The 72,089-nt window shown below is 38.3% G+C and overlaps 1 pseudogene; it reads left to right on the top strand.

The window, feature by feature from the left end:
• Positions 1 to 30,449: 30,449 nt before the first annotated feature.
• LOC111179745 (small ribosomal subunit protein uS17 pseudogene) lies at positions 30,450 to 31,880 on the top strand (annotated as a pseudogene).
• Positions 31,881 to 72,089: the final 40,209 nt, after the last annotated feature.

Below are 72,089 nucleotides of genomic sequence, written 5' to 3' on the forward strand. Positions count from 1 at the left end.
TTGGGGGTAGGGGTTGTTTTCACACATGACTAAGTAGGAAGAGGTGGTTAAATATGGGCTCTTCATATTAACATTACTGCATGCATATCCACTGGTTGGTGAGGTCAGCAAAGCTTAAGTTATCTAGACTTAAAGCACATTAGGTAGGAGCGTCTCAATTGTAGGACATCTTTCTAATGACTCATATCATTTTCATATTGATGATATCATTACTATTCAATTTCAATATCAATAAGCTCCCCAGATCCTTAAAAAAATGCTTGTCTTTAATTAGCATTAGTTCAATCGTGGCCCACAGTTATTTTATCTTATATCTTGTCCTATTTTTCCACTTCAAAAGAACTATGTCATTCATTTTCCCAGGATACCCTGAAATCTCTAAGGCCCTTACAGCTCTAAAACGCAAGGATTCTACAGTTAAATTTATATTTAAAAGGCCAAGCCAGCTTGCTGCCATTAATGATGTTATTGGAAGGCCATACCCATAGTATTCAAATTCTAGCCCTACCCCTCACAATGGGAACTTTAGAACCATTTCCACAGGTGCTAAAGAAACAGGAAATTCACAGGACTTTCTTATAGGTATACGGATATTATAGAAATAAAATGTAGAGAGAAAACTAGAAATCCATTCTAAGCACTTAGACCAGCATTAAGTACACAGTAAGCATTCAATTGGTGTCAACTGTAATAAAGATTCAATATTATATTCTGCCTTGCCATCTGGAACCAGGAGGGCTTCAGATGACCTCACCACCTGCTCTCCCCAACCCCAATACTACTCCCACAGAAAGATCCCCCAGCAAACAACTCTCCCTATCAAGAGGACCAGGCAGAGTGCCGCTTACCCCTGAGTAGTATGCTTTAGCTCTCTGCTACCCTGTAGAATTATCTAAGCTAACCGATCACATCCTCTTGTGAGAACCAGGGACCACGTCACCCTCCTGTTGCTAAAAAGCCTGCCTCCTCAGCTTCTGCTGGTTCACTTCTGTCCCCCGATGCAGCTCCCTGTGTGTGGCCCCACGTGGCCTTGTGTCCTGGGCTGTGAGTATACATGACTATTACACTGCTGTCCATCTCATTTCATCTTTTCAGCTTCAGGTGTTGAGTGAGAGCTTCCCTAGAAGAGGGTGAAAAAGAGGCAATCAAACAAGCTGTTGCTAATTACTAATGTAACACTAGCAGTACTAGGTAATACTACGACCACTCTCAATGTGAATACTCTAAATCCTGAATGGAGACAGAGGCGTAACCACACAGACTGCAGCATGAGACTTGCTAGCATAAGTTCCCAGGACTTATGCTTCAGAACTTCACGGTGCCAGGATTCTGACTTCCACCCAAGAGATGAACAGAACATGTGGTTTACATAGAACTGTCAATAGCATAGGAACAAATTAGCAGATTCATTGCAGGATTTGTTAGTCATCCCCAAAGACTGGCTGGGGGGAGCCTGACATAGCACGGCAGCCCCTCCCTAAATCTTGAGGACTTAGGGAATGTGTATGAAGATTTTGGTAAGTCTATATAACCTACCTAAGGATTTTCGCACATCCACTACCTAAACTAAACAGAATGGAGATTGAAATGATAATAGCCAGAGAAGTTTGCAGAGGTGGGAGAGAGCTTTGCGTCTCCAGTGACTGTATACGCAACTCAAGTGTTCCCAGGCTACATCAGCTATGGGTGCTTAATGAAGTCACATAACAACATGTGTAAATCACATTACACTAACATGGCCCACTTTTGATTAACTCAAGTCTACAAAATTCCCAGTGAAGTGACATAAGGATTCTCGGGGGTTATTTTACATGATTTTATTCTTCTCTGGTATCCTTTCATGGCTTTCCTTGGCCATTTAATATCTTATTACTGCCACTGCTATTTCTGTCTTCTTTTACCTCATTCTCGTACATTTCAAGGCTTTTAACGCTGATATTTCCAACCCTTAGTCGTACGATGCTGAAATAGCCCTACATTCACTGCAGTCTTCCTCTGGTGAGGTGGTTCTAACCTCTGCAGAAAAAACAGGATTTTTTTCCTCATCCTCAGTTTCTGCTTATGCCCATCATGCAAACAACATCTTCAGCTTCTCTTTGAGACCCTTCTGACTACAGGCCCTGGCATCGTCATGCCCTGCCCTTCACTGTTCTTTCTTTCTAGGAAAGAACTGACAGTCACTTTCTTCTCACATTGAAAAAAGTATCCTAAGCAAACCACATGCTAAATGTTTATCCATTCTTTTTACTAGATATACACATATATGGCTGAAATTCTAATTAATCTCAGGTCAAGATCCTTAATATATAAGATCAGGCAGCAGGGGTAGGCAGAGAGCTCTGCAGCCCATGTGTTCATTCAAATATTCATCCACTCATTCATTCACCCATTCATCCATCCATTCATCCTATCAGTAAACATATATTAAGCCCCTTCTTTGTAAGAAGCACTTTGTTAGGCACTGGAACATCGTGATAAATAAAATATACTTGATACTTCCTTTATGCCATTTAGAATCTAAGGTGGTGATTCTGTGAATGGCTGCATCAGGACCAGGTAAAACATTTCTCAAAAATATAGAATCTTGGACCCACACCTGACTTACCAAATCAAAATCTCTCTTTTTGACTGGGGAAGGACATGATCTGGGAAATTGGATTCCCTTACTGAAGAGAGAAGGTTAATTGGAAAGTACTAGAATTAGAATAGTGTAGACTTAAAAAATATTCACAGCCTAAAAGTTGAGAGTTATGTTTTATTCAGCGGAAATTTTTAGGACTTCATGCCTGGGAGGCAGCATTTCAAGTAATCCTGAGAGAACTGCTCTGTGGAGGCGAGGTGGGGAACCAAGTTATACAGAAGTTTTGCAACAAAGGGCAGGTAGTCTGAAAGTCAAAGGTATCCCAAGAAAACCAGATATCCCAAGTTAAGGAATTTAGCCCTTTTCTGTGTATGGGAAGATGCAGGAGTCTGGGCTCACTGAAATCATTCTTTCGAGATGCACCTCAGCTATCTGGGGCCAGTATCCCCATTCTGAGTTTTTTCAGTATCCCCATACCGTAGGGAGTGGCTGCAGTCTGATGGTTGCTAGATGGCAGGTATTCTTTCCTTCTTGAGTTTCCTCAGGGCTCACTGGCTCACGTTGGAGGGCTGAAATTGCTGATGACTGTGGCATCCTTTGTTTACTGACATGGCAGGCGATATCCCATTTATCAATAGTTATAGAATTCTTGGCCAGAAAAGCCAAGAACGTAAGAGTAAACACAGAAATGAGTTGCCTGAAGAGGTGATTTCGATCAGTCAAGGATGTAAGCCACAGGAAGTAAATAAATGGGGGGCAGTTCAGAAATATCACAATAGCCGTATCTGAGATCTACCCTGATCTCAAGGCGGAGCAGGCGTTGCAGAGGCTTGGAAATTTTATTCCAATTATCTGGTGCCTACATCCTAAGAGGAGGGCATTAGGAAGCTGACTTGAGGTCAAAATGGTCAGAGCACAGAGCACCAATGCATTGCCTACTGCAGTGACTCTATCAGATCCTCTAGGCTAGATAGTCTGTGACCCTCCTGTTGAGGCCATGGGAAGGAAAAGAAGCCCTCCAGAAGGTACTCTGAGAGCCGTCACTGATGCTTCTTTTTCACCAGCTTGAAGCCTTGGCTGCCTCTCTGGCAAGACACCTGACTGATTTTTCTATCACTCTCTAATCCCCACCTTGTCAGTTAAAATATTTCAGCAACTCCCTTAGGCCAGATTAATCCAAGTTAAGTTTAAATTAGATGGCTCAGCAATATCAGTCATTGTAAAAAACTTTCAGGTAGAGCAAAAGCCACACCATCTCCCTCATCATAAACAGAGGGTCTTGAATGGAGCGCCTTAATGGATCTTCTTCATGGCTCTGGGGCAGAGTGGGATTCATTTGTATTACACCTCAGTCAGAATTTTTTTTACAACCCTTAGGAAGGATACATTTTACATTAACATGAAGCCTCAACATTTCTCAACACAGCTGTAAAATTCCGCTTTTAGCAGAATGCTGTTAGCAATGCAGACATCTCATCATGCCACTCCTCTGCTAAAACACTTTCAAGGACTCTCACCACCTACTGAATTGTGTCCTCCCTCCTCTTGCTAGAATATAGAGTCTCCTCTAATTTAGTCAGACACTCCTTTGCTGCCTCACCTCCACTTCACACCCCAAGCACTTTTACACCTCCAGGCAACCGGCTCCATGCACCGATTGCCAGGACGTGCTTTCCCAAATCCTCCTCCATACCAGGACTCAAGTCTGCCTTTCTGTCAAGACTGCCTTCTGTGCTTCCAATTCTGTTTACCCAGCCTTCAGACCTTTTCAAATACCACCTCCTCCATTATGTCCTTCCATACTTGAATATGAACAAGACTACCTACAACATACAAATTCTCATAATATCCTTTACTTCCAATATCTAAGTATATAAATGGTGGTTCAAAAAGTCTTCTGTCTTGGTCCTGGTCACATTCACGGTTGCATCGGGCATCTATGTCTGGATCAACGCATTATGCACAGTAGCTTCTCGATAATACACTTCCCATTTCATTGGATATGCTCTATTTCTTCTTTTTTTGTGACCCTAAACCCACTTTTTGTCTTTTTTGTCTCTTTCATATGCGGACTATCAAATCCACTCTAGGTCCAATGAGAAAGATGATGTTTAAACAAATGTCAAACTCTACTACAAACTTCAGGGGAATAAAGTTTGTTTTTAGCTGCGAGGATTAGAGAATGCTTTTAAAGCACTTTGGAAGAAAAAAAAAAATCTCCCTGCTATAATGAGTAGTGATTTCCATTCATGTAGGAACTCTCAGAGTATTAACTAACACTGACAAAAGAGTCTGGATGGCACACTCAGAAAGTTAGTTGGTGGAAACTGGTGATGTGATTTTCAATGGCAAAGTCTCCTTGGATTCTGAGACTAAACCTAAGGCTAATGAGTTTTCGTTGTAGAAATCTGGCCAAAAAGACAGTGGTAGCTGCTTTCAGCAAGAAGAAAAATTGTATCACTAGTTCATATCTGGCCTCAATTTTTGCTTGCTTTCACAAAAATTAAAGCAATTAAGTTTTATGTAAGCGGGTTTTCTTTTTCTAAGTTTACCCCCTTTTGGTGCTCGATGAACACGTTTTTTCTTTCTAAAGCCAGTTTTTTAAAATGCGTGGTGATAAATGCAGGATGCTAAAGTCTACATCTTGAGAACTTTTTGTAACTCGCCTCAGGAGGTCACTTTCTGAAACTGTGGAGCAAGTGTCAATTTGCAAACCGCATAGCTTCCCGCGTCCTTCCTCGGGAGTCAGTGCTGAAACAGGGTTGAAGGCTCTTATGCATCCTCCACAAAGACAGTTAAACAGTAGGCATTGAGATGACGGAAATGTGACTGAAGTAAACCATGAAAACGTGCTTTCAGTTCCTTCAGTCTCTCTAACTGAAGAGATTTAGACAGTTGAAAACATAACAATAATCTTTCTCAAAATATGATAATTCCTGTCAGCCTCTATTTTGTAGAAACTTAAGAGCATAGACAAGTGAAAACACAATACTCTGGGGACAACCAGAATCCAGACCACAGAAGAATTATTAAGAAACTCAGTTTTATTTTTTTCTGAGTACACACGGTTGTATGAATTGCCTGTATACAAAATATTTCGGATTCCAGATTAAACAGTGCTTGACAACTAAATAGAGAGGTTTCATTTATAATTAGGACTTTTTTTTATATAGTAAATATCTTGAAAACACTAGGCAATTGTTTATCCTTGTGAGCATAGTTCCCCTCCCCATTTTTTTTTTTTTTTTTTTTTTTTGCAGTACGCGGGCCTCTCACTGTTGCGGCCTCCCGCGTTGTAGAGCACAGGCTCCGGATGCGCAGGCTCAGCGGCCATGGCTCACGGGCCCAGCCGCTCCGTGGCATGTGGGATCTTCCCAGACCGGGGCACGAACCCGTGTCCCCTGCATCGGCAGGCGGACTCCCAACCACTGCGCCACCAGGGAAGCCCCCCTCCCCATTTTTTAAAACAATATTATTATAGAGTACGTTGTACTTAAAGTGGAAAAACAGACCACAACCAATTCAATCAAATGCATTTAACATTTATAGCTTAATCTAAGTTCATATATTAACTTATGTATTTAATTACATTAATTTATTAATTTATTTACTCTAAGCAATGGATGCTCTTGACAAAAGAAAAAAAGCACTCTGTCCTGCACAGAGGCTCAGTCTAACTCCAACCTTAAACCTAATCCTTCTTCTACACACATCTTATCACACATAAACTATAAATCACAAGTCACCATGATAAACTGGAATGAAGAACAAGTACAAAATGACACAAAAGAATGAATAGGAAAGAGTTTCTATTTTATCCACTAAAACAATGGACTCCAAAGTGGAGTGAGCCAGCCTCACAGATGCTCAAGACAAGCCACTGGCATAATGGAGGAACATTGGGACCACCTATTTATGTTTATTTTTATCTTCTTATTTATTTTGTGTGTGTGGTTTCTAATGTATGCATTATATGCAATACAGAGATATACAACTTACAAGTAAATAATAGACATATTCTGAGAGTGCTCGTTCTTTTTATTTTTGACTTACAGTGTACACAGTATAAAAACCGTAGGCTACTTATCTTAACATTGTCAAGCTACCAGATGACTTTAAGATGGCAAGGATATAGCCTGGTTTAGATTTTAGTAAGATTACTTGGTGACAATGTGAAGGGTAAATGAAAGGGAGTGAAAACTGACAAAGATGTAAGTGAAAGATGATGCATTTCTGAACTAAAGTAAGCGAAGTGGAAATGAAGAGTAGAAGACTGATTTGAAGTGTATTAGGGAGGACGAATAAATAGAACGTAACATAATGTTAGGCGTGAGGGAAAAGGATACCTAGAAAGATTCTACCTCCCAGATTGTAGGTTTGGTGATAGAATAAATGATACATCATTAACTGAGATCTTTAATACAAGAAAGGACTGGGCTGATTTGAAATAAGAGAAAGCATGAGTTCAGTTTACCATTTGAGTTGGATATGTGTGTAGGACATCTTTCTAGGTAGAGATGTTCAGGTAGCAGTTGAATATTTAAATCTTTTTCTGAAGAGGAACCAGACAGTGACCAGGTTTATGAGTGTTTTTAAACATAGATGGTAGTAGAGTTTTTTTATCTTTTAAGCGAGAAGGCCAATTTTAGATTTCTTGGAAGTACTTAAAACCTTGTTCATGGATGGAATAAATAGTTGTTTCCATGGTATTGTTTCTTAGTGCTAGAAAATTCTTCCTGAAACAAATTATTTGCTGCATAGGCCTACATTTGCAGTCCCAAAGGTAAGAATCTTGGAGTACACACATTTAACAGAATGCACAAGACTGGCTTAACCATTAGGACGGCTGCAGAGATCAAAACAGGGTCAAATGTAATTGCAAGACTGCAACAAAGGGCTAAGGATAGGACAGAATTATGAAGGGTCTGAATTGAACTGGGGTCATGATAAAGATTTAGGGTGAGGAGAAACATGAGTTGTATCTAAACAATGAGAGAAAAGGGATAAGCCTTGAACTTAATCAAGTGTCCTGTTCCCCTCTTTACTGCCCACATTTTGCAGATGGCCTGCTATGGCATGGATTTTGATTAATGTTGATGGAATAAAATTTGAAAGAATTGTAAATAGGAAAAAATAATACTATACAAAATGAAAAGCCAGTTCGTTCTCATCTTGAATCATGGGGTCAGGCCTCCTGGATCTTGTCCTAATTAGTGTTCCAGGGCTAATGACTGTAAACATATTTGCATAGTACCTTTTGGACCTTTGTGTGTGTGTGTGTGTGTGTGTGTGTGTGTGTTTGTAGTGGTGAATTTATATGTGAATATTATGAGTTTGAATATACACCTATTTTTCTTTAAAAAACTGGATTATACATACTTATACTAACGTGTGGGCTTCAGTCAACATTCACCAATTTATTTCAGTATATTTCTCATTTTTAAAGGCTATATAGATATATAAAGACGATAGGGGTATTGTAGTTTACAAAAGTAGTGGCAGTTTATGTAACTCTCCAGTTCTTTCAGTGTGATTAACAAAGTTTCAGTGATGCAAGGGAAAGTTTTAAAATTCTAATTCCTCAAGAAATGAAGCATATTATATGGAAAACACTTATTTACCATCATCAACATAAACACATAGTATTAAAGGACTGCACATACTAGGATCATCTGTGGGAATACAGATTTATGACTGCCACCTCACATTCACGCTGGGACAGACAGAATTACCTGAACAATTTAAATTTTATACATGTGTGTATATATATAGATGAATGCATGTATACGTAAAATGTATATATGTGAGAGTGTGTCTGTGTGTCTATGTACCAGTAATTAGATTTGCATAAGTCAAAGGCATAGATGCATGTGTGATGGGATTTCTAAGACTTATCTCCCCAGAACGATGAGTTGGGTGTAAGATACAGTAAAGTTGTGTGAACAACAACTAAACTCAATAAACGTAAGCTTGGAAAACATATTTTTCAGATACTTTTTTTGTTGCCATTGAAAACTCAACAAATTATCTTAAACTATAAATATAAACTTCAGAGATGGCATTCAGTGACAGCTAAATTCTGATGTTCAAGTAATGTTATCAGCCTTTGACTTTCTCTCATTTTTCTTCTCAGGGAGACTTTCCTTTTGTGGTATGTAAGGCCTGGCACATAATAGGTGCTTTGCAAATATTCTTTGAAAGAGTAATGGTGAGCTACAACCTACTAAGAAATAAGGAAGGTGATTCTTTTTGCCAACAGTTCTAGCAAAAATCCCATAATTAAGCCCCATTGACCCAGCGTGGGTCACTTGTTTCTTGTTGCACCAACTTTGTGGTCAAGGGTATAAAATGCACAGATGGGCCAGGTATGAGTCCCTGAGATATGACATAAAAGGATACAACTTGATGGAATAAATTTGTATGGTAAAGCACAGATTTTGTGCCTGATAGGTATTTGAAAGATCTGAAAACATGTACAATACCTTCTCTGTCTTAAATGAATTCACCACCTGGTAAAGAAATTACCAATTCGAATATGGACTGTTAAATTTGATATTATCTACTCCCTTACTTCTGGGATTTCAAGAACCTTCAAGTTAGTACACATATAATTTGCAAATGAAACTCTATAACTCTCTTTCAAAATACTGTGTTCAATTATTATTATTAAATACAAAATATTTAGTACTCAATAATACAAAAGTGCTTTTTATACAAAGTTTATGTTTTCTAGATTAATCATAACTATATTTCTATAAATAAACTTCTCCAAAGGAAATTATCCTAAAAGTCTAATATTGTTTTTTGTGTCCAGAAGAAAATACACATTTTAAAAAGTCTACTCTTAGGAGGATATAAAAATTACTGCAATGAGATATTTGAGTCAAAGCTGTGATCATGCACAGAGAGCCACGTTATAGTTTATTCTTCATGGTGAAGCCATATGTTCTGACTTTACTAAGAGTTACAAGTCATAAGCCTCATTCTTGAGGCCAAATGCATGCAGTTATTTGGAAAGCCAAGTGGAACTTGGTTGCTTATCCTATCAACTTTTCCATCAGCTAAGGTCTTGGCTTAGGATGTTTTAGCGATAATTCATGAAAAATGTATCAAGACGGTAGTATGGTTCATCACCAACTGGAAAGAGTTGACAGAAATGATGTTTCCTCTCTCATCAGAGCATTTGTACTGAAAAGATTAAAGCTTATAAGTTGACCCATATGAAACTGTCCTTTTTTATATCAACCATCAAATATTAACATGATTCTATCTAATACGTAGGCAAACACCAAGTACATGAATAGTGAGGACACAGTAAAAATAGTTTTAACTTTTTTCCCCTTTGTTATTTATATGCCCATGCAGCTTAGCCAATCTTTTCTGGTAGGGTTAGGTAAACTTTAGCTCGAGCACAGTTGAAGTATCACAAATATTTAATTTGTGTGGCCCAAATTAATGAGGTTCAGGTTCTGCTCTACTGCCTTGTTAAATTCACACACATTGACTTCTTGTGGGAGGGGAGCCTCGTGCAAGGACTTCTCCACCTCCACCCAGTTACTACAAATTCAAATAACACTGGCTTTAGCAACTCACCATGGGAAATTGACATAATTAAGCACCCTTCAAAGAAAAATAGACTCTGATGCCTCTAATGTTATTAAATATTTACTGTGCACATCACTGCAGTAAATTCTCTGACGGAAAGTGATTCTACCAAAGTAGATCAAAGGAGAACATCACATCGCCTTGTAGCAAGTGTATCCAGCTCTATAAATTATTAAACAATATATATCTATATGAATAAAATATAAATGAAGTAGCTGCACAGTGTGGAGGCTGAAGAGTCCATGAAAGTGTGTCTGGAATATGTTTCCCAGTACTTCCAATTCTCAGCCCAGACATAAAGCTTGCAGTGCTTATTTCTACAGGCAGGGATTCCCTTATATTGAATGTCCACCCCCACACACACACTGCAATTAGAATTAAGGAAAAAATAATAATAATTGTTATAGTATGGAGTACAGTTTCTTGTACAAAAAATTAAATCAAAGGAATCAAAAATGGTTACGGAATTAGAAAAACAACCCAAATTATGTCACGTCCAAACCTGGTCTTTTCTGATATGAAACTTGAAGTAGCAAAGGAGAAAAAAATACCTGGCTGATATCTGTTAATATCTTACGTTCTCACTGTCCAGAAAGACTGAAGGAACCAGAATGGTAAAGCTAACTTTTGTTGAAATACCGTTACATCTTAACTTTTGAGTGTCTCTGGATTCCAGATGGGAGAACAGAGGTGCTAGACATTTTTTGAAATAACTTGATTTAAAAAATAATAATTTGAAAAACCTAAGACATTTGGTAAAGACTAAGAAGAGAGTGTGTAGTCAGCTAATTGGAACTCCTCCAAACCCTATGTTGCAATTACTTGGCTGGATAAATACTACCCCAACCGTTCTCAAAGAGAACTTAACTAGTTACGAAGTTAACTAGTCATTGGCATGGTAATTTAAAAAGAATTTCTTCAGATCACCAGAAAATACAAATATATGTGGAAAGGAAAATTGAAATATGAATATTGACCAGATATCTATCAGATACTATCATAGTGTTTTGCGTGACATATTTTTTAATCATCAGGAGGAATTTGAAGTAAGTAATATTATCATCACTTTTTAAATGAGGAAGTTGAGGCTTATACAGGCAGAAAATTTCAGGCCTCAAATTCAAATCTAGATTTCAATCAAGGATCCATGTTCTATTCCTTACGTGATGTTGCATCTGTAAAAATAAATTGAGACAATACAAGATTAAGTGCCAAAATAAATAATATATTTTAGATTTCAGATAGGAAGATATAAAAATAAAATAATAATAAGCTGGAGTTCGCAGGATCTTTTTCTAAGAGATCTCTTACTAGGACATCATATCTTCTTGTCTGTCCTATCAGCTCCATCACTGGAAGCAGGTAGAGTTAAAGATAAAAATAAGAGTCAGTAAAGTTTAGCGACTCTGTTTTTTGTTTGTTTGCTGTTTTTTGGTTTTGTTTTGTTTTTTAGTCTTAGAATTCTAATCTCAAAAAAGACTGGGCATTTTCTACTGGTTACACCAAGATTGGCTCCACTGTATTTTTCTCAATGTAATCATGATCTGACCGCTTCTATAAATTTCATTTTCCTTAAATGTTGTAGGAATTTTTCCAATGTTACTATAAACTTTTTGTAAGCATAATAATCCAGGGTTCATTAATGTTTAATTCTAAATCACCCTAAAAGTCAGGTGCTTTTTCTGCCCAAAATAGTTAATGCTTTAATCAATATCTTTCTGCAAAATTACGTGTCCATATTTCTTAGATTGCCATAACATTTCATCCCAGAAGGGAGCTAGTTAAACAAAAGGCTATGAGATTTAAAAAAAAACAGCCTTTCATTCTGAAAATTTTCAAATATGTATAAGATTAAAGAGAATAGTCTATTAACCTTCATCAACCTCTCATTTATACACCAAAGTTATCAATAATTTGCCCCCTTAGATTTGATATATTTCTCTCCTCACTCTTTTTTGTTATTTTTTATCAGTTTTGCAGAGCATTTTATTCAAAATATTATTTTTCACTACTAAATTTTTCAGTATGCATTTCTTTAAAAAAAATATATGAACACTTTACATAACGCCTAAATCATTATTGCACCTAAAAATTAACACCTAAATTCTAAAAATTAACAATAGTTGCTTTCTGTCGTCAAGTACTCAGCCCATATTCAAACTAAAAAAAAAAAAATAGTCTTGCTATCCAGCTGGTCAGTTGGAATCAGCATCCACCGAGTTTCACTCACTGCATTTGGTTTTCCTCTATTGTGTTTCTTAAATCTCTTTTAATTTATGTGTCCACATTTCCATCTTATTTTCCTGTGTCATTAACTGGTTTCAGGAAACAGGTCAGTTTCTCAGTAGAACTTACACATTCAGGATTCATTTGATTACTTTTTCATGGTATAATTCAGCTTATCTCTATATCTTCTGTTCTTCTTGTAAAGTCTAAAGTCTCGGCAAGGCTACTTTCTAGGTGCTGTTTTGTCTTTCATATTACATCTCATCAGGATCACACAGCATCCTGCTTTTATGGTAAGATGATGATTTCCCAGTGTCAGTCTGGCTCCTCTATTGTAAAGTTGCATGTTTCCTTATATGATCAGCAAGTCATTCATGGAGTAATATTTTATTTTCTGGAATAAGTTCTCTGTTTACTTTTCCTCTAGAGGCTTTAGCAGTCATTGATGGACATTGCTTACATCAATTATTTCATTAAGGATTGCAAAATGAAAATAAAAGCTATTTTATTCATGTTACTTAATTGCTTTCCTGAAAGATTTCATCAAATTACTCATATCAATATATAATTATATCTTTATCAACATGCCTTTGCCACAGTGAGTATTGTTTTAGGAAAAATATTTGTTTACTTAGACAAAAATATATATTTCTTGTTGTATGAAATTTTACATATGGTTCCAGTATGTTTTTTCTATCTCTATTTTCTATTATCACATCATATCGAATTCAATAAATTTAAACTGGGGTTATCGACAAAACTTATGAGAGAATTTTATTTTTACATTATATATCTGAAATCCCAAATTTTCTTCCCTCAAAACTCTGTAGAAAAGTATTTTTAATGTATTTCTTGGAAAAGCAAGTGTTAAGATAAAATAACGTATTTTATGATTAGATAAGGTAGGACTGTTATTTGTTTGCTTTTGTTCTATTCAAGGGTCCACAAACTTTTTTCTTAAAGGGCCAAATATTAAATAATTTTTCATATTCTACCTTTTAGAAACAAATTACAGTCCTGCCCATAATGAAGAGGAGGTGATTATAAAAGGGTGTGAATAACAGGGATTTGGAATCATGGGGACCACCACCTAGGTTCTGATGTGTCTGATCTTTAGACTTAATTGTAAGTACCATGAATTTATTAGACTTTTGTGAGACTATCTCTTTAGTCTTTTTTTTTCTCCTGAGACATTTTGCCCAAATGAAAGAATTTTCTAGGGCCCACCTTCATCTCTTTAGAAAATTTAACCAAGTGCTTTATGGATAGGCTATTGATTTGGTCTTTACCCTGAGGTTGTGACTTATTGTTACTCCATTTTTCCAGCTGTAACTTTTATTTATTGGTGACGAGAAATTGTTGCATCTTTCTACCCCTCAAGTGCAAGAATTTCTGTATTACCTCTCTTACCAATAATACTTATTTGCAAACCTGCCAGTTCTTTTCTGAGTCATCTCCGTCTTAGCACCGTGTCAAATTCACTCAATAACAATTAAGGCAAACTGGTAAAATTCAGTTTTGCTATTCCTTTGCCTAAACCCATAAGATACGATATTTGTCTTCCAAGTTATCTCAAACAATAGTAATATCAATATTTTGCCACTGAATAACACTCTTAGTTGGAAAGAGAAAGGAAATGCAGGCCAACAGAAGTCATGTTTCCAATCTCCGTGAACAGTTCTCTCACTGGTCTGTTCCTAACCCTGAAGCCAATGTCACATGTTTTGGGTGTTATTTTTTCTGACAGTCCCCCATATCTAGGCACAAACTTCTATTTAGTCACTTTTGCATAAATGACCTCTAAATCTCATGAGCTTAAAAGAAGAAAAATGTGTAATCCTCATATTATAATATGTCGATGGAGGGTCAGTGCTGAACGGCTCCTACTCAACTCTTGACTTTTCCTCTTCTGAAAGAATATCATCCTCCACATTGTTGCTGCTTCTCTGACAAGAACTTAATACAAAGCTGTAGCTGAGCGGTCATCAACGTGCAGCTGGCATGTAACATGTGTGAGAAGTAAATCTTTTGTTATAAAGCACTGGGATTTTGTGGCCATTTGTTACTATAGCAAAGCTTACAAGTATGTGGTCTCTTAATAGATGGACATAGTAAGAAAAGAGCCTGCGGGGGTGGTAGCCTGGGATGAATGGCAGAAAAGCTGTTCAGAAGTTAGTTTCCATGCAGTAAAAAACAAACATATATGGGTTTATGTGTGTTTGCTTGTATATATACATATAGGTATATGTGTGTGTGTAGACAGAAAGATGGGTGGATGGGAAAAAGGAAGGAAGGAAAGAAAGAAGGAGGCGAGAGAGAGAGGGAGGAAAGGAGAGAGGGAGGAAGGAAGGGAAAGAAAAGAGAAAAGAGAAAGCAAAAAGAAGAATATTTTTAGGGAAGCCCTCTTCCCCCAAGGCTTAGAGGAGCTGAATGGTGGGGGGATGTTGGTGAATCAAATTCTTTTTTTTTTTTTTTTTTCAGTTTCTTTTGGCCATCTGGGCTATTGTGGCTCAGAAAAATATATATATGTACTTTAAAAATATTCTTCTCAATCCATCTTCACTGATGATGTTATTAGATATTTCCCTCACACCTTGCTTTAGATCTTGTTTTTTATTTATAGCCTGGTTGTTAACTTTTGCCCTTTTTTTTATATCTTTGTGGGTACTTTAAAGGAAATTTATTAGAGGGCATATTGAGAATTACTAGTGTTCTTCAATATTAAGCTAAATTTATTTTCCAGTATTTTGGAGGCTGGTGTTTTTCCCCTTTTTTAAAAATGGTGTAAGTAAGGCATTGCATATTTTTCCTAATGTGGTTTGCTTACTTAGAAATAGAATTAACCTCTTGACAATAAGGAGGTATTAGTTCAGTGAGACTGTTGGTGGCTGTAATCATCTCTCTTAATTGTTGGCATGATTTGGGACTGCAAAGGGAAAGACTCATCTGGGGAGGCCAGATGGGAGCTCTGGTATTGCAGGTATTGTGCCATTCCCTCTCTCTCCAACACATGTTCCATCCATGGTAGGGAGGTGCTCTATATTCCTTGAACCTCCTCTTCCACCAGGAGACAGTATCATACTGTACTTCAGGGAAGATTTATAGCCTGTTGAATTCACCTGTTTTTTTTTTTTTTTTTCTTCTCCAAGAGCTAATGGGAGCAATAAAGAGCACAAGCTCATGAAAAGACAACTCTTTGTCAGCTGTGTAACTACAATTCAATACATTCACGTACAAGAAAACTGTGATGTCTGCTACAGCGGGTGCAGTTATACCAACTCACACCCCTCCCCTCATCTTGCCGGAGAAATAAGAGGAAAAATAGTCACTTGGTCATATTGAAATTTCACTACAACAGGAGACACATTAGCTGAGAAGCTAAATCTCTCACAAAATCCAACACTGTCATTAATTGATTTACAGTTTTATTTCAGTATCAAGCTCTTTTTCTGCAGGTTGGGGGAAAAAGCTGGACTAGCTTTCTTCTAACTCACTCTTTCTCTTTAATTTGTTTATATTTACTACTCAGAACAAATGGTGATTTCAATAAATAAAGAGGAAAAACATAAATTATTATTATTATTTTCTCCAGCAGATGCCTAGAAAAATCACTTATTCATTGAGGGAGAGGTGCATTTATTGCCTTCTTCTTCTGGTAAACAGAACTTTTTCTAATAAAAAAGACTCTAACTATTGCTATACTAGTTGTTTGGGTAACTATTTTCCCCCTCATTGGTAGTGCAGGAAATATGCTAATAAGGATTTGGCATTTATAGAGGAAGAACTGCACAATTTCCCCAACTTTGAAAAAATTTCTTCTCTGCAGAAATCATTAGGTTTCTGTGCATAAGATTTTATAGTGACATAGTTAAAATTAAATTTTAGAAATCTATCATAAAATAAATATTTTATTTTGGATTCTTTTTTCCTTAATGTCCCTTAGAGTAAGGGCAGGAGGTCACCTATTATTTAAAGTAAAGGCTGAAATTAGGAAACTCATAGAAATATTACATACTAATGATAAAGAAGAGAAAGGAGAAAGAGAAGGGGAAGAAACTGTACAGAAGGGAAACTGACCAAGAATTTCTGATATTTAAATAAGTATTCATAAAGCTCATAATACAGAATAGGGCACAGAGTAAATGATCTTTAAGTGTGTGCTAAACAAATATGTAACAACTGTCCTCCTCTTTACCTCTGAACTGAGCAGTTAACAAAATTAAATCAAATAGCAAAATCTAATTGATATTGGGAGCAATGTGCTCCCCTTCAATGACCTACAGTGGTATCATTGGCACACTGGAAGGAGTTTCTAACTTTTTTCCCTTTTCACTTCACCTTGACAGGTCCTATTGATGATGATGAATCATTTGTGCATTTGTTTCCTTTTTGGACACTCATTGCATGCTGACACTGGTACATTTTTTGCTGCCTTTTTTACTTGGTAGCAATGAGTGATACCCTTGGTGGTAGTACAATTGTTTCAGTTTTGAAATACCAAATAAGATAATGAGACCCCAAGAGTCACTGATGGAGAGGAGAGTAGATCAGATGGGGTGATGGCTTTGTCTCCAGAGATTCCTGGTAGTTAAAAACCTGCTTAAATGTCCATTCCATAATAAGCCTGATTTCCCTGGGTTTAAATTATGAACCAAGACCTAGTTTGGCATTTTGTAAGGTTTATTAAAAGGCAGGGATACGTTTCCAGTGGGAGAAACTAACTTGATCGCTGTAAATGGAAACTGACCAACAATGGGGGTCTGGTAAAATGACAAAAACCTTAGTGAAAGAAGCATGCAGTTTTGCCAGAAGAGAATAAAGTCAAGATATTGATAAATAATTCGATCTCTTACCTGCCACTAAAAATAAGAAGCCTTTTCAAAACTCTAGACCATGGCATAAATGGATAAATACCCTGGATGGCTATCAATCTGTCAAATTAGAGTCTTCATTCAGTGCCTCCTATGCTCAGTTAATTCTGAAGAATCCTTGTTCCAATGCATTAAAGGTGAAAAATGTGCATTGCTAATGTCTGAAAATTCACCCAGTCTCTTATTGCACACAGTTGTTTTCGGATCCTGGGATAATGTTTCTAATATGCATTGACTTTCAGCCCTTACATACATATGAGATACGGTAGCTATTTTTTAACTGGGATATAGACTGACGGAGTAAAGGATTAGCTCAGAAGGTGGGTATTAGAAGGACACTTGCAGCAAATGTGGCATAGGATCTTGGCAAGAGATAATGTGATTTAGTGTTTATATCCAACGTTTGTCACTTTTAATTATGTGGCTTCAGCTGCTGCTTAACTTCCCTGAGCATCGGTGATCTCAACTCATCTTGTGGCACATCTCTGGGTGTCATAAGATGTCAGAGCCCCCCTCTCAGGATTACCCTCAGGGTCAGAAAAGATGATAATAAATGTGGAGACAATTGAATTGGCAACTGGAAGTAGTTTATGGACAAATATTAGTTTTATGAGGCATTAATTTAGTGAACATTTATTGAATTTTTTCAAAGTGTCACGTTTTGTAATAAGCGCTGGAAATACAAAGCTAAGACTCCGTGTCTGCCCTCAAGGATAAACACAAAATTATTAGTAAAATACTCCAAAATTCAAAGTTAGTCCTAGAAACTTCACTTCAAGGTATCATAAATAGTGAGAAGAGTGACACAATATGTTTAATCACTCCTTTAAGCTATTTCTATTTTGGATAGAGTAAGTGCTCCAAAGGAGTGACTACTTCTTCCTAAGGTACTGGTTTCCCTCATCCTTTTCGTTGCTATGTGCAGACCTCGTCAGTATGGACAGTGTTGCCCGTAATTGCTGTGAAGTGAGATGAGGCCAAAAAGACATTGCTCACTGTCTTCTTCTGAAGCACCAACCATGACTAACCCCCAGAGTTGTCAGATACATCTCTCCTCTGCTCAGACCTTCAGTGACTGCCCCTTGTGTTTAGAACAAAAGCCAGTGGATTTACTGTGACCCCATCTCAGATCTCAGCTCCAGCCTCGCCACCCTGTGCACCACGCCCCAGACACACTACCCCTCGCCCCCATCTTACACAAGCCTGCTCTGCTCCTCCCCCTGTCAGGAATGCCATCCCCTAAGCATCTCCAAGGCTCTCTTCTTCACTTGCCCCAGGTATCTCCAAAAGGCACATCCCCAGAGAGGTCCTCCCTGTTCCCTGTCTAAAATAGCACAATACTTTCTCCCCCTTTGAACTATTTTCTCTTCTTATTTATATCAGTTACTGATATTTTATTCCATTATCATTTTTGAATGTTCCCTGCTTCGTGCAGTGCCCTCCGCTTATAACTTACTACTGCCACTCATGCTGCATTTGGAGACTAAGGCTCATAGAAGTCAATTATCTATCACCTCTGCATAAGTAGTATTGGGAAATTATCTCTGAAGAAATAACCTAACCTCCTTCTATTGGTTATAATTTTATAATTGACAGAAAAAAGGAAAGTGGATTTGAATGGGCTTTGTAGTTTTCTAGAAGCTTTAAGGACTTTTGTGCTCATGGAACCCACACAGCCTTTATTTCAGTGTCATTTCCCCCCTTGTAATCTATAGAAAGTATTTCTTTCTGTAGCCAAGAGCTTTTAGTCTGTTTTTAAAACAGGGAAGAAAAAGAACAAATATTTATTACATTCTAACTAGCAGTTAGGTACCTAACTTACATACATATTTAAAATTTGCAATAGTCCAAGGTTATTCGTAAGGTTATCTCAGTTTTACAGATAAGGAAATGGAGATTTGAAGATACCCAGTTACTTGTACAAATGTACAAACGACCCAACGGTCAAGGTTTAGAATCCACCTCTGTGTGACTCCAAAACCACTACTTTTAAAATTAATCCATTCATTTTCTCCCTTCCCCATGCTTCAAAATCATCACATAGTTCTGGCATCCCTCAAATAAATTATTAAGATTGCTAGGCCTGTTGCTGGCACTCTAGCATCCCCTATTTAAACACTGGACTTGAGCAATTCTGGACATTAATGGGACCGAGGCCATCATGCTTCAAATAACCCTACATCAAAGAAACCTGGCTAGGAGAGGGAGATCATGCTTTATTTCCCACGATAGGATTATGTTTAGATTTAATGTTGATGCATCAGTTAAGTGCTCACTTTGAAAATTAATACAACACTGTGTGCTTGGCTGGCTCAATACTCCTCAGTCAACATTAGTAAAAAAACACCAACGAAACAATGCACTGTGTCTTTTTACTCCTTGCTGTCCCTGGATCTCCAGGCCTTTTATAACAATTAATCAATCAGACATCCCTTCTACACAGTAGCAAGTATTTAGTTCTTTTAATAAGTTGGTAAACTGAGGTGACTTGGCAAGTGAAAAGATTCACCCATGCACCTCTACCCCCAAAGGAAAATCAGTCCCTCTCAGTGACTGCTAACATTGCTCATATAGGGAGCAGAAGTCAGCTCGAACAGGAGAGCCCTTTTCTCTTCTTCCCTTTAAGATCATGATCGTAGCAGCAATAAACACGAAGAAAGACCGTAGGTCAGTAAGCATGTGCTTTAATTAACAGCTCTCTGCTATCCCAATAGAAAACATGCTTCAGCTACGACAGTCACAACTACAGAAGGCTGAACACAGAGCTTCCTGGAACGCCAACCAGAATTTGGTTTCTATTTAAGACAAGTGGAGGTCAGCACAAGTAATTAGTAAGATTACGATGTCTGCTTTCTCCACGAAGTGTAGGTTAGAGAATAAGAGCTGAGAAAATGTGCAAGGGATGCGGTCCTTTGCACTGTGTGTTGTGCATGGGTGATTCAGGACCCACCGTGTTAGTCACCATACTTCCTGGTTTAGGACCCTATTGATTGTAAGCTGCATCACCAGTTAATAAGAACTTGGAGCGGAGAAAAGAAAAAGGGGTAGAGGAACACTGACTCATTAAATGAAGACATGGACCATCAGATGCCCAGTTTAGGAAATGTTTTTTTAAAAATCTGTGGATCTTAAAATCTAGGAAATGTTGTATCAATGCCTGACTAACGCTTCTTACAAAGGTCCTTAGTAGAAACTCTTGGAGAAAGAGCAATTTTATCTTTTATTATTCCTGAATTACAATATGTCTATGAAGAGTCATTTTACTTTTTAAAATACTCATGTTAGCCTGCAACCATTTACTGAGTATTTACTAAATGCCTGATACTACACAAACACCATTTAATTTAATTCCTATACCAACTCTATTTGGCAAATTCTTTTATCTCCATTTTGCAGGTAGGGAAACTGGGGCTTAGGCAGAGCAAGGAATGTGCTGAATATCATATAGTCGGTAAGTGACAGATCAAATATGTGAATCTAGATATGGGAATTCTAAAGTCCTCACTTGAACTCTGCATCAGTTAAAATTTCTTGCTTGCAAGCAACAAAAACTGCCTATGACTAATAAAAGCAGAAAATTAATTTCTGGTTGATATGGAAATTACTATAAAGGAAAGCTTGAGAACCAGAGGAGCCCTGGGCAGCCAAGTTGCAGAAATTGTTGGGCAGTGTGTTGGTTTCTATCATTGCTATGAATCTACTCCAAACATTTTCAGTTTTTTGGTTGCTGCTGACAAGTTCCAGAGAAAGAGCCGACAATTCTCCAAGCTTGGGCCACCTTCCCACATCTTAGTTATTGATGGGCAGTGTGCCATACATGATGGGCCTTCCAAACTGAATCCAATGGTGGAATACAAGTGGTACCCAAAGCAAACAGTATGTTGTTACTACAAGAAAAGAGAACGGGTGCTTTTACTGTCTAGTAAACATCAAATGGCAATTAAAATTTTTTGTTGGAAAAAAGAAGCAGACTCACAGTTATAGAGAGCAAGCTAGTGGTTACCAGAGGGGAGAGGGAAGGGGGAGGGGAAATAAAGGGGGAGGGGAGTAAGATGTACAAACTATTAGGTATAAAATAAGATACAAAGATATATTGTACAACATGGGGAATATAGCCAATATTTTATAATAACTATAAATGGAGGATAATCTTTAAAAACTGTGACCCACTGTATTATACACCTATAACTTACATAATACTGTACAGCAACTATGCTTAATTAAAAATAAGAACTTTATGGAAGGGATCTCTTTTAAAGATAATAAAATTACATTTTGTCAGGGTAAGAGGATACAGATTTAAATTAGAACAAAAAAGATGTGGTATATTTTGTTCATAAGTCTTTGTACCACGTCGACTTACAAACACATCACAAGGCCGGCCTTCCTGCCACAGTTTGGACTTTCTTTCCACTCCTTTAATGCTCTCGGTCTGTCTTCTTTTTTGTGTTTGGATCTCACAGCAGGGATGACTGTCATAATAAAATATCCAAGTCGTTCTTTAGTTATTGTTTTAATTCGTTGTTTTACTAGTTAATTATTGATGATCTACTAGTTGCTAAGTAGTGTACTTTATTGTTGAATACATTTAATTCCTATGCTTCTAAAGTTTGTATTCTAGAGACATTGACTAAGAAAACCCCAAGTAAATATATCATTTTAAATTTAATTATTAAATTGAATATACCAGGTCACAGCTAAATCAATATCATAAGGGCATATCATTCTATCATCATGTAGTTTGATTATTAGAATTAATTTTTCTTCCCTTGAATCAAAATTTTCCATTTCTTTAATAGCCCACTGACCTTAATTTTAACCTCTGGAGCAGATTATATAAATGTATCACACATCTAGATAAAGAACTTTAGATAGTAAAGACAATTAACTAGCTGTAGGTTCCTCCAGAGTCATAGTTTATAAATAAACATGTATTTAAGCAAGTGAAATGTAACATTAAATTGTTTCCTAAACTAAACCATTGGCATTTAATTCAAGTCCAACGCATAAAATGTATTTCCTTCTTTCATGAAATGTTTTGTCAAACTTTTGACTAGATGACCTGTTGAGGGCCCCTGAAATGCTAAAATCATTCTACAAATTGGAAAATGAGGATATTGAATCAGTTGACCTTTAATATCCCTTCAAGTTTCAGAATTCTATCTTTCATTATCATTATTTATGTAATAGAGGGACTTAGCAAACTAAATTCCACTGAGATCAAATATACAGTACCAGAAAAATCCTTAATTTTATAAGCCAAGCCAATAGAATGGAAGAGCCCTGTAAATAAATAAATTAATCCATTTGTTCATTTAGCGATTATTTCTTAAGTCCTGACTGTTTGCATAGTTTCTCAGGATACAGAGCCTGAATGGACTTACCCATAATAGCAAGAGAGGATAATTTTGAGGGAATGAAAACTATTCATTAGTCAATATCCGAATACCAGGTATCAGGAAAGATTTGTATTTCACTTAGATGTGAATACCAAGTCTGGAGACGCTTGCTGTCTATTTGTTCAAGTGATTTAGATGCATGTTGCTAATCGTTTTACGGCTCTTAGCTGTTGGAGGTTGCCCAATACGTCTTTATAAATGCCTTAGGGATGACATTCCCCTTCTTTTCTTTAAAAGGACACTATAAAATAGAAAGATCAGACTATATATTTTTTTATGTTCTTGACTTAAGAGTGATAACTAGTGAGGTAAGAACATAAATGAAATACTATAATTTATTACATCAAAGAAAAATTAGAATTTCTAGTAAAGATGGCAACTTGTCTTTAAAAAAGAATAATGAGAGTAGAGAAACTTTTCTTCTGTGAGAATATGACCTTTAATACAATCTAAAGTAAGACAGATTTTCTTTCCCCTAGAGTTTAGAATGAAACCCTGTCCCCATATACAGTATTATTTTCTCCCTGAAAATATTATTACAAATCCCATTTCTAACGTCTTTGTTAGTCTTAATAATTACATCTTAGCTAAGGTGTTAATACACAAGTTGACCACAGAACAAAAAGCTTTATTTATCATCAGGTCTATGTACCCAATGCTCATGTTTATATCAGGACCAGGGATAGAACGCTGGGGTCCTGGATTCTAGCCATTCTCTTCTTGTTAAATCATCTTGGCTCTGATGTGAGTGTAAGATGTTGGGCAGATGTTATCAAATATGCTTCAATGAGAGGGGATCATAAAGCTCTTAAGTCATTTATCCTTCTAAATGTCAAGTAACTAAATTGATATTCCCATCTGCTGAAAACCTTACTGGGGAGAAAGGAAAATGAGGAATGGAAATTCTAACTTTCTTTCAGAATGACTTCAGTGTGTTATCATGCCAGGGACATCTATTTTTGATGTTTCGAGTTTAGAAAAGATGGATGGATAACTTTAGTGGCTCTTTTTAAATTTTATTTCTTTGAAATGCCAAATAATTATGTGCGTTCTCTACACCCATGATTGAAAGCAACGGGGTTGTTCTTTAAAGGAAAAAGTGATAAAATGTTAGGTTAAAAATGGCAGCCGATCTGCTATTGCTGTGAGTTCTTTACATACGTGACTTTCTTTTCATTATCACAGCTGAAGACTCTTTTTCCTTGCCTCTGCCCCTCGCTACCAGCACGGCCTCAATTTTCATCCTTGGATGTGAGTTCTACACTCTATTAACTGTTCTCCAGGGTTATACAACAAATAGTTTAGAAATGTAGACGTGTCCAGCATTTTATGTTTACACATTTACATATTACATCTTTTGCGAATAACATGCAATATGTAAGTACGTAAATGTTTGCGTATTTATATATTGCATGTAATTGCAAATTATATATTGCATATTTACAACATTAAAAGAATAGAAACCATATCTCTGAGACCATTATTCCTGGCCCCTAAGAAAGTGCTTATAGTTAATATACACTAAGTAATTGCCATGAGCCAGACACTACTCTGAATGATTAAGCTGGTATCAACTCTTTTAGTCCCCTAAGATGATGAGGTAGCTAGTATTATAAGTTGCATTTCACAGAAGAGGAGAATGAGACATGGAGTGGTTAAGAAAGCTGATATATTAGAACTAGTCAGCAGCAGGGCAGGAACGGGAACTCAAGCCTCCTGGCTCTTAGTTTTTGTGTTGGTTTCCAGTTGCTACTGTAACAAATTATAACTTAGTAGGTTGAACAATACTAATATATTATCTTACATTTCTGGATGTCAGAAATCCAAAATGCGTCTCACTCTGAGTCTCACTGGGCTACTAAGGCGTTATGATTTATCAAGGCTGAAACTTCTTCTTAAGTCTCTAATAGGTAATCCATTCTCTTTCCAGCTTCTAGAAGCCATTTGCTTTCCCTGATTTCTGGTCCTCTCCCTCCTTCCCAGCCAGCAACAGCAATGCCATGCTGAGTTCTTCTTATATTGCCATCTCTCTGGTTTTCTCTTCTTATTCTCTCTTCCGCTTTTAAGGATCCTTGTGATTATATTAGGTTCACACATATAATTTAGGATAGTCTGCTATCTTAAAGCCAGCTCATTAGAACATTAATTCCATCTTCAACCTTAGTTCCCCTTTTTTGATATAACATAATATATTCACAGGTTCCAGAGATTAGGATGTGGTCATCTTTGGGGGTGCCATTATTTTGCCTACAACAGTGCTATGGACTGAAGATTTGTGTCCCCTCAAAATTCATACATTGAAACCAACACCCACGTGTGAAAGTATTTGGAGGTGGTACCTTTGGGAGGTGATAACGTCCTGAGGGCTCTGGATTGGTGCCCATATAAAAGACACCCCAGAGCGTTCCCTTGCTCCTTCTGCCATGTGAAGACACAATGAAAAGAGGGCTGTCTATAAACCAGGAAGAGGGTCCTCGTCAGACCCTGAATCTGCTGGCACCTTGACCTGGGACTTAGCCTCCAGAACTGTGACAAATGTTTGCTGTTTATAAACCACCCATTCTATGGCATTCTGTTATAGCAGCCAGAATGGACAAAGACACATAGCTTTTACCATTATACCACACTGTCTTAATAATATTAGCTACCTTTTATAGACCAGGTTAGTGTTTATTACATATGTTACATTTGGTATTCACTGAAAGTAGACAGCCTTCTCTGTTATTAACAGATGAAAACAAGGGGTCAGGGAGTTGAATCCTTTGTGTATAGTAAATACGAGATGTGATTTAGAGTCTGAATCTGGATCTATCCACTCCAAAGCTCTTGTTCTCTCCTATACTGTGTAATTTTGACTAACGTGTCTGTCCTTGTATTAGGATTTTTAGATAATAAATTTATTGGATGATCAATCAACCCCACCCTTCCCTCTTAAAAAGTATAATTGTTCCCACTCTTTCTAAAATGCAAGGGCCTATTCCTTGCTTTGGTAAACATAGTTGGCTGAAATTGCTATGAAATACTCTAGTGCAATGCCAAGCATATAAAAGACCTTAGATAAGATTGGATTTTCCCCCTGATAACACAGGAAACTATACCATGGTGTCAGAACCGCTGTCAAGGTCCATAAGGATCATAGACAGCATTGTGGAAATAGCTTGTGGACATAGCTCTGAAGAGTCGAATATATTATGCTGTGCTTGTCCTCATGTATCTTTTGCATGTTCTGTGTCTCCCCATCTGTAAAATAGGTATGATAACATCTATCTTGAAGGGTTGTGAGAATTATAGATGATGCCTTTAAAGAAAACTGCCAGATGAAGAGTTGACTCAATAAATGGTAACATTAGCGCAATTTTTAAAAGTATGTATCTGGTGTCTTAATGTCTTGTGATTAGGTATGTCTCCTAATAGTGTAATAATTTTTTAAAAATCCAAATGTTTGGAAAGACTGAGTTAATCAAGTTTTGGTTAAATTCTTTATGAATAATTACCATTCAGAAGACCCTGAGGAGGGATTCAGGCAAACCATGGCAGAGCTTTCTTCTCCAAGGGTTTGTGAGAAGGACTGAGACCAGTATTTCAAGACACCTGTGGACGGGTCCGTGCGGATTTTTTGCTAGAAGTTCAAACACCCTGCAAGATGTCTATTTCCTACTTAAGTCTAACAACTCCTTGGATCTCTCTCTTCAAGCAAGGAAACACCATATAGTACAGACAAAACCTTTTATCAAATCAACTCTTCACCATCATCTCTAAGCTCAGGAAGTAGTCTTTCAGGAATGAATACCTTTGGGAACTGAAGTCTATCTGTAGGGGTGGTATACTGGCTCATACCAAAACCTTTGGCATCATCCTTGAGCAACTCCCACCATCAACCTTATCTCATTCTTCCCTCCACTCTATAGGCAAATCCTGAAAATTCTACCTTCAAAACATATCAGAATCCAACCTCTTCTACAACCATGCCACTCCCTTGATCTCCATCCTTCCACAAAGTCCATTTGACTTGGAAGACTAGCCAAAGTTCCTACTGTAATATGTAAGTTTCCACAGGATATGGCCCCAGGCTACAGCTCTTGAACCTCAACCAATACTATTTCCACTCCCTCCCTCTGCTCCAGCCATACTTATCTTCTTGTTGCTCCTCAAATACACAGGCCACAATGCCTCAGGGCCTTTGCATTTGCTTCTCCATCTACCTACAATGATTTTCTCCATATATATGCATGGCCAGGTCTTTCACCCCCTTCTGGTTATTGCTCAAATATAACATTTCTAGGGAGCTCTTACCTTACTTAAATTTATCTTTTCCAGAATGGTAACTCTTTCATGCTTTTTACCCGCATACTACACTATGTATTATCAACTCTTAGACATCAACGTTATGAGAAGCAACATCGTATATGTGCTAGAAGAAAAGAAAAAAAAATTAAACAACGATATGTCCTTGACTGTAAAATTCATCCTGATTTCAGAGATATTTAAAATATGTAGAATTATATTTTGTTAACCCTAAAATGCACATTGTTTTGCTCTTTTAATATCTCTATTTATTTGGCTTGTGGTGTGTCTCCTTCCACTATGAGGTAAACTCCAGTGGGGTACAGATTTCTTTATGGTTTTATACTGTTTCCCCCAGTGTCTCAATCAGTGCTTAGAACACAGTTAATAATAAATACTGGTTGAAAAAATGAATGCTGGAGATTCCCAGGGTCATTAGTAATAAACTTGCCTTCTAAAAGTTCCCTGTATCATTTAAATGATAAAATAATTAATGTAATATTAAATAATTTTTAATTTTCTCAAAGTAACTCAACATATGTTGTCTCTTTTGCTTACCCCTATGGATAACATGGTGTAGAGAAGGAAAGTGCCTTATCCGAGACATGGCTATGGTCAAACAAGGATTCAGAGTCAATCTTTTCTTTCCTATAGTATAAAATGTTGCAAATTCCTGTGGACAAGAAGTAAAGTGAGCAGATTGTATTGAACTGATAGCTGCATTGAATTAACTGGGCCAGTCTGACAAGGTGGACAGATACTGATGGATTCAGGGACATGGTTGACTGTGGTCAGTTGTTATAAAAGTGTTGACCCTTGTGCTTAGCATGTCACATAAAACTGGCCAGAGAATGGATGAGATATGGTGGCCATAAAAGTCATCACATGGGCCAAGGGAAAAATAAAGCCAAGGGACGTCCATGTGAAATATGTTGGAAGCAGCTGGCAAATTAAAAGACTTAATAAATAGATGAATAGATAACATATGTTCACATATAAATTTATTTAAAACAAATACACATGAATCTATGTTATGTTATATAAAATATATATAACAAAATAATTTTTATACTTAAACATTTCAAAAAGGGATTTTGTAAAAAAAGGATTCATATAATATTTTTTAAATAGTATGGTTCCTACAATCTTTTCCATCCCCCCATTTCTCCATCAGTAACAATAACAGTTAACAATCAATTGTTATTTTTTTTAAATATTTATTTATTTTATTTATTTATTTTCCTTATTTTTTTGGCTGTGTTGGGTCTTAGTTGCAGCACACAGGATCTTCCTTGAGGCACATGCGGTCTTTCATTACGGCGCGCAGTCTCTTTGTTGCGGTGCTCAGGCTTCTCTCTAGTTGGGGCATGCGGGTTTTCTCTTCTCTAGTTGTGGAGTGCAGGCTCCAGAGCACGTGAGCTCAATAGTTGTGGTGCGTGGGCTTAGTTGCCCCGCGGCACATGGGATCTTAGTTCCCCGACTAGGGATTGAACCCATGCCCCCTGCATTGGAAGGTGGATTCTTTACCACTGGACCACCAGGGAAGTCCCCAATTGTTATGTTTTTACACACATATTCTAAACCCACTCAAATACATACAAACAGTGTTATTGTTGTTTTGTTTAACAAAAATGTTATCCTAGTATACATAAATTTTCATAAATTGTTTTATTCACTCAAATCAATCTTCTGCCATGAGAATATATACAAATTACACTTTTTTTAAAAGCTATATCTTATTAAATAGTATGAATGTATTGTAATTAATTTAATCAGGCTACTTTATTTCACTAGTGTGTGTTTTTCTCACTGTGTGTAGTGTACAACTATCACATAAATATTTGTTAACTGTACACTCTGTGTTTCCCTCTTCTTATTGTTTTCCCATGAAAGTCTCCTTCACACACATTTCTTAGTTGTGCCTTGTATCTTCTTGTCCTGAGATGGAGGATTAAATGTTCAAAAAGGAAAGTAGTCACCATGGTAAATGTATGTTTGACCTGAGAGCAAGTTTGCTTGTTTGTTTTAAGCTATCGCTTATATATTTACTGGTTTGATTTTACATTGATAAAGCCCATTTCAAAAAATTGAACAATAAAATGTTAAACTTGGGAAACTCTGAAATTTTATAGTCTGACTTCCCACTTCATGCAAATCCTTCTTTGTAGACCTTTATACCTTCTCATAAGCTTCTTTCTCTGCCTGAAAATGAACTTTGGTTCCTTCAACTAAAATCTCTCTACCATTTAAGCTCAACTTATGACATCACCTCCAAGAAGCTTTCTCTGATTGCCCCAAGGCATTAAGATGTCCCTCTGGTGCTCGAAGAGCAACCCGTGTTTGCAAGGATCAGTATATTTTTCACTTGCCATGGTAATTGTGGATGTGATTTTCTATTTCCTCTGCTAGATTATAACCTCTCTCATTGGAAGGAAATCTGTCCTCTTTCACATCTGTGTTTCCAGTGCATAACGTGATATATAGAGAAGTACTAACAACTCTTTTCCAGTAGAATAACTAATTAAATGAATACATATGCTACCTTCTTTTTAGACTTCTCATTGCCTATGTGTGTGTGTGTGATATTTTAATAGACAGTAGACATATGTGGTGCATCAGTTTGAGAAGTGGAGTGCTTGTTGAAAGGATGGGACTTAACTTTAGATAATCTTACCGCTAACAAAGTGTCTGTGTTGTGAAAGAAGAAAGAGAGAGGTGGTTATTTTTGCAGAGATGGCTTGTTTGCTTCAGTGTATTGGCGGAGCTCTCTTAACCTAGATTTCATTCTGTTTGCTCTCTTCATGTGAAACCATGCAGCTCATACCTACATATCTTTCTCTAATAAAAGAGTTGTCTTAAGGAAACAAATCAGCAGCTGTCAAGGGGGTGCCAGAATGAGTCATTGATTTGCAGTCAAGATAGCCGATTCCCCATGCTGATGGATTCACCAACTTTTCAGGGCCCCTGAGAGTTCACCTGCTTGTCACAGAGCATAGCACTTTGGTTCAGCTTTGAAATGAGGAATGTCCCTTCACTGTGATTCAAGCTGATTGCCCCTTTGTCACCAGGTTTTAGCTTCTAGGATAAGGTTTTACCTTTCACTCAAACAAGTACTGTTAGAGCTCAAGGTTAAAAGATTCACCTTGATGTTTTCTCCAGATAAGCTGTGATGGTAAAGACATTCTCACGTAAGCAGCTGAGGCTCCATTTATGTGGAAAAGTGAACCCATTCTCCCAAATTCCAGGTAGTTCAACATAATCCAGTATGATAATTATTTCTTTGTTATGAAATAGCCAAGAACCTGAGAAAGCATCTAATCCTACTTCAGAGGATTCTGTGGTCTCCCAGCCAGAACTGGCTGACACAATGCTCAAATCCAAGTATGATATCCTTGTCACTTTACTAGAAACGCACCCTTTCTTCTTATTCTCCCTTATAGGCTGGTACTGGAGGTTTATATGACTAACTGGTGGGCAGTAAGGATATTGAATGGTTAGGGAAGTTTGTAAAAAAAAAAAGGGCACCCTGGCTTTTTTTCAGGTAGCTGGGAAGATGGCAGACATTCAGACTGAGCGTGCCTACCAAAAGCAACTGACCATCTTTCAAAATAAGAAGAGGGTCCTGCTTGGAGAAACTGGCAAGGAGAAGCTCCCATTATACTACAAGAACATTGGTCTGGGCTTCAAGACACCAAAGGAGGCCATGGAGGGCACCTACATTGACAAGAAATGCCCTTTTACTGGTAATGTCTCCATCCGAGGGCGGATCCGGTCTGGCGTGGTGACCAAGATGAAGATGCAGAAGACCGTTGTCATCCACCAAGACTACCTCCACTACATCCGAAAGTACAACTGCTTCTAGAAGCACCACAAAAACATGTCTGTGCACCTTTCCCCCTGCTTCAGGGATGTCCGAATCAGCGACAGTGTCACAGTGGGCGAGTGCTGGCCCCTGAGCAAGATGGTGCACTTCAACATGCTCAAGGTCAACGAGGATGATGGCACCAAGAAGCATTCCAGCAGTTCTAAGACTGGACCATTGCCCACTGCCCCAAACAAAATAATTTATTTTCCCAGTCAAAAAACAAACAAAGAAACAAAAAAACGGCACCCTGGGTCTTTCTTTCCCTCTTTCCTGTTTTTAGAAGTGATATAGTGTAGCATTTAAGTGTAAAAACCCTGAAGACAGACCACACAGTTTAGAACGCAGGATTCATCACTTACTAGCGAAAGAAAGGAGTGTGTTAATGTTTCTGTGCCCCAGTGTTCTCAGCACTAAAATGGGATAGCCACATGTTTGCTGAGAAGTTTAAAAGAGTTAATTAAAGCCAAGTACTTAGAACAATGACTAGCACAGAGTAAGCTCTCAGTAAATATTACCTGTGTTTATTCATAGGTGTATATGGGAATGGGATGAAAACTACTGTCTTCCCCTCTCTATCTTTGTGTTTAGAATTAAAGTGAGCTCTTTGTTTTGCTGTATATTTCTCAAGGTTTCAACTTTATTTCCTTTGCTTGGGTATAATCTTAGGCCCTCTGCTTTTATCTGAATCGTGAGGGAATAAACATAGAATGGTATCTGTCTAAGAGCATGGGTTTGGGTGTCAGTCAGACTGCAATTTTGGAATGACTGGAGTCAGTCCATTTGTTTGCCAGAACTGCTATCTAAGGCCTTATAGAATATTTTACATGTCAACAACGTAATGTCATAGAGGCTCAAGAGACCCACTTTATGGCAAAGGCAGTGTGAAAGTTTATATATGTCTATCGAATCCACTTGTCCTCTCATATACCACACCACCCAGAAGCTGTTGGCCTAATACAGCAATATACTGAGTTGTTAAAGGCACAGCTAAGGCAGCAACTTGGAGACAATATGCTGTGAAGATGGGGTGTCATCCTCTAAGACAGCGGTCCCCAACCTTTTTGGTACCAGGGACCGATTTTGTGGAAGATAATTTTTTCACAGATGGAGAGGGAGAGGAGAACAGTTCAGGCAGTAATGCGAGCAAAGGGGACAGAAGGGGAGCAGCAGATGAAGCTTCGATGGCTTGCCCACCGCTTACTTCCTGCTGCGTGACTGGTACTGCGGCCCTGGGGTTGGGGACCCCTGCTCTAGGACATCACATGTACCTTATATCAACATCCATCATATGATGCTGCCTCCAATGGATAGAAAATATTGGTCTGAGAAATAATAGATATGGGCAAGAAGACTGCACTTTTCATTATTTCCAATGTTCTACTTGGGGAATTTGTGGTCACTCAAATCCCCTTAATTCTGTGCTCTTCTAGATTAGAAGTTATGGTCTCCAGAAAGAGAAATGCTTCCCCCAGGCAATCAGCAAGAGATCCATTTAACTTTGAGCTAAGACCGCACTGTGGGCTCCTCCTGCCAAGGGACCAACAGGGAGGAATAAAATTCACAATCTTGGTAGGCGTAATTGACCTGGATCATGAAGAGGAGGTAGGGCTGCTGGCACACAATGGGAGCCGGAAGAAATATGTTAGACATCCAAATTATCCACTTGGATATCTCTTAGTTCTCCCTTGTACAATTTTGATGATACATGGATAAGTTTAGTGGTCAGTGCTTTCAAATGACATGGAAAGCAGAAGTATAGACTTCTCAGGGATGAGGGTCTTGTTCATTCCACATGGTGAACCACCAAGACCCACAGTGATGCTAGCTGACAGTGAAGGGAATCTAGAATGGATAGTACTGGATGAAGATAATGATAATCAGTTGTAGGTTCAAGACCCAGTTATAGCAGCAGGGGCTGCAGTTCATCCTACTAATCTCCCACTTGTGAGTTTCTTCCAGCAGAAGAGGCCCACCCAGAGCCTTGAAGTGATATAATGTAAGTGAATTCAAATGTCATCAGGCATCCGCTTTGATAGACTCTGTGTTGTGCTGCATGGATCTCTCTTTTAGGACTGATATAGTTACCCAACTACTGATCAGGTTGTGGGCTGACAACTTTCAATTATCAGGTTAGGAAGGTTGACTAACCCCGTTTTGCGGGGTATCCCATTTCCGATTACTGATGGTCTCAGTGGTATAAAGCTGGACCCCTCACCTTAACTTGTGACGACCCTGAAGGACTACCCTAGGTTCAGAGCTCCCTGTAGGGTTGTCTGAGGCATTAATTGATACTGCATTGCAGCCTGACTTCTCCCTGCATTCAATCCTGCTTTCTTTTTCTTTTCCCTCCAGATATTAATACTAAGAATAGTCCCTATTAAACTTTCTGCATGCTATTCTTTATCTCAGGGTTCCTGGGGACTTCTACTGATGATGCTACCTGAATATACACCCAAATAAGTAGGAAACAAGATAGGCACAAAACATTCATTTCAGCAGTGATTGTAAGAAAAAAATGCCATTAGCAAGGCTAGTCTGCTCATTGAATAACCTATGGTACCCTTAAAAGGCAGTACCACAAAACAATCAAAAAGAATAAAGAAGACCTCTATGAAGTATATGGAGACAGTCCATATTTTAAAGTGAAAAAGGAAATAAAGAAAGGTTCAGAACAGTGTACCTAATATGCAAACTTTTGTATAAAAGAAAAGGAAATAAATATAAAAAATAATTATCGGCCAATTTTGATGTACTAGATAATGAAATAATAAATGAAAATTGCTACACACTGAGGATGAGTGTGAATAAAATGAAAAGAAAAGATATAATGACTAGAATTGTCTGGAAATACAATAAACCTTAAAATTGAATTCAGATATCAACATATAAACATAATTGCACTTTAAATTAACAACATAAACACATTAAAGGCAGTAATTATTTCAAGAAACTGTGGAACACAATACTCTATCCCTAATAAGATATATTTAAAGGGAAAAAAAGAGAAAAATATTAGATATGGCTTAGTGGGATTATTGTTAATAGTAAGTTTGGGAGATTAGTTGAAGATGGCAGAGTAGAAGGATCTGTGCTCACTCACTCTTGCAAGAGCATCGGAATCACAATTAACTGCTGAACAATCATTGACAGGAAGACCCTGGAACTCACCAAAAAGGATACCCCACATCCAAAGACAAAGGAGAACCCGCAATGAGGTGGTAGGCGGGGCACAATCACAATAAAATCAAATCCCATAACCACTGAGTGGGTGAGTCACAAACTGGAGAACAATTACATCACAGAAGTCCACCCACTGGAGTGAAGGTTCTGAGCCCCACGTCAGGCTTCCCAGCCTTGGGGTCTGGCAAAGGGAGTTGGAATTCTCAGAGAATCAGACTTCGCAGGCTAGCGGGATTTGATTGCAAAACTCTGACAGGTCTGGGGAAAACAGAGGGCACACACAAGATTGTGTGTGCATCAGGACACAGAGGGAAGGAGAGTGACACCATAGAAGACTGAACCAGACCTACCTGCTAGTGTTGGAGGGTCTCTTGCAGAGGCGGGGAGTGGCTGTGGCTCACTGTGAGGACAAGGGCACTGGCAGCAGAAGTTGTGGGAAGTACTCCTTGGTGTGAGCCCTCCCAGAGTCCAACATTAGCCTCACCAAAGGGCCTGTAGGCTCCAGGGCTGGGTGCCTCAAGCCAAACAACCAACAGGGAGGTAATTCAGCCCCACCCATCAGCACACAAGCAGATTAAAGTTTTACTGAGCTCTGCCCACCAGAGCAGCACCCAGCTCTACCCACCACCAGTCCCTCCCATCAGAAAACTTGCACAAGCCTCTTATATAGCCTCATCCACCAGAGGGCAGACAGCAGAAGCAAGAAGAACTACAGTCCTGCAGCCTGTGGAATGAAAACCATATTCACAGAAAGATAGAGAAAATGAAAAGGCAGAGGACTATGTACCAGGTGAAGGAACAAGATAAAACCCCAGAAAAACCACTAAATGAAGTGGAGATAGGCAACCTTCCAGAAAAAGAATTCAGAATAATGATAGTGAAGATGATCCAGGACCACAAAAAAAGAATGGAGGCAAAGATCTAGAAGATGCAAGAAATGTTTAACAAAGAGATAGAAGAATTAAAGAACAAACACCTAGAAGAATTAAAAAACAAAAAGACATGAACAATACAATAACTGAAATGAAAAATACACTAGAAGGAATCAATAGCAGAATAACTGAGGCACAAGAACAGTTAAGTGACCTGGAAGACAGAATGGTGGAATTCACTGCCACGTAACAGAATAGAGAAAAAGAATGAAAAGAAATGAAGACAGCCAAAGAGACCACTGGGACAACATTAAATGCACCAACATTTACATTATAGGGGTCCCAGAAGGAGAAGAGAGAGAGAAAGGACCCGAGAAAATATTTGAAGAGATTATAGTTGAAAACTTCCCTAACATGGGAAAAGAAATAGCCACCCAAGTCCAGGAATCACAGAGAGGTCCCAGGCAGGATAAACCCAAGGAGAAACACACCAAGACACATAGTAATCAAATTGACAAAAATTAAAGACAAAGAAAAATTATTGAAAACAAGGGAAAAATAACAAATAACATACAAAGGAATTCCCATAAGGTTAACAGCTGATTTCTCAGCAGAAACTCTACAGGCCAGAAGGGAGTGGCATGATATATTTAAAGTGATGAAAGGGAAGAACCTAAAAGCAAGATTACTCTCAATGTCAAAGATCTCATTCAGATTCAATGGAGAAATCAAAAGCTTTATAGACAAGCAAAAGCTAAGAGAATTCACCACCACTAAACCATCTTTACAACAAATACTAAAGGAACTTCTCTACGTGGGAAACACAAAAAAAGGAACCTACAAAAACAAACCTAAAACAATTAAGAAAATGGTAATAGAAACATACATATAAATAATTACGTTAAATGTGAATGGATTAAATGCTCCAACCAAATAACACAGGCTCACTGAATGGTTACAAAAGAAAACCCATATATATGTTGTCTACAAGAGACCCACTTCAGACATAGGGACACATACAGACTGAAAGTGAAGGGATGGAAAACGATATCCCATGCAAATGGAAATCAAAAGAAAGCTGGAGTAGGAATACTAATATCAGATAAAATAGACTTCAAAATAAAGAATGTTACAGGAGACAAGGAAGGACACTACATAATGATAAAGGGATCAATACAAAAAGATATAACAATTATAAATATATATGCAAGTAACATAGGAGCACCTCAATACATGAGGCAAATGCTAACAGCTTTAAAAGAGGAAATCAACAGTGACACAGTAATAGTGGGGGAATTTAACACCTCACTTACACCAATGGACAGATCATCCAGACAGAAGATTAGTAAGGAAACAGAAACTTTAAATGACACAATAGACCAGGTACATTTAATTGGTATTTATAGGACACTCCATCCGGAAATATCAGATTACACTTTCTTCTCAAGTGCTCATTGCCCATTCTCCAGGATAGATCATATCTTGGGTCACAAATCAAGCTGCGGTGAATTTAAGAAAATTGAAATCATATGAAGCATCTTTTCTGACCACAACACTATGACATTAGAAATAAATTACAGGGAAAAAAGGATAAAAAACACAAACACAGGAAGGCTAAACAACATGCTACTAAATAATCAAGAGATCTCTGAAGAAGTCAAAGAGGAAATCAAAAAATACCTACAGACAAATGACAATGAAAACATGATGATCCAAAGCATATGGGATGCAGCAAAAGCAGTTCTAAGAGGGAAGTTTAGAGTAATACAATCCTACCTCAAGAAACAAGAAAAATCTCAAATAATCTAACCTTACACCTAAAGGAACTAGAGAAAGAAGAACAAACAAAACCCAAAGTTAGTAGAAGGAAAGAAATCATAAAGATCAGAGCAGAAATAAATGAAATAGAAACAAAGAAAACAATAGCAAAGATCAAAAAAACTAAAGTCTGGTTCTTTGAGAAGATAAACAAAATTCATAAACCTTTAGCCAGACTCATCAATAAAAAGAGGAAGAGGACTCAAATCAATGAAATTAGAAATGAAAAAGGAGAAGTTACAATGCACACTGCAGAAATAAAAGGCATCCTAAGAGACTACTACAAGCAACTCTATGCCAGTAAAATGGACAACCTGGAAGAAATGGACAAATTCTTAGAAAGGTATAACCTTCCAAGACTGAACCAAGAAGAAATCGAAAATATGAACAGACCAATCACAAGTAATGAAATTGAAACTGTGATGAAAAATCTTTCAACAAACAAAAGTCCAGGACCAGATGGCTTCAAAGGTGAATTCTATCAAACCTTTAGAGAAGAGCTGACACCCATCCTTCTCAAAGTCTTCCAAAAATTTGCAGTGGAAGGAACACCCCCAAACTCATTCTATGAGGCCACCATCACCCTGATACCAAAACCAGACAAAGATACTACAAAGAAAGAAAGTTACAGACCAATATCAATGATGAATACAGATGCAAAAATCCTCAACCAAAAAATAGAAAACAGAATCCAATAACACATTAAAAGGATCATACATCATGATCAAGTGGGATTTACCAGGGATGCAAGGCTTCTTCAATATATGCAAATCAATCAATGTGATACACCATATTAACAAATTGAAGAATAAAAACCATATGATCATCTCAGTAGATGCAGAAAAAGCTTTTGACAAAATTCAACACCCATTTATAAGAAAAACTATCCAGAAAGTGGGCATTGAGGGAACCTACCTCAACATAATAAAGGCCATATAAGGCAAACCCACAGCAAACATCATTCTCAATGGTGAAAAACTGAAAGCATTTCCTCTAAGATCAGGAACAAGACAAAGATGTCCATTCTCACCACTATTATTCAACATAGTTTTGGAAGTCCTAGCCATGGCAATCAGAGAAGAAGAAAAAAATAAAAGGAATACAAATTGAAAAGAAGTAGTAAAACTGTCACTGTTTGCAGATGACATGATACTATATATAATCCTAAAGATGCCACCAGAAAACAACTAGAGCTAATCAATGAATTTGGTAAAGTTGCAGGATACAAAATTAATGCACAAAAGTCTCTTGCCTTCCTATACACTAACAATGAAAGATCAGAAAGAGAAAGTAAGGAAACAATCCCACTCACTATTGCAACAAAAAGAATAAAATACCTAGGAATAAACCTACCTAAGCAGGTAAAAGACCTGTACTCAGAGAACTATAAGACACTGATGAAATAAATTAAAGACAATACAATCAGATGGAGAGATTTACCATGTTCTTGTATTGGAAGTATCAGTATTGTGAAAATGACTAAACTACCGAAAGCAATCTACAGATTCAAGGCAATCCCTACCAAATTACCAATGGCATTTTTTACAGAACTAGAACAAAAAGTCTTAAAATTTGTCTGGAGACACAAAACACTCCAAATAGCCAAAGCAATCTTGAGGGTAAAAAACGGAGTTGGAGGAATCAGACTCCCTGACTTCAGACTATATTACAAAGTTACAGTAATCAAGACAATATGGTACTGGCAGAAAAACAGAGATATAGATCAAAGGAACAGGATAGAAAGCCCAGAGATAAACCCACGCACCTATGGTCAACTAATCTATGAAAAAGGAGGCAAGGATATACAATGGAGAAAAGACAGCCTCTTCAATAAGCGGTGCTGGGAAAACTGGACAAATACATGTAAAAGAATGAAATTAGAACATTCTCTAACACCATACACAAAAATAAACTCAAAATGGATTAAAGACCTAAATGTAAGGCCAGATACTATAAAACCCTCAGAGGAAAACATAGGAAGAACACTCTTTGACATAAATCACAGCAAGATCTTTTTTGATCCACCTCCTAGAGTAATGGAAATAAAAACAAAAATTAAAAAATGGGACCTAATGAAACTTAAAAGCTTTTGCACAGCAAAGGATACTATAAATGAGACGAAAAGACAACCCTCAGAATGGGAGAAAATATTTGCAAACAAATCAATGGAAAAAGGATTAATCTCCAAAATATATAAACAGCCCAATATTTAAAAAAACAAACAACCCAATCCAAAAATGGGCAGAAGACCTAAATAGACATTTCTCCAAAGAAGACATACAGATGGCCAAGAAGCACATGAAAAGCTGCTCAACATCACTAATTATTAGAGAAATGCAAATCAAAACTACAATGAGGTATCACCTCACACCAGTTAGAATGAGCATCATCAGAAAATCTACAAACAACAAATGCTGGAGAGGGTGTGGAGAAAGGGGAACCCTCTTGCACTGTTGGTGGGAATGTAAATTGATACAGCCACTACGGAAAACAGTATGGAGGTTCCTTAAAAATCTAAAAATAGAATTACCATATGATCCAGCAATCCCATTACTTTGCATATACCCAGAGAAAAACATAATTCAAAAAGACACATGCAGCCCAGTGTTCATTGCAGCACTATTTACAATAGCCAGGTCATGGAAGCAACCTAAATGCCCATCGACAGACAAATGGCTAAAGATGTGGTACATATATACAATGGAATATTACTCAGCCATAAAAAGGAACAAAATTGGGTCATTTGTAGAGATGTGGATGGACCTAGAGTCTGTCATACAGAGTGAAGTAAGTCAGAAAGAGAAAAACAAATATTGTATATTAATACATATATGTGGAATGTAGAAAAATGGTACAGATGAACCAGTTTGCAGGGCAGAAATAGAGACACAGATGTAGAGAACAAACGTATGGACACCAAGGTGGGGAAGCTAGGGGGTGGTGGTTTTGGGATGAACTGGGAGATTAGGATTGACATATATACACAAATATGTATAAAATCGATAACTAATAAGAACCTGCTGTATAAAAAATAAATTAAAAAAGAAAAAATAGTCAACCAATTGTAGATGTGAAAAAAGAAGTAAGTTTGATATTACAACTTGAGACTCTAGTGTTCATATTGTAGAAAACAATAATTACATGCTTAATATTTTTAAGAATGATGGGAAAGAGCATGCAAACACAAAAGATATTTTGAAAAACTCTGTAATGATTTTTACTTGGGGATATCTGTGAGTTCAGAATTCAAATTCTGAATATATGTATATAGATAGAGAGAGAGAGAGAGAGAGAAAGAGAGATTTTAAATAAAGTTTATTAAGAGAAAAATCATTATATAATATACAGTGTAATCACCTATTAGAACCAGCAGTGGGGCATAGGGAGAACGAGCTTCTGGAGGAAGCAATGCTTCCTGTTTTTAAAGGTTCTTCCCATGTACAAGCTACAACATTCACTATTTTAGTTCAGTAAATAGACTAGATCACGATCCAATGAACAGGGTCCCTCTTGTATGCCATGTTACCAGAGCTAGGAAAAATCATCTCTTTACTTGATTTCCATGGATATAGACTCCAAAATATATGCTCTGCTGAAAATTAGGGGAGATGGGTATGTTTGGCAATGCCCAATAAAAACAATTATAAAGAGATTGTTAGATAAAATACATCATTTAATATCTTTTGGCCCATCCTATAATGTTTCATTGCTTTCTAAAGATTTTCATTTATCACTTTTGAGAGCCTCCTTCATTAGGCTTCATCCAAAAACCATCTTTCCAACTTTATTTATTTTTTAACATCTTTATTGTAGTATAATTGCTTTCCAGTGTTGTGTTAGTTTCTGCTGTTTAACAAAGTGAACCAGCTATATGTATACGTATATCTCCATATCCCCTCCCTTTTGCATCTCCCTCCCACCCTCCCTATCCCACCCCTCTAGGTGGTGGTGCTGCCTGTGATATGCAGCAGCTTCCCATTAATCTATTTTACATTTGGCAGTGTATATATATAAATGCTACTCTCTCACTTCGTCCCAGCTAACCCTTCCCCCTCCCCATGTCCTCAAGTCCATTCTCTATGTCTGCATCTTTATTCCTGTCCTGCCCCTACGTTCTTCAGAACCTTTTTTTTAGATTCCATATATATGTGTTAGCATACAGTATTTGTTTTTCTCTTTCTGGCTTACTTTATTCTGTGTGACAGACTCTAGGTCTGTCCACATCACTACAAATAACTGAATTTCGTTTCTTTTTAGGGATGAGTAATATTCCATTGTATATATGTGTCACACATTCTTTATCCATTCATCTGTCAATGGACACTTAGGTTGCTTCCATGTCCTGGCTATTGTAAATAGTGCTGCAATGAATATTGTGGTACATGACTCTTTTTGAATTATGGTTTTCTCAGGGTATATGACCAGTAGTGGGATTGCTGGGTCGTATGGTAGTTCTATTTTTAATTTTTTAAGGAACCTCCATACTTTTCTCCATAGTGGCTATATCAATTTACATTCCCACCAACAATGTAAGAAGGTTCCCTTTTCTCCACACCCTCTCCAGCATTTATTGTTTGTAGATTTTTTGATGATGGCCATTCTGACTGGTGTGAGGTGATACCTCATTGTGGTTTTGATTTGCATTTCTTTAATGATTAGTGATGCTGAGCATCCTTTCATGTGTTTGTTGGCGATCTGTGTATCTTCTTTGGAGAAATGTCTATTTAGGTCTTCTGCCCATTTTTGGATTGGGTTGTATGTTTTTTGGATGTTGAGCTGCATGAGATGCTTGTATACTTTGGAGATTAATCCTTTGTCTGTTGCTTCATTTGCAAATATTTTTCTCCCATTCTGAAGGTTGTCTTTTTGTCTTGTTTATGGTTTCCTGCTGTGTAAAACACTTTAAGTTTCATTAGGTCCCATTTTTTAATTTTTGTTTTTATTTCCATTTCTCTAGGAGGTGGGTCCAAAGGTTCTTGCTGTGATTTATATCATAGAGTGTTCTGTCTGTGTTTTCCTGTAAGAGTTTTATAGTGTCTGACCTTACATTTAGGTCTTTAACCCATTTTGAGTTTATTTTTGTGTATGGTGTTAGGGAGTGTTCTAATTTCATTCTTTTACATGGAGCAGTCCAGTTTTCCCAACACCATTTACTAAAGAGGCTATATTTTCTCCATTGTATATTCTTGCCTCCTTTCTCAAAGATAAGCGGACCATATGTGCATGGATTTATCTCTGGGTTTTCTATCCTGTTCCATTGATCTATATGTCTGGTTTTGTGCCAGTAACATACTGTCTTGATTATTGTAGCTTTGTAGTGTAGTCTGAAGTCAGGGAGTCTGGTTCCTCCAGCTCCATTTTTCTTTCTCAAGATTGCTTTGGCTATTTGGTGTGTTTTGTGTTGCCATACAAATTGTGAAATTTCTTGTTCTAGTTCTGTGAAAAATGCCATTTGTAGGTTGATAAGGATTACATTGAATCTGTAGATTGCTTTGGGTAGTATAGTCATTTTCACACTATTGATTCTTCCAATCCAAGAGCATGGTATATCTCTCCATCTGTTTGTAGCATCTTTAATTTCTTTCATCAGTGTCTTATAGTTTTCTGCATACAGGTCTTTTGTCTCCTTAGGTAAGTTTATTCCTAGGTATTTTATTCTTTTTTTGCAGTGGTAAATGGGAGTGTTTCCTTAATTTCTCTTTCAGATTTTTCATCTTTAGTGTATAGGAATGCAAGAGATTTCTGTGTATTAATTTTGTATCTGGCTACTTTACCAGATTCATTGATTAGCTGTAGTATTTTGTTGATAGCATCTTTAAGATACTGTATGTGTAGTATCATGTCATCTGCAAACTGTGACAGTTTTACTTCTTCTTTTCCAATTTGGATTCCTTTTATTTCTTTTCCTTCTCTGATTGCTGTGGTTAAAACTTGCAAAACAATGTTGAATAATAGTGGTGGGAGTCCGTAACCTTGTCTTGTTCTTGATGTTAGAGTAAATGTTTTCAGTTTTTCACCATTGAGAATGATGTATGCTGTGGGTTTGTCATATAATGGCCTTAATTATGTTGAGGCAGCTTCCCTCTATGCCTACTTTCTGGAGAATTTTTAACATAAATGGGTGGTGAATTTTGTCAAAAGCTTTTTCTGCATCTGTTGAGATGATCATATGGTTTTTATCCTTCAGTTTTTTAATATGCTGTATCACGTTGATTGATTTACGTATATTGAAGAATCCTTGCATTCCTGGGATAAACCCCACTTGATCATGGTGTATGATCCTTTAAATGTGCTGTTGGATTCTATTTGCTAGTATTTTGTTGAGGAAATTTGCATCTATTTTCATCAGTGATATTGGCCTGTAGTTTTCTTTCTTTGTGACATCTTTTTCTGGTTTTGGTATCAGAGTGATGATGGCCTCATAGAATGAGTTTGGGACTGATCCTTCCTCTGCTATATTTTGGAAGAGTTTGAGCAGGGTGGGTGTTAGCTCTTCTCTAAATGTTTGATAGAATTCACCTGTGAAACAATCTTGTCCTGGGCTTTTATTTGTTGGAAGATTTTTAATCACAGTTTCAATTTCAGTGCTTGTGATTGGTCTGTTTATATTTTCTATTTCTTCCTATTTCAGTCTCAGAAGGTTGTGCTTTTCTAAGAATTTGTCCATTTCTTCCAGGTTGTCCATTTTATTGGCATATATTGGTTTGTAGTAATCTCTCATAAACCTTTGTATTTGTGCAGTGTCAGTTGTTACTTCTCCTTTTTTATTTCTAATTCTGTTAATTTCAGTCTTCTCCCTTTTTTTCTTGATGAGTGTGTCTAATGGTTTATCAATTTAGTTCATCTCCTCAAAGAACCAGGTTTTAGTTTTATTGATGTCTGCTATTGTTTCCTTCATATCTTTTAAATTTATTTCTGATCTTATCTTTATAATTTCTTTTCCTGTTCTAACTTTGGGGTTTTTTTGTTCTTCTTTCTCTAATTGCTTTATGTGTAAGATTTGGTTGTTTACTTGAGATTTTTCTTGTTTCTTGAGGTAGGATTTTATTGCTCTAAACTTTCCTCTTAGAACTGCTTTTGGTGCATCCCCTAGGTTTTCGGCCGTCGGGTTTTCATTGTTATTTGTTTACAGGTAGTTTTTGATTTCCTCTTTGATTTCTTCAGTGATCTCTTGGTTATTTAGTAGCATATTGTTTAGCCTCCATGTGTCTGTATTTTTTACAATTTTTTTCCTGTAATTGATATCTAGTTTCATAGCATTGTGCTCAGAAAAGATGCTTGATATGATTTTAATTTTCGTAAATGTACCAAGGCTTAGTTTGTGACCCAAGATATGATCTCTCCTGAAGAATGTTCCATGAGCACTTGAGAAGAAAGTGTATTCTGTTGTTTTTGGATGGGATGTCCTATAAATATCAATTAAGTCCATCTTGTTTAATGTGTCATTTAAAACTTGTGTTTCCTTATATATTTTCATTTTGGATGATCTGTCCATTGGTGAAGGTGGGCGTTAAAATCCCCTAATATGATTGTGTTGCTGTCGATTTCCCCTTTTATTCCTGTTAGCATTTGCCTTATGTATTGAGGTGCTCCTATGTTGGGTGCCTAAATATTTACAATTTTTATATCTTCTTGTTGGATTGATCCCTTGATCATTATGTAGTGTCCTTCTTTGTCTCTTGTAGTAGTCTTTATTTTAAAGTCTATTTTGTCTGATATGAGAATTGCTACTTCAGTTTTCTTTTGACTTCCATTTGCATGGAATATCTTTTTCCATCCCCTCACTTTCAGTTTGTATGTGTCCCTAGGTCTGAAGTGGGTCTCCTGTAGATGGCATATATACAGGTCTTGTTTTGTGTCCATTCAGCCACTGTGTGCCTTTTGGTTGGAGCATTTAATCCATTTACGTTTAAGGTAATTATTGATATGTATCTTCCTATTACAGTTTTCTTAATTGTTTTGGGTTTGTAATGGTAAGTCTTTTTGTTCTCTTGTTCTTCTTGCCTAGAGAAGTTCCTTTAGCATTTGTTGTAAAGCTGGTTTGGTAGTGCTGAATTCTCTTAGCTTTTGCTTGTCTGTAAAAGTTTTAATTTCTCCACTGAATCTGAATGAGATCCTTGCTAGGTAGAGTAGTCTTGTTTGTAGGTTTTTCCTTTCATCACTTTTTTTTTTTTTTTTTTGTGGTACGCGGGCCTCTCACTGTTGTGGCCTCTCCCGTTTTGGAGCACAGGCTCCGGACTCGCAGGCTCAGCAGCCATGGCTCACGGGCCCAGCCACTCCGCGGCATGTGGGATCTTCCTGGACTAGGGCATGAACCCGTGTCCCCTGCATCGGCAGGCGGACTCAGCAAGTGCGCCACCAGCGAAGCCCCCTTTCATCACTTTAAATATGTCTTGCCACTCCCTTCTGGCCTGCAGAGTTTCTGCTGAAATTCAGCTGTTAACCTTTTTGGGCTTCCCTTGTATGTTATTTGTTGCTTTTCCCTTGCTGCTTTTACTATTTTTTCTTTGTATTTAATTTTTGATAGTTTGATTAATATGTGTCATGTTGTGTTTCTCCTTAGATTTATCCTGTATGGGACTCTGTGCTTCCTGGACTTGATTATTTCCTTTCCCATATTAGGGAAGTTTTCAACTATAATATCTTCAAATATTTTCTCAGTCCCTTTCTTTTTCTCTTCTTCTTCTGGGACCCCTATAATTCGAATGTTGGTGCATTTAATGTTTTCATAGAGGTCTCTGAGACTGTCCTCAATTCTCTTCATTCTTTTTTCTTTATTCTGCTCTACAGTAGTTCTTTCCACTGTTTTATCTTCCAGGTCATTTATCCATTCTTCTGTCTCAATTCTCCTATTGATTCCTTCTAGAGAATTTTTAATGTCATTTATTGTGTTGTTCATCATTGTTTGTTTGCTCTTTAGTTCTTCTAGTTCCTTGTTAAATGTTTCTTGCATTTTCTCCATTCTATTTCCAAGATTTTGGATCATCTTTACTATCATTACTCTGAATTCTTTTTCAGGTAGACTGCCTATTTCCTCTTCATTTGTTTGGTCTGGTGGGTTTTTACCTTGCTCCTTCGTCTGCTGCATATTTCTCTGTCTTCTCATTTTGCTTAACTTACTGTGTTTGGGGTTTCCTTTTCGCAGGCTGCAGGTTCGTAGTTCCCGTTGTTTTTGGTGTCTGCACCCGGTGGGTGAAGTTGGTTCAGTGGGTTGTGTAGGCTTCCTGGTGGAGGTGACTGGTGCCTGTGTCCTGGTGGGTGGGGCTGGATCTTGTCTTTCTGGTGGGCAGGGCTGTGTCTGGTACTGTGTTTTTGGGTGTCTGTGAACTAAGTATGATTTTAGGCAGCCTCTCTGCTAATGGGTGTGGTTATTTTCCTGCCTTGCTAGTTGTTTGGCATGGGGCAGCCAGCACTGGTGCTTGCTGGCCGTTTGGTGGAGCAGGGTCTTAGCGTTGACCTGGAAATCTCTGGAAGAGCCAGGAGGTCTCTGGTGGTCCAATGTCCTGAACTGGGCTTTCCCACCTCAGAGGCTCAGGCGTCACTCCAGGCTCAAGCACGAAGACCCTGTCAGCCACATAGCTCAGAAGAAAAGGGAGAAAAAAAAATTTTTTTTAATTATAAAAACAAATTATTAAAATAAAAAAGTAATAATAAATAAAGAAGAGAGCAACCAAATCATTAAATAAATCAACCAATGATAACAAGAGCTAAAAACAAGAGTAAGATAAACATAAAAATCAGAAGCAAATCAGTCATTCACAGCAAACCCCAAGTCTACAGTTCCTACCAAAGTCCATCACCTCAATTTTGGGATGATTCGTTGTCTATTCAGGTATTCCACAGATACAGGGCACATGAAATTGATTGTGGTGATTTAATCCGCTGCTCCTGAGGCTGCTGGAGAGATTTCCCTTTCTCTTCTTTGTTCGCACAGCTCCCGGGGTTCAGCTTTGGATTTGGCTCCGCCTCTGCTTGTAGGCCACCCTCAGGCACCTGTTGCCCATCCAGACAGGAGGGGGTTAAAGTAGCAGCTGATTAAGGGGCGCTTGCTCATTCAGTCTGGGGAGAGGTAGTGGTAAGGTAGTTATAATTGGAATGCAGGGCAAGCCTGTGGCTGCAGAGTCCGGCATGACATTGCCACAGCCTGAGGAGCACAGTGCATTCTCCCAGGGAAGTTGTCCCTGGATCACGGGACCCTGGCAGTGACGGGATGCTCAGGCTCCCAGGGAGGGTGTTGTTGATGGTGACCTGTGCTTGCCCACAAGATTCTTGGTGGCTGCAGCAGCAGCCTTAGCGTTTCATGCCCGTCTCTGGTGTCCGCGCTGATAGCCGCAGCTTGTACCCATCTCTGGAGCTCTTTTAGGTGGTGCTCTGCCTTCTGTGGGCAGATGGGGAAGGAATCCCCTCTCCTTGGGCACCCCAAAACAATTGTCTCTTGACTCTTAGGCAGGTCCAGACTTTTTCCTGGACTCCTTCCCAGCTAGCTGTGGCGTACTAGCCCCCTTCAGGCTGTCTTCACACAGCCAACCCCAGTCCTCTCCCTGGGATCTGACCTCTAAAGCCCGAGCCTCAGCTCCCAGCCCCCACCCGCCCCAGCAGGTGAGCAGACAAGCCTCTCAGGCTGGTGGGTGCTGGTCGGCACCGATCCTCTGTGCAGAATCTCTCTGCTTTGTCCTCTGCACCCCTGTTGCTGCACTTTCCTCTGTGGCTCTGAAGCTTCCCCCCCGGCCACCCCCCATCTCTGACAGTGAAGGGGCTTTCTAGTGTGTGGAAACCTTTCCTCCTTCACAGCTCCCTCCCAGAGGTGAAATTCCTGTCCCTATTCTTTTGTCTTTGTTTTTTCTTTTTTCTTTTGCCCTACCTAGGTACGTGGGGAGCTTCCTGCCTTTTGGGAAGTCTGAGGTCTTTTGCCAGCATTCAGTAGGTGTTCTTGTAGGAGTTGTTCCACATGTAGATGTATTTTTTATGTATTTGTGGGGAGGAAGTTGATCCCCACGTCTTACTCCTCTGCCATCTTGAAAGTCCCCATATATATATATATATATATATATATATATATATATATATTTGAATTTGTATATGTACATATATGTATCATATATATTTTAAATCTGTATATTTAAATAATCTATACTGTTTAAAATAATATAAATATAAAAGTTAATATAAGTATCTAAATAAAAATATATTATTTAGGCAATATATCTATAAAATTCTAATTTTTCCAATACAAAATTAACATTGATTTAATAATATTAAATATTTTTAAGTTAATATATTAAATTTTTCACGTGGTTTCAGAGCATCACCCATTGTGATTATTCATTACTAATTAGAAAACATACCCTTACAATGAAGAAATATAACTGTTACCTTGAGCTGGGCAGATTCTAAGGTGACTCTGATGATTCTTGTTTCTTAATGTTCATCCCCTCCCTTTGAGTGTGGGCAGGATCTGTGACTTGCTTCCTAACCAGTAGAATATGGCAAAAGTAACAGTGTACGTGATTACACTGGATTTTATTGCACAATACAGCAAGTCCTTTACATAGAAACCTTCAAGTTGTGAACTTTCAAAGATATGAATGTGTGTTCACGTGTCCAGTTATGTAAGTTAGCTCACGTGTCTGGTGTACATTTCATGTGCGTGCATCCTCTACAAGTGGTTGTGCTTTTGTGTACTTTACTGTACAGTACTGTATAGAGTACAGCAGCACAGTGTCTTTAGTCCAAGCTAGATCTGCAAGAGGATGACTTCATTGAACTCCTTGCTGTACAACATGAGGAACTTACTAACGAAGACCTGATGGAATCGGAGGCCCAGAGAAAGGACAAAGAGAGACAAGAGAAAGAAGTAACTGAAAAACTGAAGAGATTCACAACACAGGAAATGCAATGGCAAGGGCATTTTCTTTATTTGAGGAGGCACTGCTAGTTTTTGAAGCACAGGACCCAAATGTAGAACAGTACATGAAGGCTGCAGCAGCTGTTCAGAATGCAATCCAGTGCTACTGTATCATTTATGATGAGAAAAAAAGAGCTACTACCCACATATCACTGGATCCTTTTTTCAAGAGGGTAAATAGAATTGAATCCAGCAAGGAACCAGCACCTGTGCCATCAACGTCAGGCATGAGTGAAATTGCAGCTTGCCCTCCGCCTCCTATTGCTGACGATCCTTCAGCTCTACCATCTCCCACCTCCTCTCCCTCCTCCAGTCAGTAACTCTTCTTGTCTGTTCACTCAGTGCCAGCCCCTGTGTGCCAGCTGTTGTACTGGACTACTGTACTTTCCAAGGTACTCTGCCGTAAGATTAAAAATGTTTTATTTATTTTTTCTGTTTTTTAATGTATTATTCGTGTGTAAAATATTATAAACCTATTACAGTACAGTACTATACAGCTGATTGTGTTAGGGGGGTACCTAGGCTAACTTTGTTGGGCTTAAGGAACAAATTGGACTTATGAACATGCTCTCAGAAGGGAACTCGTTCATATGTAGGGGACTTATTGTACCGTAATATCTGTTTCACTGAAAGCCTCTTCCCCTTGCTGGGTTAGAAGCAGCAAGTTGCCATTTGTGAACTGTACTATGGGACAAAGCCACATGGCAAAAGACTAAGTGCTGCTTCTAACCAACAGCCCCCAAGACACTGAGGCCCTCAATTTGGCAGCCTGTAGGAAGCTAAATGCTGCCAAGAACCACATGAGCTTGGAAGTGACTCCTTCCGCATTTGAGCCTCAGATGAGACTACACCCCTGACCTGTGTCCTGACTGCCCCATGTGAGACTCTGAAAGAGAGGTTCAAGCTAAGCCATGACCGGACTCCTGACCCAGAGAAAACGTGAGGTAATAAATATATGGTGGTTTAATTCACTGTGTTTGTGGTAACATTGTTAAGCAGCATTCCATAACTTATCAATATACCCCTTGACCAAGAGATCAAAATTAACATCACTAATATTGGCACATTGTAACAATAGCTGTCCCTTGTTTTGATTCCATGTGAGGTTTCTGATATCACCTACAAAATAAGTTATCTTGCCAAATATATTTAACTCAAAACTCATCAAATCCTTAGATATAGCTTCCAAATTGTAGGAAATACAGAAGATTGAAAGACAAGGTAAATTATGCCCTAATCCAGAATGTTGTACATTCTTTATGACAACTGGCCTGAACTCTTGTAAAAGGGACGTAGGGAAATGGCAGAAAGCTAGTCTATTTAAAGGCAAAAGAGTCAAAATATAGTATGCAAGCTTTGTTTTATTCCTGAATCAATACAATAAAAATAAACCATGGAAATATAAACCATGAAATACTTGTTGAAAATTAGAGAAATATGGACATCAACTAGAGATCAGATGATATTAGAAAATGCTTGACAATTTCCTCAGTTTTGATAACATTATTGTAATTATGTAATGAAATGTCCTTATGTAAAGGGAAAAAAACAAAACAAACAAAACACCTCCTGCGTGTCTCCTTTACTCCCAACACTTGATTCTGATAACCAAATGTGTGGGTTTTCCCCACACCAAACAATTCTGCCACACCAGCTGGGCATCCTACAATCTAACTCAATTCTGACACTGTCTACCTGAAAATAGAGTCAGCTCCCCCAGGTTAAGGGCTCAGCTCCACAAAACTGCTTCTTCCTTCACCACCACTCCCACCTCACCCCCATTTCGGATACCAGCTGCAGGTTCTGGTTGTTCCTTGTGCTTCCTACTGACGGGCTGTTAATCATAAGCTCCCACAACCCCTCTTCAGGTTTGATTAATTTGCTAGAGCAGCTCACAGAACTCAGGAAAAGAGCATACTTTTAACAGTTTATCGTAAAAGGATATAACTCAGGAACAGACGGATGGAAGAGATGAATAGGGCAGGTATGTGGGAAGGGGGTGGAGCTCCCAGGCCCTCTCTGGGTACACCGCTCTCAGCATCTCTACATGTTTGCCAACCCCAGAAGCTCTCAGAACCCCTTCATTTAGGGTTTTCATGGCAGCTCCGTTACATAGACATTATTGATTAAATCATTGGCTATTGGTGATTAATTCAACCTCCAGTCCCTCTCCCCTCCTGGGAGGTTGGAAAGACAGCTGGAAAGTTCCAACCTTCTGATCTCATGGATGGCTCCCCTGGCAACCAGCCCCCATCCTGAGGGGCTTTCCAAAAGTCACCTCATTAACAAATTCAGGTTGACAGTTGAAAAGGTTTGTTGTGAATAACAAGACACTCTTTTCACCTTTATCACTCTGAAACTATTTGAGGAGCCGGAACTGTTTGAGGACAAAAGACCAAATATTATGATCAAAGATTCTCACCTTGGCATATTATAAGGGTTAAAAGGAGCTATGTGCCAGGAATGCAGATTAAGACCAAATATGCATTTCTTATTATAAATCATAATATACCATCTTATCATAATTATAGTATCCCATCTTGTCTTAGAAACTGGAAGTTAGTAGGCATGAAGTGTCAGGATGATTGAATTTTTTTCACAAGGTCTTCAAAATGTGTTTATGTGTATGTGTGGGATAAGAGAGAGAGAGAGAGAGAGAATGTTAGCAATCACTGAATGTAGATCGAGAGTATATGAGTACATTTTGTGCTATACTGTTAACTTTTCTGTGTGTCAGAAATGTTTAAAACAAAGATGTTTAAAACAAAACAATTTGGGGAAACCACATGAATTGTTGGTATTTAAGCATGATGTCAGAAGTCTAGTTTGGCAGAACACTCTACTGTTAACTATAAGCATTCAATGAAACTGTAAAAATCTATAAAAAATAAAAATAAATAAATAAATAAGAAGTCCAGTTTGGCTAGAAGTTTGAACTAATTCCTTCTTTTTTTTTTTTTTTTTTGCGGTACGCGGGCCTCTGACTGTTGTGGCTTCTCCCATTGCTGAGCACAGGCTCCGGACGCGCAGGCTCAGCGGCCATGGCTCACGGGCCCAGCCGCTCTGCGGCATGTGGTATCTTCCCGGACCGGGGCACGAACCCGTGTCCCCTGCATCGGCAGGCGGACTCCCAACCACTGCGCCACCAAGGAAGCCCCTAATTCCTTTTTATATGTAACTTATTCCATTGGATCCGTTCACAGACTTGAAATTTATTTTATCTAACTCTTCCAGATCCGTGCTGGTTGTTTTTAATGCTTCACAATCATCTTGATGTACTGATTGTAGTAATAATCAGTGTCCATATGGTCTTGAAGGGTGAAATGCTTGTCTCCTTTCTTCAAGTGCCAAAGTTGCATCCAAATCTAGCAATTTCATTTATTTTACTTTGGGTATTTGTGTACAAAGAAACAAAATTGGTAGGGAAGCTAAGATCACTTGTTAAGGCATTTGTTTTTTCTGGGTAGCCTGATCTTATAACACACCTGGAGAGGTTACCTGCAAATTCCTCCTGAGAAATGGATTTGTGGAAATTCACAAAAGGTTATGTGATAAACTTGGGATGGTGTTAAGTCTGTATGGGAAATGGGAGGCAGAAATAGAAATGGAATTCCTTTAATCACTCTGGAAGAACATTAATGTAGTATTAACTTGGCTGGATTCTAGGCCTAGAATAGTAACTCTAGTTCTGTCTATGCTGACTCTCAGTTGTGATACCCTCTGACTCATACAAATGTAGGTGCCTCTTCTTTAAAGAGTTGTGTGCCTGTGCAAACAGGCAGGCCTGGGACACATTGATTTAAGCGCCTGGCATGTATTAGTAGAATTGCAGATGGGGACAGAAGTGTTTTAACTCAATTATGCCTCAAGACCTAAGGAAGTGACTTGTATTGATTTTCCGAACTGACACTTTAGGCTCCAGTAAAGGGGAAAAAAAAATCTACCTTTTTTCGCCACTGCTGGATTCTTTAATAATTACTGTTCATTGAATGAATGCCTATTATGTTCAGGTACTTCAACTTCACATCCATTGTAATAATAAGAGGCAATATTTTAGTAATAATAGAGGAAATATATTGCTAATAATATAGATAATATTATTCTCATTTTACAAATAGTAGAAATGAAAGGAGTAATCAATGAATGAACTCCCTCAATACTTCAGGATAGCGAATATACAAGAGCAAGCTCCAGTCCAAGATTGCCTGACTCCCTCAAGAGAAAGCCTTGAGACAATGGGAACTTTTAATTCTAATTCAACTGTGTTGTTTCATATGACACAGAGTAGGTAGTATAGACAGATGACATTATTGCTCAGAAGTATAATAGTGATGACAAGATGAAGCAAATAATACTTGCAATATTATTGCAATAATAATTCCTTAAGACAATTTAAGGAATTACAGTAATCTTTTTGGAATACGATATCTTGTCTTGCAAGATTCTCACAGAATTCAAGTAAAAGTAATTCAACTTATAAAATCATAGCATTTTAGAATTAACAGGACTTTGGGGAGACTGTAGCTCAGTGGTTCAAAACCTAGTAGAGTATGATTTTTTTTTTTTTTCCCCCCGGTACGCGGGCCTCTCACTGTTGTGGCCTCTCCCATTGCGGAGCACAGGCTCCGGACGCGCAGGCTCAGCGGCCATGGCTCACAGGCCCAGCCGCTCCGCGGCATGTGAGATCTTCCCGGACTGGGGCACGAACCCGTGTCCCCTGCATCGGCAGGCGGATTCTCAACCACTGCGCGACCAGGGAAGCCCTGATGATTTTTTTTTTTATGTCAATTCACCAACTTAATAAGAGTTGTCCTTTTAGGTGCTGTCCTATGAAAGTGCACATAAAGGGAATGGACCTAATAATCTAAGAGGTCATGAAAGAGTTTCCAGAGGAGGTGTAATTGAGCTGACATTCATAAGAATAGTAGAGGTACCCAACCAAAGGAAGGATGGTGGTGAGGAAAAAGAATTCTGGGCAGATGAACAGAAGGGCCCCATGATGAGAGATTCCAAAACGCAGAATGGCTATTGTAAAGAGTTGTGCATATGAAGCAGGACAGGTAGGTTGGAGCCTGAACACAGGGCCTGTGGACCAGGTAAAGGACTTAACGCTTAATCCTAAATTCAGTGAGAAGCCTTTGAAATGTTTTAAGTGTGGACGGGACAAGGTCTAATTTACATTTCAAAATTACCACTCTGGTTAAGGTGCCGAGAATGGATTAAAGGAGCTCAATAACAAATGGATGGCAGGTACACCTATGGTAACTGCAAAGAGGTAAAACATACCAATCATGCTGAGGAAAAGCACTGAAAAAATTAATAATTTGGAGATATAAGTTACAGAAACTAAAACACACCCATTTTGAATGCTGTGACAATGTAGTCACTACTATAATCCGTATATAGAACACTTCCATCACTCCGAAAACTATCTTATGATCTTTGTTGTCAGTCCTCCACACTCTGGCCTGAGGCAGCCAATTATCTGCTTTCTGCCACTAAAGACTGGTTTTGTCTGTTCTAGAATTTCATATGTGAAATTACACTGTGTGTAGTCATTTGTATTTTCCTCTGCTCAGAAAAACTTTTCTGAGTAACATTCATGTTGTTTGCATGTATCCACAGGTTTTTGTTTGTTTGTCTCTAAATATTATTGAGAGTTATCAATATACCATGCTTTGTTTATTCATTCACCTGTTGGGGGATGTTAGTCTTGTTTCCAGTTTAGATCTATTATGAATATAGCCCCTATGAACATTTTGATACATGTCATTTTGTGGATATATGGTTTCATTCCTCTTAAATAAATAGCTGGAAGTGGAATTACTAGGTCATGGGTTAGTGTACATTTAACTTTTAAGAAATAGCCAAACTGTTTTCATATTCTTGAACCTTTTTAATTGCAAATAGCTATGTGTGAGGGTTTCAACTTTTCAGCATTCTCTCAAACACTTGGTATTGTTGGTCTTTTAAATTTTAGACATTTTTGTGGGTGTGGAATGTATTTAATTATGGTTTTAATATGCATTACTGTCATGACTAATTATGTTTAGTATTTTTATATTTGCTTACTGGCCTTTTGAATATCTTCTTTTGTGCCAATTCTCTTTCTCTCTGTTTATTTTATTGTTGAAAGAACACTTAGAATGTGATCTACCCTCTTAACAAATTTTTAAGCGACTAATTACTATTGTTGACTATAGGTACAATGTTCTACAGCAGCTGTCCAGAGTTTATTCAGCAAGCTTGGCTGAAACGTTATGCCCAAAGATTACTAACTCCATATTTCTCCCTCTCCCCCAGCCCTTGGCAACCACCATTCTGCTCTTTAATTTTAAGAATTAGACTATTTTAGATGCTTCATATGAATGGAATCGTACAGTATTTGTCTTTCTGTGACTGGCTTATTTCACTTAGCATGTCCTCAGGGTCCATCTGCATTATGGCATATTGCAGAATTTCTTTATTTTTAAGACTAACTAGCATTCCACTGTATGCATAAACCACAGTTTCTGTATCCATTTATCTGTAGATGGACATGTAGGTTTTTTCCACATCTTGGCTATTGTGAATATTGCTGTCATGAACATAGGAGCGCTTATATCTCTTGAAGGTACTGATTGCAATTCTTTTGGGTAAAAACCCAGAAGTGGGATAAATTGATCAGATGGTAGTTCTTTTTTTGATTTTTTGAAGAGCTTCCATACTGTTTTCCATAGCACTTCTACTCCCAACAATGGTGCAAAAGTGTGCAAGATTTCCAATTTCTCCATACCCTCACCAACATTTGTGGTCCAATTTTTTTTTTAAATAATAGTCATTTCTTCATATGTGAGGTGACATCTCTTTGTATAGTTTTGATTTGCATTTTCCTTATAACAGGTGACGTTAAACATTTCTTTTCATATAGCTGTTGACCATTTTTATGCCTTCTTTGGAGAAATGTCTATTTGAGTCCTTAGCCTATTTTTAAATTGAGTTATTCATTTTGTTTTTGTTTTTTAATTATTGGATTTTAGGTGTTCAGTATATACGTTGAAGGTTAATCCCTTAACAGATACATGGTTCGCAAATATTTCCTTGCATTCGATAGGTTGCTTTTTTACTCTATTGATTGTTTTCTTTGCTGTACAGAAGATTTTTAGTTTTATGTGGTCCCATCTCTGCATTTTTGCTTTTGTTGCTTGTGCTTTTGGTATCGTATTCATGAAATCATTGCCAATTCAGATTCACCAGTTACTGAGAATTCACTTTATGCTTTAGTTACAAAGATGTTAATATGCACAGCTAGATTTTATTGTTTTCTATCTCCTGTTCTATCGGTTTTGTTAAATAACTCTGCTTCCTTGCTCTTTTTCTCATGGACTAAATCCCTGGCATTCTAATAACTTGCTGACCTTAGTTCTTTTTCATTAAATATATTTTATTTCCTAAGTGGTGTTTCTCCTTCTGGCACTCTGACCTTTGAGACCCCATTGAGCTCATTATTATTGCCAGTAGCAGACAACCAACCCTCATCAGAACGCTCTGACAGACACTTCCTTTTCTGCTTGACATCAGACATTTCACTTTCTGACATCTACAATTTTGTGAGAATTTCAGTGGCTGCCTCATGCCTGCATTTCATCCCCACAGATAGCATCAATGTGAAGCATGCAAGAATGTTTCTCTCTGTATCATTAATGTATTAATCTGTCTGTTAAATACATTTTGGGGTGATGTTTGGTGAACACAATTTATTTCACATAATTACTGATGCTACTAAATGTGCAAAATTAGATTATTTTTCCAAAATGTCTGTCTATATACAATCTCTGTATTGAATATGATCCCTCAATTTATGGCCAACTATATATATATATATATATATATATATATATAATACTATAATATTATTGAATACACTCTCCTTGTGATACATCATAAAAAGTACAAAACTGGAATAATCAACAGGATTATTGCTTGATGCACAGTAGGTCCTCTAAAAACATTTATTGAATGAATAAGTAAATGAATGAATGAATGCTATAATGACAGAGATACTGAATAATTGCATATCTTATCAAGAGTTTGCTTGACCTTCTCATGGGAGAAATCCAGAAACCCATCAGCTCAAGGGCATTGGTTACTGGCACTGATAAGAGAATGGGCAAGACTTACCTCTGGTTCTAGATTAAGAAGCAAAGGGGATTATATCTGAGCCCCCCCCCTTTTTTTTTTTTTTTGGCTCCCCAGCTAGGGATGGAACCTAGGCCCCCTGCATAGGGAGTGTGGAGTCTTAACCACTGGACAAACAGGGAAGTCCCCTGAGTCCCTGTTGAAAATGAATGTCAATGTCTAAGACTGAAGAGGTGAAAAGAGAATAAGGAAATTATTTACTTGAAGAATCACCAAAATGGAACAGAAAAAATAGAAAAAGCCTGAAACTATCTCGTGATGCTAAGGTGCGCAGAGAGGATGTTAGTGGCAGAGCTGGTGGAAGAACAGTAACAAGAATGTGAAATGAGTTTAGACAAAAGCAGCCAAATTCCATAGACCTGTTGCTCAGCATCCTTCTATGGCATCTCACCCACTTTCTTTCCTTTGTATTATTACAGAGAGAATGAGCCATTACTAAGGTGGCTGAAACTGTAGGGTTAAAATGTAACTAGAATCAAATAAAAGCCCACAAAGCATGGTTGATTAGTGTACAATACGGTGGTAGCATCACTCATATTTAAAGCACTTGAGGTCCATTCCCATCAATGATTCTTTCCACGAAAGAGGCTGAGCACAGCAATCACCTACCTCTAGGCAGTAGGGCCAATTGCCTGTGAGTTGATGAAAATGAAATATGGTACCTGCTCACTCTAGAATTTAACCAGTATTCAGGGAGGATATGTATTCACTATTTATGATACTTCCTCTGGTCAAACTCACTTCTAAACCCACAACATCTAGCTTTGGATTCCAACACTCTGCTGAAACAGCTTTCATAAAGTGTTTCAATGACTTTCTATTTGCAAAACTCAAAAGCATCATCTCAGTTCTCCTTTCCTTTGACCTCTCGGCAGTGTTTGAAACCACTGACCATTTCATTTTTCCTAAAATATTTGCTTTCGCTGGCTTCCATGGCTGCAATGATCGTCATCATTCTTTTTGGTTGCTTAGCAGCTGATTCCCTTCCTCTATTTGGAGAAACCTGTTTTTTGAGGTAGTGTCCTTACACCATTTGGGAAACTGAAATGCCAGACACTCATTTCATCAACCTCTTTGGCAGCTAGGAAACAAGAGCATGTCTAATTCCCACACTCATATGTATCAGCCCTAGACTTTGAATCAAAATCAGTGATGCAAACTAGCCAAATATACACAGATTTGGTCCAGATGACAAAGGATAACAGAGGTTGCCTCTCTATGTAAGTTCTAGATGTGGTAATTGCAGAATTTCTGATGGTGGAATCCAGTGCCCTGTGTTGAGATCTTGGTCGTGCAAGCCGTAGTGCCTATGCTCAGCAGGATTTTCATCATTTCATCACTGCAAGTTTGGTATAATTGTAAGTGTTCTTCATGGCTATCCTTACCAAGTTACATGCATGCATCACACAAGTTATCTTAAACAACTCTAGGTCAAGAACGCCAATGTATTATAACATATTTAAAACAATTGCATCTAAAAATCTATACAAAAGAATAAAATTTCTCCTTCTTTCTCTCCTCTTCTCTCCTTTTCTTTCTCTCTCATTACACATTTCTACTGTATTTTTATTAAGATTTAGATGGTAAATGTGAAATGATGTTATGCCTTAGTTAATATCTCATTTAAAAAAGCGTTAAGGGCTTCCCTGGTGGCACAGTGGTTGGGAATCCGCCTGCCAATGCAGGGGACGTGGGTTCGTGCCCCGGTCTGGGAAGATCCCACATGCCGCGGAGCGGCTAGGCCCCTGAGCCATGGCCGCTGAGCCTGCGCGTCTGGAGCCTAGACCCGTGTACCGCAAAAAAAAAAAAAAAAAAAAAAAAAAAGGGTTAAGAGTCAAGTTTGGGTTAAATCAATTGAATCCTAGAGTTAGAAGAAAATCTCAAAGTAAATTCCATCTTACGTTTGATGTTTGAGTCTCTTATAATATTTCCAAGTCATAGTGGTCTGCCCTCTGCACAAACACATCAATTATTATAACTACAATTAAAATTAAAATTTTAGATCATAAAGTAAGCCCCAAAAGCTCTTCTGACACCACATTTTTAGGAAGAGGAAAACTAAAGCCAAGAGAGGATGAATGACCAGCCCATGGCTGCACATTCATTAGTGGTTGATCCCTGTCTCTGGGTTCAGTGGTTTCTTCTCTGTATCTCTGTACTCACTCTTGAAGCATCCATAGCTGACCCTGACTATTAGAACATTTTTCCTTATAATGAGCCCAAATTTATCTCTCTGGAATCTTCTTGGTCCATTGATTCCCAAAAATGTAGAGTCATAAAGAATGAGGTTAATCTCCCTTTGGGAAGATCACTATTATTAACTTTGCTCAGAGTTTCTGATAAGTCTTCTGCAGGATGAGAATTTTCCGAATTCCTACAACTTGGCTCTCATTTTGTCACCCTTCCTGTTGTTGTCAGTCTTCTGGGCATACTCTAGTTGATTTTTTTGAGTAGTAGCTAGACGTGTACATGGCATTCCTGTTGTACTCTCACCAGCTTAGAATTTGTCACATTCATTTTCATGAATAGTGAAAAATCTGAGTCTGAGTTGACTCATAAAGTCTTGGAAGGAATCTTGCTATGTTGGAAGTAGTTTGATAAACACAGTACTTGGAGAACTGTCTCTGAAAGAAGATAGTGAGTCTGTACTGTAAAATACCAGCTGCCTGAGGCACATCAGAAATCCTTTCCCAACTCCAGACTCTAGGGGAGTCATTTAAACCCTTTGGGCCTGTGTTTGAACATGTGTAAAATAAGCCATATGACTTAAGTGATCACTAAGGAGTTAGCAAACTTGCTGTAGCGGAAAGAGCAAGAGGACTTTGATTCTGAGGACCTGATCCATCCATGTCTTAGCTCTATTATTCAGTTGCTGTGTGAATTTGGGCTGGTGACTCATATAGCGGGCCTCCGTTTCTTCCTCTTTAAAATGGATATTTGGGGTTAACATGTACACACTGCTATATTTAAAATAGGTAACCAACAAGGAGATAATGTATAGCACAGGGAACTCTGCTCAATATTCTGTAATAACCTAAATGTGAAAAGAATTTGAAAAAGAATTAAAAAATTAAAAATACATAAATAAATTAAATGGATATGTGAATAAGGGAAGGTGATGAGGAGAAAGTAACTGGAATTTTATGGTGCTTAAGTTTGTATCAAATAGAAAATGTCTCTTTTCAATAATGTTACTTCACAATCCATATCCCTTACTCAACTATGGCGGTTTGAAAGTCACAGCCTCCACCTCATCTAGAATAACTGAGGTCCTGGTTTTATGAAAAGGCATCCTTGTTTTCACAAGTATTCTGCTCTTCTCTGATTTAATCAGTCCTTGATCAGAATGGATGAAATTATATATTATGCAGCATTTCAGCAAGCTTGGAAAGAGATTCCCTGGAGCTGCTGTCATAAAAAGCCAGTGACCAAGACTTCTCAACAGGATCTCTTCCAGTAATGAGTTGTTTCTAACTTTATCCACGTCACAGGCACTCATCCCATTGCCTGGTTTTGAAGAGCAGGTTGGGATTCCAAAGACCAACCACTGTGTGTGATTATTGATTTTTCTAAAAGCTTCATCTGGGGATTGTCAACCCAGTAAGTAGTAAGCAGACAACGCTGGATGTCTTTCTTCAGTTGAACATCAAGATGACCTAGCTTGTGGCACACTCAGTCAGCTCAAAGAGGGTGTTTTTTGTATCTTTTAACAACCCAAAGCAACCTCCTCGCAACCATCTCAAATTAGCTGCAGCACAGGAGAATGGTCCATGAATTATTAATGTTTACCAGAAATCTCATGCTCCCGACTCATTTTTTTCAGCTGTGACTTGTCATGCTCCTTCTAGGAGAAGTCAGAGGATGAACAGTTTTATCAATTTTGTGTAATGATGTCCTCCAGGGGTGGCTTTTTTTTTCCCTGAGGAAATTGACCAGACAGCTAAAGCTTGGCCAAATATTGTTCCATTGGCTTGTAGTTGTAAGATCTTTAACAAGGCAGTAATTTGATGGCCAGTGCAATGACATCATTTTCATTTTTCAGAGCCAAAAAAAACAAAAGAGAAAAGAAACACCCAGTGGAGATTAAGGTATGGTGTGCATTCCAAAGCACTGGTTCTTCGGTAATCACAATCAATTAAAAATGAGAACTGTCATTAATTCAGTGGAGGTGATGTGCCTGGCACCATGCTAGGTGTTAGGTATGGTTCATGTTACTTGTCTCATCTTCACAACCCTGACCTCACAACCAAGCACTTTTTATTTCTCTTTTAAAGATGATGGAATTATATCAGAGAGGTTATCCAATATTTCAATAGGGTCTGGTATTTTACAAAATGCTTTAAAACAAATGATCAGCTATGATTCTATTGCATAGTCTATAATACAGGCTTAAATAGCCTCAGTTTACAAATGAGCAAACAAAGTAAAAGAAGTTTGGATAGCAAGACTCTGTATTTAGGCATCTCTGATGCAATAGTTTTAATGACCACTTGATGAGAAACTGTTATTTATAAATTGTTCTAAGTTACTTATTCTATTGACCAAGCAATCATGAAATGCAGATATTACTATCTCCATTTCACAGTTAAGAAAACTGAGTCTTAGGGAGGTTAGTTTGCTCAAGGTTATCTCACTAATTAGTGGTGGACTCAGGATTCCATTCGGGTTAGCTGGATTCGATGCCTACAATCTTCCTCTAAAAATACTTCGAACCACAGTGTAGGTAATGGTGCACTCCTTGACTTCACCTGTGACTTAATCCTTTTGAAGTTAATGACGCTTTCATTTTAGTGCTCTGCCTCTTTCTGATTCTCCTGAAGTACAGAAGGGATATAATAATAATGTCTACTGCATAGGGCTGTCGTAAGGATGAAATGAGTTACTATGCCTAAATCACTTAACAGAGCCTGGCAGGTAAGATGACAGAATGAATGCTAGCTATCGTTTTAGTCGTTGCTATTGTGGTTGTTGTGTTTACTTCTCTCTAAGGCAACACAGGCTATGATCAGAGTCTCATTATCTAAAACCCTTTCTTGACTCTGGCAAAAACTGCTTTTGGTAGACATGTATCCTCTGTGGTATTCAACACTCATGACATTCCCACAGTCAAATGCTAGGAACGTGAGCCACATATTTCGACTTTCCTTCCTGGTATTCCCCAGGTGCTCAAAGCATAGGACTTCACAAGGTGGCCTCGTTATCTGCTGCTCCACTTTCCCACAGCTCTTTCTGGAGTGTCCAGTTGTCACAGTGACCCTGACAAGCATTGACAGGCTTGCGATCTCCCCCTGGGAGTCTCTGTAGCCAGACGAGCCCCACCATTAATAATCACGGTGTGAGTGCTGTCCGCTGGCTCTTGTCCTCTGGTTACAAGTCAGACAGGCCCTTGCCTCACAGCCAGCTGTTCCCTGGAGTCTGCAAACTGACACAACAGAACAGAATACCTCTGTCTTGAAAGGCCTAATCAAGCCAAAGTCCCTATCAAATTAGGATTCTGTAGGCCTTCAGCTGTAGAACTTATTTTTCCCTGCTGACTCCAGGGCCTTAACCTGCCTGTCACATTCATCTGCATATGATATGTGCACTTAAGCGTCAGGAAGATTCTTCAGGGAGAGCTGAGTCAAACTGAGGGGAAAGAGGATGAGTCTTTGGGGTTGTAATACTCGAGATGGATTCTCATTTTCCCAGGGAGGGAGCAGGTTTTGCTCTTAAAACCATGGAGAATCCTGTCTACATGGGTAATTGTCCATGCCATTTAGAACTTGGTGCATGACGACATAAGAAAACATGAAGTGTCAAATTATGTAGGTCTAAATAGAAAATCTAATATCTTCACTCAAGATAGTTGGAAAACCTTCTGTGACATTTTAATCTATGCCATGCACTTATTCTTTCTACCCACACATCACATGGAAAAGGTGTTAGGTTTAGCAGAGACCAACCCGAGTTTGAATCCCATTTCTACCACTCATAACACTGTAACCTTGGGTCAGATACTTTAGTCCTTTAAGCTTCTGTAAAATGTGGGTAACTCTTATCATCTCCAAAGATTGTTTTGAGAATGAAAAGTGATGGTGAGTTCAAAGAAGTTAGACTATGTTCTCCTCACGTGATTGGCTCAAATATTCCCCCCCAATCCCACCTCATTTCACCTCTTCTTTTCTATCACATTCTTTCTGATTTCACTGTGTATGTATGCACAGGCTCCAGACGCGCAGGCTCAGTGGGCATGGCTCATGGGCCCAGCCGCTCCGCGGCACGTGGGATCTTCCCGGATCGGGGCACGAACCCACGTCTCCTGCATCGGCAGGCGGACTCTCAACCACTGCTCCACCAGGGAAGCCCCACTGTGTATGTATTTTATTAAGCCTATCACCACCTGAAAGAATCTTGTTTTACGTATGTGATTGCTTAAGCTTGCTTGTGTTTTTCTCCTCTTGGGCATCTCTTTTTGTCCCGGTGTTCAGAGCAGCACCTGGTACTGAGAAGCAATAAATAAAAACTGTGAATGGCTAAGTGACTGTATAAGTTTTTCATGGTTGTTGTAACAAACTACCACAAACCTGATAGCTTATAACAACGTAGATTTATTCTGTTAGAGTTCTGCAGACCGGATGACCAACGTCAGTATCACTGAACCAAAATCAAGGTATAGGCAGGGTCACGCTTAATCTGAGCTTTTAGGTGAAACTTTATTCTTTGTCTTTTTGAGCTTCTTGTGGCTGCCGGCCTTCCTTTGCTTGTAGCCACATCATTCCAATCTCGGCCTTCATGGTCACATTGCCTACTCCTCTTCTGTCTGTTTCAAATCTCCCTCTACTTCCGTTTTATAAAGATACACGTGATTGGGCTTCCCTGGTGGCTCAGTGGTTGAGAGTCCGCTACCGATGCAGGGGACACGGGTTTGTGCCCCGGTCCGGGAAGATCCCACATGCCGCGGAGCGGCTGGGCCATGAGCCGTGGCCACTGGACCTGCGCGTCCGGAGCCTGTGCTCCACGACGGGAGAGGCCACAACAGTGAGAGGCCCGCGTACCGCAAAAGAAAAAACAGATACACGTGATTGCATTCAGGGCCCACCTGGGGACTCCAGCATACTCCCCCCAACTCAAGGTCCTTAACATAATCATTTCTCAAAGTCCTTTTTAGCTAAATAAGGCAACTGTTCCAGAGATTAGGATGTAAATATCTTTTAGGGGAGGGGTATATTCAGTTTACCACAATGACTCTGTTTTTCATTAATTTTTAGCAACCTACCCTTTTAGCCTTTCAACCCTTATCTTCTGACTTTCCTGCTATTTATCTTTATCTATCATCTTTCTTTTTCCCTCGCCTCCTTTGTCTTCCCATTGTCCTTCCTTTCCTCTCTTTTTGCTTTCTTCCTTTCTTCTTCATTGCTTTTCTTTCTTCTTCATTGCTTTTCTTTCTTCCTACAGGAACCACTGAAATTTAGATAATCAACTTAAGGCCCTATTGGCTGTCAGTACTTTCCCACATGCTGTGTAAAATAAAACAATATGCAATATATCCAAGACAAAGCACTCATCAAATTTTGCGTTGTTGTGTGAAACTTCTTTTATTTCTTTTGATTTTAGGGCTTTAACAGGGCTCCTCTCAATAATGCTCAGTGAATCCATAAGCAATTAGCAAGGACAATCTGTGTTTTGGTGAAGAGGGCCAAAATAATTATAACACTAATCTAAGATGCCAATTGCTAGGTAATTACTAAGCTACCACCTGATAATTAACCCGTATTACCTGTATGATAAACCAGCTAACATTTCAATTAGAACCTGATGTAGGTTACCTAATGTCCTTGAAAGCTAAAGCAAAATACAAAATCTCACCTAATCCAAAGCATCTTTACTAATATTTAATTGATTAATCACATTGGATTTGACTCATAGGACTCCGGGTCATTTAGGTGGCAGGTGTCTCCGCTGGATTCAATTAATTTAGCACTATTTTAACCTTGGGTAAACACAACATAGAAGCAGAATGTGATCAGATCAGCATTATAAAAAGTATGGCGAACTCTGAACTATCTTTTACATTCAGAATGCTGAAGCGTTTTCCTCTTATAGAATGGTAGCAAGGAGCTCCTACATAGAAATCTGATGCGTCCCAGTATGAAAGTTGACCACAAGTTTGTGGGTCTTCCAGCCAGAAGTTCTGGGAAGCTGGTATCACTTGATGGCATACAATTAAGCCTGGAAAAGTCTCTGAAAGGCAGCTTAATGTCACTCAACAAGACTAAGCTGAATTGGATTCGTCTGCCTATACATAGGGCTTAAAATGAAAGTGCTAATCAGGCATCTTTTAAGTAAGCACCTCCTTCTCCTATTTGTTTTTGTCTGTGGGGAGATAGAATTGTAAAAAGAAAAACTGAAGAACTCTTGTTTCTTGATGAAATGTCAGGGGCTCTGAAGCTGCTCTCTTGTTAATCCAGTGGACTTATTTCCATTATAAGGGACTTACTTGGGAGCAGTAGGCAGTGAGGATGGGCAGCATGAAAAACCAACTTTAGCCCAAGGCAGTTTCATTGAACAGAGAAGAAGTGGAGGCTTCGGGTTTGCTGCTACAGAACTCTGAGAAGGATGGGGCAGCCATCTTTGAGCTAGTTCCTGACTATTGCCTTTGATCAAAGGGACAAGAAGGAATGTATTATTAAGGTCACAGGCGGTTCTAAGGAAAATGTGAACTTATGGTCACTATCCAGGCAATGCAGGCCAATTTTCCTCTTGAATAATATAAGTTAAAGCTATTTTATTTTTATCTCTGACCACACATTTTAAATACTATCTAGTGTGGCAAGCAGAAAATAATAGTATCTAGTATGGTAAGCAGAAAAACAAATGACATTAATGACACAATTTATAAGGCAATCGTTAAACATATCTGGATTCTAGACACAGCATCCTAGACCAAGAAAGGTGATTTTGTTCATTTTGCACAACCTCTCTCAGCCCGTTTCTCAAGTGTGGATTCTAGAGCTGAACTAAGAAGTTCAAGTTCCCAGCTCTGCCTCATACCAACTGTGTGACCTCAGATAAATTGTTCAACCTTGTAGTTCCCTCATTTATAAAATGTAGATAACAAGAGTACCTATCTTACAAGTTACTGTGAAGAGTAAATCAGTTAACATGTAAAAAGTTAATACATGTGATCCAGTTAGAAAAGAATTTCAATGAAAGTGCTTAATAAATGTTAGCTGTTGTTGTTATTCTTATTGTTATTATTATTAGTTCCTCATCTGTCAAAGAGGGAAAAATAGTACGTCTTTGAATTGTGACATATCTGAAATATTGATCAGAATATCTATCATAGAGTAAGGGCTTAACTCATGGTATATACTATAGTCACTGACAAATGGGTTCATTGTCCCTCTCCTTGTATGCATTTTCTACTGACTCAGCCATCAAAGAAGTCAATTTTCAGAGAAAGTATAAATCATTCTATGGCCAGAAGTATATGTACTGCTTTTGTAGTTTACTCCCCCTTTCCTGAAAGAGTTTTTTCCAAATAAGCTTTTCAGAAAAGTCAATTGAAGCAGTGATTTGGAGTCACCTCAAAATGCCTAAAGCCCTAAGATTATATATTATGAAATATATGCCTACATTTAAAGTTGAGGTTGAAGAGAGGGAATATTTGAACTCAGAGTTCCTCCTCTGAGTAGCTATAACTCAAAGTCTACAGTGCAACTCCCGTTTGCCCCTCAAAAGAGTTGCTGATGAACTGGAAAAGCAGATTGGAGGGCAAATCAAGAAAAGGTGATCTATCCCTCTCTGTTTGCAATAATCCAAAAAACATGATGACTTCTCCGGCCCTCAGGATTAGTTCCAAAGGAGACACCAAATAGCTGTGGAGAAGAGGAAGAGATTCCAACTAAGTTCATCTGGAGGAGTCAGAAAAGATGTGATGTTTGAATTGGTCTTAAATAAATCCAAGTTCAGAGAAGTGGGAGGGAATAAATGTTTAGCAGTGAGAACAACCTATTCATCAAAGCATGAAGAGTACAATGATGCCTTTATTCCATCTTGCTCTTGGAGAACTTACTGTTATTGTATTTTTAAATGAAGTGGGAAGGAAGGTCAGACAGATGTTCCAGAAAGGACACAGACAGATGTTCCAGGAGGGAAGTCCCACTAGATCATACAGATATCATTGGATTATATGGATATCATTGGATTATGCAGATACCATTGGATTATATGGGTGCCTTGGGAAACAATTTTACACAACCCCACTCTCAAGGCACTTACAGTCTAACACTGAATATAGACAAAGAAGTAAGAACTATTATGAGTGATGGTTGTTAAGAAAAAGAAAATATAATTAACTAAACCTAGCCTATAACTCAGGCAAAGCCATTCTGAAATAATCCATTTAAATAGAGGCTTGAATAGAGAGAAATTTAAAGAATACCTTGGTCCTATTGATCACCTTGGATGACATTTCTATATACTCAGTCATAACTTAGGCATTATGTATGTGCATATGAGTGTTGTGTAGGTGTATATACACCTACATTTTTTAAATTGAGGAGTGAATTCCACTTGGTAAATCTAATTTTGGTGGGGAAAGCTCTAGAAGTGCTGCATCCATGGAGAACTAAAATCTAAAAATGGACCTTAACTGATGTGCTGATTGTAAATTGCTGGAATAAGAAGTCTCTAAAGCTTCTTCCAACACTAAAAATTACAGTTCCTTATTTAGTACATGAAAAGCAAAAACCGTGTATGTGCAATTTACATATCATTTTATAGGAAATATCTCTTTTCTTTTTACTCAATTATTTCTTGAAATCCTCTCTCCATTACACGTACAAATTCCTTCTCAGTTTCAGGGAATGACCAACAACTATACATTTAAACTGATGGAGACAATATAGCAGGATAATTCAGCAGATGAATTACTCTAGAATCAGACTGCATGGGTTTGAATCCAGGCTTAGACAGACACATTATTACAAGGTCTCTAAGCCTCAGTTTCCTCATCTGTACAAAGGACCAAACATATAGTGAACAGTAAAAGAATCTGTGCAGATCCTAGCATACAGTTAGCAATTATTATGCAATCCCCATACCAACTCTGAGCTACACGTACCTCTTTCCTCTACAGATGAAGAAACTGAAAGTCATAAGTTATTCAAGCTCAGAATTTTTTCCGAGGTCACAGAGTATGGGAAGAGGGATGCACAAATCAGGTCTTTTGAGTCCAGTGTACTGCTCCTTTCTTAGAAGAGCAGGTCTGCCTATCATGGAGTTCTGATGGCATCTGGCAAGACGGGGCATGAAGGAGCAACCGTCACGTGCTTCTTGCTGCATGATCCTCACTCTGTAGTGCTTTAGTGAAATGGATGGAAACAAGAAGAATCTGTTTTTGTATCTTGAAACATTAAAAACCAAAAGTTTTTATCCACAGCATCATCTTACAGTAGTATCCCTTGATCTACTATAAGGTGTGTCCAAATAATTTGTCACTGATAATAGAGCAGTAAAGTTTGTGAATATCATGCTTTTTCTTTTTAAAGGAAGCAGATTCAAGGTCATCCATATAACAGTTCTCTCCCTCATTTGTATTCAGATATACTTTCTTGAATGGTTGGAAAAAGCGATGTTGAGGTAATTTGGGAAATTGCAAATGAGTGCCACATATACAGATGTCAGCTGTCAGGTGTCTCTGATACAGAAAAAAAATTAAAGACAGCTGCTTTCAAAGGTGGAAAGAGTGGAGCCAACCTCTTAGCAGCTCAGCCTACCACCCAAAAAGTATTTTTCAGTACTTTTGTTTGCTCTTTGGGATTAGTGCCCTGCTTTTCGTCTTTGCTGGGTTCATGTGAACCCTCAGAAAAGCCAAGGCCCGAGCTGCTTATTCTAATCAACCTGCTGCTACAGTCTCCCAGAAGGATGTCCTTATCAAAGCTCAGCAAGATGGGCACTCCCGGAGGACTCATAAGCCTGTGGCACCCCTGGGCTCCCTGCACGCCTGACCTGCGATGGCAGAAGCCTCTGGAAAAAGAGCGGGGATAGAAAGGGAGGAAAACAGAGTGTTATACAATATGCACCAACTCAGCTCCTTGAAATCCTGCTCACAGGCTTCTAGAATGACATTGAAGTGACAAGGAAAAGGCTGCTCTGACGTGTATCCAGGAGGTGCCTTGAAGGTGACTGACAACTTGTTATGCAGAGGCTTAATTGAACCCAATGGCCTTATAAATGAAAGCCACGTGCTCCAAGCCACGGGGAAAGGAAGTGGCTGTTGAGCTTACTCTCTTCATTTCTCCAGCAGTGGCCGACAAATCGCCATTTTACGGGGGTACCTCCTGCCAACCAGTTTCCTGGGTTTTGCGGTTCCTGTAATTAATTGCTGATCCTAGAGCCTCTGGCATTTACTTTCAAAGGTTCTCTGTGAGAGGCAGATTATGTTAAATAAGGCAGTAAGGCCAGGTGCATCGACTGTAGCTGCTTTAAGAGACTGCACACAGAATAACCCAGGTCCACGAGGCATTCTGGCTTCCTGAACCTGAGCCTTCCTTCAGAGGGAGCTCTTGAAAATTAGAGGCCTACGGGGAAAATCTGGGCTAATCCTTTTCTCTCCAATAATAACTACCCGGCATTTATTAAATAATTGCTGGAATTACATCAGGTGCTTTAAATAAGTGATCTTTACTCTCCACAGACATGGAACTCAGTCATCCTCATCCTCATTTTGGAGATGAAGAAACTCAGACACAGAGTAGATACCCAAGGATATTTACCCAAGGACAGTGAACGGTGGACTGGGGACTCGAACCCATATCTGTTTGAGTTCCAAAGCTGTGCAATTTTTTTCTATAACAAACTGACAACATTTATGAAGTATTTGCTCTGGCCTGAGGATTCTGAGAGAAAGTGTTAATGAAGACTCAGAGATCCAACGATTATGTCAATATTAGTAACTGTAGGCATGATGGTGAGCATGAGGGTGACGACAATGACAGTAGCGCAATATTTTGAATTGGCAACTCCTGTTTGTTTGTTGTACTCTTCTTGAATTTCTCTTTCCTGTACCTGTATTCCAGCAGAGATTACCTCCTGTGCTTTTTCCTCAGTCAAGAGAGGCTGCAGTGCTAAAAGCAGAAATCTTGCACTTTTGATTTTAAAACCCAAGAACCAGAGAAGGGAGAGGATTTAAGATATAGATAAAATGTCTTAGATAGAAATGGGGAGGAAGAAATTACACCCACTGACATAAGGAAGGGAGAGAAGAGAGAAAGCAGTCACTGCTTGGGGGATGGTGTGATGGTGAGGGGGTAGATGTGGGGTGTGGCAGTGAGACCCCAGAGAGAAAATGACCACTTGGGAAGGTTAGGTGGTGGGAAAATAGGCAGCCTTGAAAAGAGTTCCATATACTTAAGATATATGGACATATACTTAAGAGTAACATTGACACTGCAGAGAGTAGACGGAAGAGGCATATAAATGGAAGAGTACATGTCTTAGTAACAAATGAATCATCAATGACCTGGGACCAGATGGGAGACCTGCCCCAACTACTTGATAGCAACTAAGGTTTGAAGCCATGGCACAACCCTGGAGTCAGCCTTGGCTCGACAGGTGAGGTCTAGAAAATAAAATTCTATTGTATTGTACTTTGGGGTAAAAAAGAAAAGGAAAATGGAATTTTATATGTCCTATACATCTGTGTAGACTGACTCATACTTGCTTAAAAACAGTAGTACTCATAAAATAACCTTCTGATCACTTAAAAATGCAGAACTACCTCTGCACCCTGTATTAAGTACTTTAAAAACATTCCCTCATTTAACTCCCACGTCTATGGAATAGATGCTTTTATTAACCCCATTTTATGAAGGAGAAATCTAAGGCTTGGTAATTTACCTGAGGTTATACTGATGCCATGTGCCCTTATAGTGACAATATTTACCACTTGCCCTGGCCTAGTGATTTTCTTTCTTGGCTAATTCTTTAAAGACAGGAAAGTACCATCTTTACCATCATAGTTGTCCTGATTGTACCTGCTAAATATCTGAGAAGTTGTTTATCAGGTGAACCTGAGGGATACTCAGTAAGATAGAGGTAACTGTCCTAAAAAACTTCAAAGTGGCCTGCTAGAGGGGGCAGAAGCATGGTTAAATTCTAGAGAAGTACAACTATAGATTTAATGAAGATAAAAGAAAGATTTGAATTCACTTCTTACATAATTTTCAGCCTAATCATTGAACAAAAGGAATGAAGATTCCAGAAATAATATACGACTAGGGTGAATCTAATCTTCAGTCAGTAAGCAATTTCTCCTCCGTCTCTCTCTCTCTCTCTCTCTCTCTCTCTCTCTGTCTCTCTTCTCTCTCTCTCTCCCATCTTTATGACAGGAGTACACTTCCCTGTTCCATCAATCCATTGATCTTGGGCTTAGCCATGGGAATTTCTTTGACCAATGGAATATGAGCAGGCATGCCACAAGCTTGTGGAGTTGCATGTATTATTTTGGGGCTTCAGTGATCCTTTATGAGAAGAAATCCACCTCCTCTCCCCCATGGGGTAGCCACTACCCCTTGAACCTGGGTCCAGAAAGAACATAAGCAAAACAAACCAATCTTTAGCCCTAAACCAAGCCTGCATTAAACCTTCACCCTAAAAACAGTGTCACCAACAAGACCCATAGGCATATGAGCAAGAAATGAGTGATTATTCTATATCATTGAGATTTTGTGGTTCTTTGTCACATAGCAAAAAACAGTTGATAACAGTAATCAATATAGAAGACTGTTCAGTTGACCATCTCTTCACTTTTAGTTTATCTCTCAGGAATCAAAGTTTGGTGAAATGAATCAAGATTAATGTCCTTCAGTATGCTGGTATAGTTACTTATTTCTGGGGTGTGATGTACCTCATGAACTAGAAGATAGAAAAGTTTGACTTAGGAGCCTGAGACTGTATGGGAGTCTGTATCTCCCCAAATAAAGTCCCATAGAAAAAAAACAAAAATACCTTCATTGAACAGTAATTGCAAGCATTAATTTCATTTAGTGTGTGGACATTCAGAATAGAAAAAAATTTGAAGAGAACCATTAGTGCAAACATTTGGGGGGAAAAGTTTACAGCTTTAATTTCTTCATCAAAAAAATGCAAAAATTATGTCTACCTTATGGGAGGGTTTGTTATTCACTCATTTCACAAACATTTATTAGGCATCAATGTTTATTGATTCACTAGTTAGTGGGATACGTGTTGAAGGTACAATGGTGGAAATAAAAAAGAGAGAAAGAGAAATTGCTCATCTCATGAAGCATATTGCCTGGGGA

This window comes from Delphinapterus leucas, chromosome 7, assembly GCF_059928025.1.
Source record: "Delphinapterus leucas isolate spDelLeu-1000000601 "Yukka" chromosome 7, BTC_Dleu_Yukka2, whole genome shotgun sequence".
Classification (NCBI taxonomy): domain Eukaryota; kingdom Metazoa; phylum Chordata; class Mammalia; order Artiodactyla; family Monodontidae; genus Delphinapterus; species Delphinapterus leucas.